Source organism: Apium graveolens, chromosome 1 (assembly GCF_009905375.1).
Source record: "Apium graveolens cultivar Ventura chromosome 1, ASM990537v1, whole genome shotgun sequence".
Lineage (NCBI taxonomy): Eukaryota > Viridiplantae > Streptophyta > Magnoliopsida > Apiales > Apiaceae > Apium > Apium graveolens.
In genome coordinates, this window is record NC_133647.1 from 4,027,572 (window position 1) to 4,082,519 (window position 54,948).

At 35.6% G+C, this 54,948-nt stretch overlaps 3 protein-coding genes and 1 long non-coding RNA gene across 4 annotated transcripts; 1 reads left to right on the forward strand and 3 right to left on the reverse strand.

Annotated features, from left to right (window-relative positions):
• Nucleotides 1-4,966: 4,966 nt before the first annotated feature.
• Nucleotides 4,967-14,505, forward strand: LOC141659758 (uncharacterized). The gene is made up of 17 exons (XM_074466687.1): nt 4,967-5,125; nt 5,572-5,607; nt 5,923-6,229; nt 6,336-6,648; nt 6,846-6,989; nt 7,247-7,335; nt 7,446-7,538; nt 8,160-8,277; nt 9,801-9,842; nt 9,985-10,049; nt 10,151-10,322; nt 10,860-11,030; nt 11,131-11,178; nt 11,575-11,652; nt 11,779-11,840; nt 13,534-13,649; nt 14,218-14,505. The coding sequence occupies exons 3-17, from the start codon at nt 5,937-5,939 to the stop codon at nt 14,277-14,279; spliced, it is 1,866 nt and encodes a 621-aa protein (XP_074322788.1). The 5' UTR covers nt 4,967-5,125; nt 5,572-5,607; nt 5,923-5,936; the 3' UTR covers nt 14,280-14,505.
• A 2,595-nt stretch (nt 14,506-17,100) lies between these two features.
• Nucleotides 17,101-17,557, reverse strand: LOC141659139 (uncharacterized). Its single transcript, XR_012549632.1, has 3 exons — nt 17,431-17,557; nt 17,238-17,319; nt 17,101-17,150 (listed from the first exon to the last, which is right to left on the reverse strand). It is a non-coding gene; the product is annotated as an uncharacterized LOC141659139 (long non-coding RNA).
• Nucleotides 17,558-19,173: 1,616 nt separating this feature from the next.
• Nucleotides 19,174-20,079, reverse strand: LOC141698131 (uncharacterized). The gene has a single exon (XM_074504749.1). It carries the CDS (start codon nt 20,077-20,079, stop codon nt 19,174-19,176), a length of 906 nt encoding a protein of 301 aa, XP_074360850.1.
• Nucleotides 20,080-20,268: 189 nt separating this feature from the next.
• On the reverse strand, nt 20,269-41,784 carry LOC141705828 (uncharacterized). Its single transcript, XM_074508957.1, has 14 exons — nt 41,427-41,784; nt 25,501-25,602; nt 25,325-25,420; nt 25,114-25,245; nt 24,858-25,031; nt 24,654-24,761; nt 24,485-24,541; nt 24,316-24,372; nt 24,137-24,191; nt 22,931-24,042; nt 22,385-22,843; nt 22,029-22,281; nt 20,916-21,943; nt 20,269-20,813 (listed from the first exon to the last, which is right to left on the reverse strand). The coding sequence occupies exons 1-14, from the start codon at nt 41,782-41,784 to the stop codon at nt 20,269-20,271; spliced, it is 4,536 nt and encodes a 1,511-aa protein (XP_074365058.1).
• Nucleotides 41,785-54,948: the final 13,164 nt, after the last annotated feature.

Genomic DNA, 54,948 nt, shown 5'->3' on the forward strand with positions numbered 1-54,948 from the left:
GATGAGTTGCTGACAAGTTCTGACTTCAAGCATCAACTAAAGGTCACTGCTCTCAGTACAAGAACTCTACAAGGTCAACACTCCATGACTCATGCAAAGATTGATAAACTTCAGGAAACAACTGATAAGCTAGCCATGACACAAGATCTAGACAAGAAGAGGTTTATCAGACCAATTCAAGCAAAAGTAGATGCTATTGAGCTTGCTCAAGCCAAGCAGCAGGCCCAACTGGATGAGGTATTACAAAATCAAGCTGCTCAACAGACTCATAAATGAGATCCAATCTTCAGCGGAACTCCTTCTTTCACTACTCTTGACAGAAAAAAGGATGATCATGGTGATGATCAGGGAAACTCTGATATGAGTAGAGGTCACAGTCAAGGAAAGAAATTGAGCAGGATTCCTTCTCAACAGACAAGTTCTCATCAGAGATTGTCTAGTTCTACTCAAAGGAGGAATGAGGAAGGAAAGAAGCCAACAAATCAGGATGTTCCTTTGTTGATCACAAATGCTGATACTATAAATTCTGATGATCAAGTTCTGACAACTACTTCTGATGTGATGATTCAAGCTGGAAGCTAAGATTCACAGAAGTTTTTGCAGACTCTGAAATTCAAGAGAAAGAAAGCAACATTCTTTTACAAGGATCCCAAAATCCAAACTGTTGATGAAGAACTAGCCAAGAGACTATTCCTTAAGGATAATCCAGGAGTGGATTTAGAGGAATTAAGAGAAGAAGAAGCTAAATTTGCTGCTGAGAAGAGCAAACCAAAGTCAAAAGCTTCTGATGCTAAAAAGCCACCAAGGCCAAAAGAAAAGGGGATTGTGATAAAAGAAAGATCTGCTATAAAGATTCCTAGATCAAGGACTAGATCTCAAACTACTACTGATCCCAAAAGCAAGAGAAAAGGAAAAGTTGGGGAGACAGTCAAGAAGCAGAAAATGAAGATTCCTCAAATTTTGATGGATCCTGTGTGCAAGATGGTTCAAGTCTTTGATGATGCTGCTGCTGAAGATGAAACTGTTGAAACTCTGAAACGAAGAAAGATGAAATAAGAATCTAAGACAACCTCTGTCATAGCTCAAGTTGTTCAGAGTGAAGAGATTTGCACAGGATGTTAGTAGTCGACTTATAAATCAAAAGGAGTGCATTTGACTTAGTCAATTCACAAGCTAGAAACAAGAAGGGCTACTAGTCGATTCTAAGAATTCATTACTTCGACTAGTAGTAGTATAGAAGTCGAATTAGACTTGTCTTGATTTCTACTAGTCGAACTGCATTCAAATGAGGGTTGTTTGCCTTAGATTCTTCTTGGTCACTCGTAGTCGACTAGCAATCCCTCAAAATCGACTAGTAGACTTGATCAAACTCCTAGAAGTCGATTTGGGTTCAAGGTATAAGTTTTTTGACTTGGTTTCTAGTTCAAAACCACACTAGTCAACTAATGAAAACTAGAAGTCGACTAGTAGGTGTTTAGAAGTCGACTATTGACTTCCACTAGTCGGCCACTTCCTTTTAAGAGATCCTTACTTAGCCAAATCTTCATACATGCTATTTGCTTAACCAATAACTCCTGGAATGTTGACTTGAATCCCTTTTGAAATTGAACTTGAAATCACTTAACACTTCTTTTGTAGACTTGAATAATCAATCCTGGAATGCTGACGTTTAGTGCACTGGTCTGGTTCACAAACGACTAGCCCTGAATTGAATAACATTATCCTTTCTGATTGTTCCTTGTTAATGAATTCTGACTTGAGTTCTATAGATTGTTTTCTACTGGAATCACTTGATTTCTATACTTGAATCTTCAACTGTATTAAAACAACAAGTCCTCTGATTGTTTATTCTTCACAGAGGCCTGATCACTGAATGATCTTTTTTCTATGACTTCAAATAGACTTGCACTTGTAATACTGTGTTCTGATTCTTGTATGTGTCTGATCATTCTTCTTCTGGATTCCTTGTGTAGACGTAGTATTATTAATACTGTGTTTTGATTCTTGTATGTGTCTGATCATTCTTCTTCTGGATTCCTTGTGTAGACGTATTATTATTAACCTGTCATGTTCTAGTGTTGTTATTGTGTTGAGTTATCACGTAATTGTTCATACAGCTACGCAGTCTCACCAACATGTAGTTCTGGGTTGAGGGGTAGAGCCCTTTATATAGAGGTGAGTTTAGGGTTAGACTTGTGTTGGGAGACTTGGTGTACAAGTCTCCAATTTAGATGGTGATTATGAGTCCTATAAGAGAAGGAACTCCAGAACCTTCCGTGTAGAACTTTGAGTCCGTTTAGGACACATGTCTCTGCTCTTCCAACCGTATCAAGCCCAACCCACGAACAACTTATGTTCGTGGACCTTGACGACCTCTACCGGTGGGTCTTGCCTACACAGGCCGTCTTGAGTCTGCTACGAGGTCGGACCAGACAGGTCTGTACTGGACTTCAGACAAGAAACTCAAGTGTAATTAATGTGATATTTAATGTGTCTTTAGGATGTATTTTCTATCTATATCATATACCAAATGAACACCTAATAAAAATAATAAAGGTGATAAAATTTAACACCTAATACCAAACCAAAAATTTTAATATCCTTAATATTGTAAATGAATGTCAAAATTTGTTGTTAGGACTCGAAAAATATCACTTTAACAAAACATAGAAATATAAAATAATTGGTACTGATGGTACTAATAAAATGACAGAATATATTTGTCTTACAACAAAAAATTAATATTTCTCTTATTTAAAAAGATATTAATCAATATTTAAAATTAAAATTATACATTTTCTAGGTGTTGTGCAATTCTAATAAGATTTGAAATTTCTCACATTCAAAATTTTAAAAGGATCAATAAAATGAAGTTTTATATTTTTTTTTAAATACATTATTTTATATTACTGATAATATTATTATTTTACTAAATTTTTATCTAAAAGTTTCAAGATAGTGGTATATGTATTTAAATTGCAATGTTATTTAGTTTTCGTCATATGTAATTAATTTTAAATAATACAAATTTCTAAAATATTTTATTTATTTTTGGTAACATGAACGCGCCAAGCTGTCGCCATAAGGCGACGCCGAGAAACCTTTAATTATTGAATGCTATTTTTTACCTTATTATTGTCATGCTTTTGAATGTGTTGATCGTTCTTTGAAAGATATTATGTTTGCTCTTGATAAAGGAATATTAAAAAGTCATTTGACGGTTTGACAATTGTTTTTGGCGGAGATCTTTGACAAATTTTGCCAGTAATTTCAATGGCAACAAGAATTGAAGTAGTATGTTCCGGTTTTAAAAAAATAGGGTCAATCCAACGGATTTTAGTACTTGGTATGTTTATTTAATTAAAAATAGAACACCCTCGTAATATTATGTTGTTAAATGATATATTTTTCAAAAGTAAAAAAATTTGGAGCGCGCGTAGCGCGAGCAAAAATTCCCTAGTTGTTAATATAAATGAATAAAATCTATTCCACCAGATAAACTTTAATAAAAGTGAAATTTAGAAGTTATTATAGCGTGTCGGAAAAGGTTGGGAATTTGAAAGGTAGCAATAAAAATAAATATACATATTTGTTGAAATTATTATATGTAGTTTAAAATTTAATAAAATAACGTATGTAAGAAACTATTACTCACAAGATAACTAACTATAAAAAAATAAAATGAGATCTGTTTGTATTGATATTTAATAAAAAAATATAAAAGAATATATATGAGTAAATAAGGACACCTTGCTTTCATGAACGGTTCAACCAATTTTTTTTTTATCTCAATCGTCCATATTCCATAGAGAATTTGGATGGTCCAGATACTAAATATATCAAACAAACAGTCTTAAATGTTGAAACTAGTCTCGTCCGGTTCTTTTTTTCTCGTTCAGTGGTGATCAATGGGCCCTCAAGGATTCAATCCTCGTTACAAACATATTATTTTCATTATTAATGTAAACTCATGTTGACCTATAGTTCAGACTAAATTGTAATAACGAGAATGAGATATAATTTTTAGTTTGGTTAAACCATCATTTTGGTTATCCCTCGTCACAATCGTTAGATCTTTCTCATCAAGTGATCAAAACCGTTAGAACTAAATACAAGAAACATAGACAACCAAAGTTTTAGGTTCGAATCCCCGCAACGACATATTAAATCAAATATTTATATTATTATTTTTGAAATTACAAACAAAGGTACATGGTTCAAATTTGATCAACAACATTAATTTATATTATTTAATTTTAATTAAAAATCATACGCACACTTAGAATAAGATTATAATTATGTATTAATTATTTTTAAATATATAATTACTTATATAAAAAATAATAAATATGAAAAATTAAATTATTATATCCCTCAGCATAACCGTTAGAACTTTTTCATAAAGTGATGAAAACTGTCAGATATAAATAAAAAATATATAAAAAATCAAAGGTTCTAGGTTTGAATACCAACAACGACATATAAAATCATACATTTACGTTATCATTTCTTAAATTGCAAGGTTCGAATCCCAATAACAACATATTAAATCCTTATTTTTGAAATTACAAACAAAGATACATGTTTCAAATCTCATCAGCCATATTAATTTATATTATTTAATCTTTATTAGAAATCACATACACAGAAATCGAATAAGATTATAATTATATATTAATTATTTTTTAATAATTAATTACTTATATATCAAAATTATATATAATAATAAAAAAATACACATTATTACTAAAAGGCTCGGATTGCAGGGGTGGTAAATTCGGGATTCGGGTCATGTTCGTGTTTGTAAACGGGTTAATTTCGGGTTAAGTTAAAATTACTAAAAAATTAAATAAAATCAAATCTTAAAATGCAAACAAATGAAATTCTTAAAAACGGGTTATATCGGGTCAATTTCGGATTGAGCAGGTTATATTCGTGTCACCTTCGGGTTTCATGTCACTAAATCGAGTTAGTGTTGGGTTTGAGCCGGGTTCAATATTGCGGCCTCTTCGCAGATGTAGAATAACCGATACCTTTGATCTGAACTCGGGCCTTAATTTGGGCGGACCCATATCATACGAACCCCCCTCACATAAAAGAAGACCTAGAGGAGCCGGGTCAGGCAACAGTGGAGTGCGAATAAAAGTTTATACTATAACGAATTCTATTTTATAACGAATTCTATATTATTATTTATATTATAATAGACGAAACATTATAAGTTTGGTAGTCGGTCGGTCGACACTTACTGAAATTACTTAGTTAGCCTTAATTAATTTAATTCTAATCATTAGGTCGATGAGTTCTAATTACAATTGATATTGAAGTCAACTTCCTGTATTATTTTACCAATTTCAATTTTAAGTTAGTCAAATATTAAAGTGCAAACAAATAAATTTGTTAAAAACGGGTCATTTCAGGTTGAGCAGGTCATGTTCGTGTCACTTTCGGGTTTAATCGGGTTACAAATCGTGTCAGGTGTGTAGGTGTGTGTCGGGTTTCGGGTAGTGTTCGATATTGGGGCTCTCCCCCGATATAGAATAATCGATCCAAGAGGAGGCGGGTCGGGCGACAGTGGAGTGCGGTGTCTGAAGCTTAATAATAACTGTAAGTAAAAATGAAGAAGAAGGCGTAGCTTTGATTGATTTGCATTTATTATGTTATGTTGTGTTATGTTATGTTATGTTATTTTATGTTATGTTATGTGTGATGATTTGCAGTTTTCATTGTTATCTATAATTCTACTACCCTAGAGTTTAATTTAAACTTACCCCCACAACACCCTTCTGTTGTTGTTTTCAAGATTCTAGCCGTTGTGATAATTAGGTTTTTTTTTTTACTTTGCTTGTTAAATTAGTCCTTCCTAAACTTAACCTTACACATTCTGTTGTTGTAAGATTTTTAAGATTTTTGCTGTTTTAGGTAAGGGTGCCCTAATGGCTTCTGGAGTAGTTTTGAGGAGGAGGAAGGTTATCTCATATTACTTAAATAACATTTCCGTCTCTGCCCGCTTTTATTTCGGTCATGCCAAGTCTGCTCATTCTCTACTTTCTACCACATTCACCACTTCAACTCGCAACTCAAATATCCTGCTTAATTCTGCATTTGGACTGTCTACCCCCGGATGCCACGTTAATTGGAAATCACAATCTTGTTTCATCTCCGCTCCACGGACAACAACTTCACGTTTTATGACTTCTCAATCCCTTATTGATGAAGATCACGAAATGTTAGCCACTTGCATTGTTGGCTACCATATTTTCTTTTTCTTTCTTTTAATTTTGGATTCACTGATAACCTGATCAATCCAATTTTTTGCCTTCCTTATCTTTTAGGAAATCCTGGGCCTATAGATGCTTTAGCTGGAAAACTGATGCTTTAGCAAAACTCTACCACTTCCAGTTAGGCATCCAGTTATTGTGTGCTAATGTGAGTATCACTCTGAGGTTGCTGGTAAAGGTTTTTCGAGGGGAGATTCTGTCCAGGAGGGAGAGACAGCTGCTCACACGAACCACGTCTTATTTCTTTCGGGATGTCCCTGGTGCTCTTATGTTCGGCGTTCCCTTGATCAATTTTTTGTTGCCAGTGTTTCTTAAGCTATTCCCAAACATGTTACGCTCGACCTTTCAAGACAAGCCTAGTGAACAGGTTTCCCCCCCCCCCTTCCTTTTTTCTTTTTCAATTAGATAGTTTCTGTTGTGTGCATGCTAGATCTTTTCAATTTTATTGAATTGTCATTCTGCAAACCACGTACAAAAAATTTAGGCATGCTGTAGTGACTATACTTCACTCCCTACCTTTTTACTAAGCATTATGCTTGATTCACTATAATTATATGCGCGTAGGAGCGCAAAAGGAAGCTCAAGGCACGGATAGAATTTGCAAAATTTCTTCAAGACACGGTAAAGGAAATGGACCAGGTGGTTGAAGTCTATTTTAAGGGAGGCCTTAAGGTGACGGCTGAGGATTTTTTTGAACACACAAGCAGTGTAAGTCTGAAATTTAAGCCTCATTTCATGTATGTAGGGTTGTAATTTAAATTGAGCACCTCAAACTTGAACTCGACTCAATACTTGGGCTCAGTTCGAGCTCAAACCTGTTTATAGAGTATTAGGTAAAAAAAATCTCAACTCGAACTTGATAGTCAAAAAATCGAATCGAATTACAGTCCTACAAGTAAACCTCATATGTATATTTTTTTAATTTTTATTTTGAAATGTACTAATCACCTGCCATTCTCCTGTAGTTTAGATCTGGTGGACATGACTCTGAAGACAAGATTTTGTGCTTAGCTGCTTTGTTCAGTAACAGGATTACATTAGATAACATTGGCAGGTAGGACCCGCAGCAAATCTTTTGCTTATATGTTCATTCAATTCAATTTGATTTCATTTTCTTGTATTAGCTGTGAAGTGATCATTGTTTTCTTCCATACTGTTTGACAGGCGTCGATTAGTGAATATGTGCAAGTATATGGGTATCACTGCATATGGAACTGACGAATATCTGCGCTTCTTGCTTCGGGAAAGATTGAAATCGTTAGTCAAATCCTTTTTTGTTAAAAATCTGACCCGTTTTAAAAGCTAAGTGTAAACAGTTAGCAAGCTCGCGTTTATTAATCATCCTTCTCACAGTATCATCCTTTTAGTCATATAATGAAAAGGAATTGAAAGTTTATATAAGTCAGACTAAGTCGTATGCTGGGTATTTTGTTGCTTAAATGCCTGTCTGTGTTTTTGTGTTATGTTGAACATTGACCACCAGAGAACATATTCTCAGTTGAGTACCACCACCAATACTTTTTCCTCTCTAGAATTTATCCATTTATCTAAGCGTCATAATAATGCATGTATTCGTTAGTTGTGATTTGTCTTTTGGACATATGATTAGAATGGATATAGGCTGAGAAAAGATGACAAATAAATTATAAAGAAGGGTGTTAATTCGAAGTTTATACTAGTCAGATTTAGTTGTTAGTTGCTTTAGTTCCTGTCCGTGTTTTGTGTTATGTCGAACACTGACTAAAGACCAGAAAACGTATCTTCTGTTGAGAACCACTAAAATAACTTCTTTCTCTCTAGAATGTATCCATTATTTAAGCATCATTGTAATGCATGTATCCTTTTAGTTGTGACTTGTGATGCATCTTCTGGATATAGGATTGAAAGAGATGACAAACTAATCCAAAAGAAGGGCGTGGAGTGGCTGTCTGAAGCTGAAGTTTGTAAATATTGTAGAGAACGAGGGATTTATGCAGGAGAAGAAATGCGTCAACAGGTTTTTGACCAAATTTTGTCGCTGCATATGAATATTTCTTGAACATTGTCCCATTCGGCACTTCAAACTTCGACATGAAGTGTTGGCACATGATATACATTATTAGGCATCAGATTTTCTTCCAAAAGCCTATTGATTTCATCTTTACTTCCTTACAGTGAAGTATAGAGACATGTTGCATACAAAGAGGGTGTCTCGTGGTGTATGCTGCTTTATAAGAACAAATAAGACAGCCATATTTCTAGAACTATTTAGTGACACCAGAAATTTTGTGACAAGTCTGGCTAGGTTCTACCAGGTCTGTGCCCTGGTCCTTTGGTTTTTGTTAACCTCCTTGGTCATTTCAACTGACCACAATGTTAACTGGTTTCTCAATTGTAATTTGAACGACCAAACAGAACCTTTTCAAGACCTAGCTATCTCTTATCTGCAAATTTCATTGTCACCAAAATTGTATAAGCTTAAAATCGACGGACTTCAATTGAGTCTTATAATAAACTACATCTAATTTAATTTATCGGCAGACGGGTATAGAGTTGACAACACCGTTTTGGTCTCATGTTGGGGGGTCAACGATCGAGAGATTCCCCCTTATCTGATGCCTCGCAGAAAAACGTAAAGCACAATTAGGGTATCATAGAGTGAATTGTAGGAATGTCAAACTATCTACAAGATTATGACATTGAAATAATTGAAATAGAAGGTTTGAACCTATTAATTGTGGGAGTGACGAGGGAGGCAGATCACAGAGGACATAAGATATTAAATAAACAACTGAGGCTTGATATGGCAACCTTAAACCCAACTGGCCTAACCCTCTCCGAGTATGCTTGGTTTCGGGCATTGGATTTTATCTATTGTAGGACATGAGAGCAACTACAGATAGGAGTTAAGGTTACAGGTATTGGTTAGGTTGGAAGTAACAGCGAAGCCTCCAATTATGTTGTTATTACTCCTTTTGGGAGAGTAGAAAAGGAGGTGTAGGTCTGTATGAGTGCGTTTTGTGGGTCAGTACTCAGTAATTGCTGTAATTTTTTCTTAACAAACCAACTTCTTGACACACTGTACCTTTTTGCCCAATTTTTTTTTTATGAATTTACATTATAGAGTATTAGGTTCTACTTTAGTCTTTATATGTTGCATGACATGTCTTTTGCCTTTTCAAAGTTTTTTGTAAAATAAAATCATTGTCCTCAAATAAAAGTGTTTATGTTGTTATTACTCTTTTTGAGAGAGTAGAAAAGGAGGTGTAGGTCTGTATGAGTGCGTTTTGTGGGTCAGTACGCAGTAATTGCTGTAATTTTTACTTAACAAACCAACTTTTTGACACACTGTACCTTTTTGCCTAATTTTTTTTATGAATTAACTTTATAGAGTATTAGGTTCTACTTTAGTCTTTATATGTTGCATGACATGTCTTTTGCCCTTTCAAAGTTTTTTGTAAAATAAAATCAATGTCCTCAAATAAAATTGTTTATATTCTTAAACATTTTTTTTTATACAAATTTGTTTTATGTGAAAAGTCTAGGTTTTCGGCGGAATCAATATCCAGAAGTAAGGGTAAGGTTTGCATGCAGCTCCCGTTACAAATTCATTTTATCTGAAATATGTCACTGAAAGGGCACATATCTGCATGATAATTTTGATTTATTTGTGAGTTCTTAATCTTGGATGTTGTGATCAACTGAAATAGCTTTCTTTGTGCAGCTTTGTGATTGGCTAGATTTATCAGTTAATAATTCTGTACCTTCTTCACTTCTCATCCTCTCCAGGTATATTTAGAGCTGAGAAGTCATTCTTTCATGTGTTCCTTGATAAACGTATGATCTTTTAACTTGTTCCTAATTCGGTTTCATAAGTTTGTCATTTGCAGAGCCTTCATTGTGATTGGAAAGAACCCTGTGGAAGTTGTTTTAGATACACTACGGTCCCTTCCGCATGACTTGAAACATACTGTTGGCACGACATCGTTTCCATCTGACCATCCTTTCCATGGCAAGCTAGATAAAATTTACTTACTAGATTTGCAGAAGAAACGCATCAAGGTTTTTTTCCCTTTTGTCTTGGGTTTAATAGCATATATAACTATATTTAGTCAACCTCTCAGCCCCTGATGGTGACTCACAGCCTCTCTTTCGTGCAAGGGGCACACTAAGTATAGCCATGTTTAAGCTGTGGTATTCTCAGAGAGAAGTGAAAGGAAAAAAAACTAATTCAGTAGGTCAATCTCAATTTAATAAGATTTAAGACATTAAGGTTTTATTATTCTTCCTTGTAAGATGTGAACCGATATGGTTCTTGCCTTGATGATAAACCATTTGTGAGAGGTGGATGTGTACCTGATGGCCAAGGAGGCAATAAACCCAGTATATTTTGTTTTTATTCAGAATTTATATGAATGTTCAAAGCAAATAAAATCAAATATAGCCTGTGTAAATTCAAAAGAGGCCAAAGAAATAATAGAGTGAAAGAAAAAATTGGGTCAGCAAATTATTGTTAATCTGCAACTGCTTTCTGCATGTTCACATTAATTTAAACTGTTCACTCCTTCTGAAGCAGTTCGAAATTGTCTGTTTCGACAGAAAGAAAATAAAGAGCTTCCGGCAATGCACTCAGATACTCGTACTAGTCAAGATGATTTCTTAAAAGGAGTGACCAATGGAGCACCAGGACAAGCTAGAGCAAGAGCTGTGGGTGAACATGTGCAGCTTTGTGAACTCAGTAATGCAATGGCTGCTTTAGCTTCTGCATTAGTAAGCATAATAATTCATAGAATTGTTTTGGACATTATGACTAAAATTTCATTAGCTTCGACCAGCACTTATACTCAGTTTTTACTGCTAATCTGTGCAGAATGTGTGTACGGAGTGCGAAAAGATTTTGAGTCTCGTCAATGATGAGGTATTTCGTATAGTCAGGCATACAGAATCATTTTTTCTGTGAAATTGATTATAATACAGTGAGCTAGAAGTTAAATAGCAGTTTGCACAAGTCAGAATTTTTTTTTGTTCCACTCTGACTCTGTACAATTGGTATTTTATCGCAAGTACGACAACTATGTTTTTCCTTTTTTGTTCTTACGAAATTAATGTCTCCTGTCTGTCAACTACAAATTTTGTTAGGGTCTATTAATGGTACCAGTTACATCGTTTGTTGTTAATGCATGTCAATCTTTGTGTACATTTAGCAAATGAGAAATCAGGTCATGTAACTCTGGCTTCCGCAAGGCCATCAATATACAATTTCTGTCACAATAATCTTTTTCTTCTTTTGATAAACTTTGGCAATCATGCGCAGGACAAAATGGGTGCATATAGTGAAAATGGGTGCATATCACACAATGGCGATAATGTTACATCAGTAGTTACAGATAAGGTAAGCTTGTATCATTACTCACTTCCTTAAAGACCAACTCTAAGAAATATGTCCTCTGATTTATATTTTGGTAATGTTAGCTTAGCTCGTTGTGATATTGTTAATTATATGTTTTCTCTTTTACAGGTTGATGATATGGTAAAAAAAATTGGAAAAGAATTTAATAACATCGATCCAAAAATTGAGCGGTAAATATAATCCTTTTAAAGTACATATTACATATTATCTTTGAGAATAATTTAATATGTTATACACTTTTAGAGAAATCCTGTTTGCTTACATTGAAAAAATTACTTGTTACTTTAAGTTATTTTATTCTTTTAAATTGAACTAATGCTAACTTAGCAAGTTGCCATTTGTTTTGATAGTTTATTTAAAAACGTATAACTGAAGTTATATGTAGTGAGGGAAAAAATTACTTCTGTCAAGTTACAAACTTCAAGTAATTCGGCGAAATAAGTCCCTCATAATTATTTTTTGAAGTTCCATCATTTGTCAGTTTCAAGTCTCAAAAGACAAACATACGAAATAAGTTGATTTTGACTTACTAATTCATTGCCAATCTTGTCGGATGTTTTCACAAGTATCTACATATCTTAATTGGCTTAGAGAAGCTGTTGTACTTGTAAAATAATTTGAAAACGACATTGATTCCATGACTAAAAGATAGATATAGAAACAAGCGAGTAGCCTATCTTCTGCCTTAAATTGTTCGTAGATCGTATGCTTACTTATTCATATTCATGTAATGTACATACAAAATTTAAGCACTGATAATAGAATAACTAAATGCTAACCACTTAATGTAGACAGAGACTCGATGCTCAATTTGGAAAATAAAATAATATTACCAGCATACAAAAGTTGAGTCAAGGATGTCCGAGTCAATACATTCATGTCTATGGTATATTTACAATATGACAGAAGTTATAAGGTATTTACTAGTAGAGCTGTTCAGGCGAACTCCCCTAGAAGAAAAGTGAGAGTGCGAGACCAACACTCTGGTGAAAACTCCCTTACTGTGAAAACCTAAATATTGACACCGATTACATATATGCACATTGTCACATCCAAATCAGTTACATATAAACACACTGGAGAAGGAAAAAAAGAAGGAACAAACGGCATATGGGGCTCAGTTGGTAAATCCCTTTCGTTTGATTCTCTTTTTATATTTGAACAGGCAATTGAAGTGCCAAAAGGGTCAGCTATTTCAGAGTCATTATGTTATGGTTCTTGCATATGATTTCTTTATTCAGAAGTCATTCGTGAGATAATGAACCTCTCTTTTCTAGTTATAACAGAAAAAGTACTGCTGGTTGGATTCATCCTATTCTCGAAATAAACAACTCGCACACACTCCCTTTCCAAAAAAAAACCAATGCCCACTTTCTGGACCCTCTCTCCTGCTTCCCCTCCGAACCCCTAACATTGATTTTCGAAACTATTACTATAAGATTTATGTGATTCAGTGATAACTTGACCAAATGATATTTGTAAAACTAGTATGCCTACCTAGTACCTGCTCTACAAAATTGTAGTCAACTAAAAATGGATGAAGTTGCATTAGATAATTTTTTTTTTTGTGAAAGTTGAAAATCGTGTTTTCAGTGACACGGATAGTGAATTGCTTGTCAGAGAATGGATTGTGGATTTATTAAAATTTGATATGTATTATTTGCTAGTTTCTAGCGCGCTTATGCATAAATTCTTAAGTATAAGCTCTAATAGTCGACATATCTGACTGATTTGATCTAGGTTTTAATGCATGAATTCTTAAGTATAAGCTCTAATAGTCGACATATCTGACTGATTTGATCTAGGTTTTAAAGGTGAAATGCTTTTGTTACCCTGTAATTAACTAACCTTGTTTGGCTTCAGATACTGTGATGGAAAAATTGATGTAGAGATGGTGGCAGCTGTAGCTTCGTACTTGAAAGATTCTTTGGACAAGGAGGGCATTAAGGAACTTATTTCCAACCATTCCAAATATAAAGGTCAGTAGTGTTCTTTTGGTTTTGATTTTGAATATGAAATTTGCATGTCTATTTCAAAGATATGTGTTGCTTGTTATGTAAATTCTTTAAACTAGAATATAGCCCTTGCAATGCACGGGTCTTATTTTATATTACATTTTTAACTAAAAACGTATGTATGATAATTGTAATTTTTCTCTTATGTCAAAAGTAATTAAACCATGGTTAAAAGTTCTTTTATGAATAAACCTTTGAGACAACAGTTGGGTGTTCAATAAAACCGTTGTAAACATAATTAAGCAAAATACGTCTTCTTTGTAAACGTTTGTCCAACATGTTTTACACAGTTTTACTTGTTTTGTGAACTTGGACAATGAAAGAACCCATTGTAAGAAAGTCTTTCAGCTAACTCTTCTTTATACAAAACCGTTGCTTTAAGATATTCTTCACAATAATTTATGACAGGTTTGAATATGTATGTACAATAATTGTATTTATATATATGTTGATAATTGTAATTCTGGTTTGTAAAGTAATATTTCATCCTCGTTCTTTTGTCTCTGAGTTTTCTCGATCCTTGTCCATGCAGAAGAGATTGTGAAGTTGGGCACTAAGGCAGAAGATGTCAGAGCTGATGATATTTTGCAGTAAGAAAGTGGATACCGCTGTTTCAGTTTTATGTAAACCTTGCACTTCAAAGGACTAAACCACCAGACCAAGCCATTTTTTTGTGCCTTAAAATCACATTTTATCTACTGTTGTCCATGAACTATTTGTAGCAGCTAGAACTAAGCAGCAAATATCAACGAGCAATGCGTAAGTAATTAAATTGAAGTCGGTTGTGTTTTGACTTAATTTCAGACAAATGTTCGATGCACTCTGACTCTGACATGTTCGAAATAGAGTTGGTAACTCGATATAGAGTTGGTTGTGTTAAATTATGAAATTCCCCAAACTTTGATAGTAAACTAGTTATCTTGCCCGCGCTACGCGCGCTTCATATTTCATCAATTTTGAATTTTTTTTCTCGAAATTTGTAATTTTTATAACATAAACGGTTATCTTCTAGTTTTATTTAAGATATTTTCATGTGTCTAATAAAGGGTTGAACAAATTCAGAATTTGCCGTCTTAAGATATTTTTCTCTCTTTGACAAATATCCCTCCTCGTTCAACCTACAAAGATAAACATTGATGTTTATTAACTTAGAGCCTCCTATCAACTGTTATTAAACATGCAAACGTGCTGTAATTATGTAATTAATATATTTCTTAATCGTACTACCTCATCCTCATATCAGTCACGGATTCATCATCTAGGTTGAGGTACAATTTTGAAGATGGCAAAGTACCAACTGCACAGTATCTAAATCAAAGCAATATAGTTCAGTAATTTGTTGTATAATGTTAAGGTCATTTATACTAAGTAGTTAAAGAGAACTTACTCATAAAAGTTGTAACTTTTGTGCTCGTTATTATTGCAATTACTGGAGACTGGAATTCCTTAGTATAAATGTTATTGACAAACACAGCAAGATCTCCCCAAACACTTACTTTATGCTGATTACTATATTGAAAAAATAACATATATTTCAGGATATACAACTTCCACATTAGAGACGGACTCAGAAAATAATTATAATTACAGTATAAATATTAATACATTCGACAAACCTGGAATCACAAATCCTGAATTTGACAATGTCTCGCATGCCAAATTTTGTGTCAAGTTTCGTTAGAGGTTCAAAATCCTCAATAACTCCAATTACATCTAAATTAAACAGAGCAATATATTTGATTTGGTCAAAGATAAAATGCAGTGAAATATTAAGGAACGCATTTAAAAAAACTAATAAATTAAACCAAAAGAGTATTATATTAAGGTCACCTATAGCAAATTCATGCTGTTGTTGTGGCTGATATTTGCTGGCCTCAGCAAAAAGATCACCTAAATCCAGAAATTCGAATTTGTAGGCAGGAATCATGTCATCGTCTTCAGCAGCTGTGACCGTAGTATATTGTGAAAATCTGATGCAGATATCATTTTGTACATGCTTCAGATTACCAACAGCAGCTTTCACAGAAAATTGGTCAAAAACATAAACGCCTCCTACAATCACAGGAGTTTTGAATCCATTCCAAATATTGGGATAAGCAAATGCATGGACGTGATTATTCTAAAACAAAAGAGGATGTTACATTTGGTATACAAAAGAATGTAGGATTTTACGTAATACCATTAAAAAATTTTACAACATAAGACTTACATCATCATCAAGCAGAATGACATTATATCCTTTGACTGATCCATTCTCAGAGCTAACGCTGGTCCACATCCTAGTTACTCTAGCCTTAATCTTCCAATTGGTAGTCGATTGATCAAGGTCTTCAATAAGATTGAATACTGCAGACTCCATTGAAACTTTTGTTCAAGTCAATTAAACAAAGTGTCAAGCATTAACAATTGAGGAATTAAAAACTTCAAAATATTAACAAAAAAATGACAGCATGCATGATGAAGAAATAATGATAACATATTAGGTCAGTTCGTACCAATCAATGATATTTTAGAGAGAACAAATAGAGAGGAAACCTAAAGTTTTATTTTTAATGTCAGAGTATGTTTGATGTTTATCTCAAGGCATTAAAATAAAATGCATTTGCAAATGATATATGCAACTTGATAGGTTATGATACTCTATTTTATCTCAATGATATATTTAAACTGGTAAATTGATGCTAATTGATACTCTATGTTAACTGTATGATAAAGACTGCCAACAATATGATCTTGATTGATTCTCTAATTATTCATCAATTATCTTATTCAATCTGGTAAGTTGATGATAATTGATATTTTTTTAAAAATATGTAAGATGAAGACCGACAACAATATAATCCTCAATGATTAGGTCATTAATCATCAATTATCTTCCTATCTATTCAATATAATTTTTGAATATATAAGTACAATTTAGATGTAACGGAATATTATATTTTAAATTTTGAGTTAATTAATTAATTAAGGTTAATCAATTAAATTAATCCAATCATCACAATCAAAGTCTTATTGATCCCTTTTTTTTATTAACTTGTATATTTTTTTTCATTACTCTGTCTGTTTCTCTAATTCATTTAAAAATATGCATAAGATATGAAAATGGTATGAATATTTATAACATAATCTGTTTGATTTTTTCGAAATGGAATTATATATAACATCTTTTTTCAAAACTTTAGAATATACATATTAAATTAATGTATTTATTTAAACTGTTGAGTTGAGATAATGTGATCAAAATTGTTCGAACATTTAATAAAGACAAATACTGGCATAATTATGATTTACAGAGAAATTAAAAAATAATCCATAGCGTGGTAAATAAGTTTAATCAAAACAAATACGACAATACGGTTGAATCAAGAAGTTTAATAGAAATGCAGAAAAAAAAATTGTCTTCAAGTTTCGTTGACGGGAATGGTTCTGCAGCGTCATATTTGGATTTGTCAAATGTCCATCAACCTATATTGCAAAGTATGTAAAACTTATAAGCGTTTATATGAAAAAAATGATGTAAAATTCAAAAATATATAATTTATATTTAGTTACCTCTGCCTCAAATATAAGACATCAGGATAATCAAGATTGACAAAAACCTTTGTTGACGGAATATTGCTGATCTGCGCTCTTCCTGTTTTCAAGAGCGAAAAATATTTATTATTTAAGAGCTAGAACGGATTGTATAACCTATGAGAACGCTTACAATTTTAAAGGTTTTTAATATAAAAAATAAGACATTAACCTCGATACATAAAGACTCTAACAGATGCCAGAATCACAATTTTGGGTTCAATTTCGGTAACTTGGTACAATGATTCAAAATTTGTTGGCAAAGAACCGCTAAAACACACTTGGATGGACCTCCTAACACGAATATAATAAAACGTCAAACACTTATGGATGTTCAATAGTGTTAATACGTAAAATAAGAAAACCGGAGGATGGCATAGTATTTTTATATTTGTCAAAAAATTTATTGAAGAGTCTTACACGCCATCTGAAATTCTGAAGCGTAACACTTCCTTTTCACCAAATCTTGTCATAATAGATTGTACTGGTTGCAGGAGTTCAACAATTCCAATAACATCTACAACAATAAACTTAAAGTTAAACACAATAAATTGTAAGCAATTTGTTCTAAAATTTTATAAGCAATACCAGTGGAATAAATAGGAAGCTCATCGAGAGCAGAATAATGAGGAGAATTATATAGGAGCGTCACAGGAACCAAATCAAATTTATGGCGCGGTATACTCAAAATTTCCTCAGGTTCCAACATCACCACAGTGATGGGAAGAAACAGGATGTGATTTGCAGAACGTACAGGCCTCAGAAATCCAGCAGCTGGAAGAACCTTAACATTTCTGATACATAACAATCTGCCAGGATGAATGATAAAGTAAAACAAATTCCAAAGAGCTGGTGGAATAATTGCAAGTATGTGATTATTCTGCAAAAAATAAAATCTTAGGATAGAGACTGGTAAACACAATCATAGATGTGGTATAAGTCATATAGTTATTCAATCAAACCTCACAGTCCAATAGAATAAGATTGTGCCTGACTAAGACACCTTGTCGATTAGTTGATACCCACATTCTTGTCACACAGACCTTCAAAGTCCAAGCAGTATTATTACCATCCAGATTGGATAAATGATGATGGTCCTGCATATCTGAGTAATGAAAAAGTTAATAGATATTATCAAAAAAGGAGTATATTAAATGTTCATTTCAACAAATAGGTAATGAATTGTAATTATACTTGGATGTTCTGCCATATGAACTCTGAAATTAGTTTGTGAGTTGGATATATAGCAAAAACAATCTGAATGTGTGGAGCGTTGAAGAAAATCAGCTGTATTTTTAATTAAGATATACACTATCTTTATAGTTAAGGTGATAGGCTGATAATTAGTCCATGAAAATCTCAATCAATAGATATCTAGTAAAGTTGTATGATGATCCCTAACAGCTTACACCAATATTAGCTAGGAAAAAAAAGGTGTTAAAATAGAATCTCAATTAGTATCATAAATGTGATATTAAACAAATATTTAAATATGAGTTAGTTATCTAATACAAATTGTTAGTATCCCATAATCTTCTCTGATTATCATAATGTCTCCTTATCAATATAAAACATATCACATCTAATTATATTGAGAATTTGATATGCATATAAAAAACTATTCCAGAATCTGCCTTTTACTTAGTAGTTATATGAGAATGAATAACCAATATGACCTGATATAATTCTAATTTAATAACAAAAAAAATTCTCGTACTACCAATTATAATAAAATGATGAATAAATTAGTCAGAATTGTAAATGTGCAATACAAATAACTACTATGATATATTATCATCATTTATGCTCGGTAGGTTGTAAAATACTTCTTCATAGACTACATTTGATGTAATATTTGTGGTGGTACCATCTTCATGGTCAAACCATTACAATAAGTTAGTTAAATCAAATATTTTCACAATTTAGGAAGGTTGTAGAAAACTTCTTCAAACACAACATTTGATGTTATATTTGTGCTTTTCCCATTATCGTCATCAATAAGAATATGTAGTCCTTCTGGAGATGTAACACGGGATATTGCAACGTATAACTGACCATGTGAGAATACGGGCCGAGGAAGATACAATCCAACTGTGTCCAATGATTTACCTTGGCTCTTGTTCACAGTCATGGAAAAATATAGTTGGAGAGGAAATTGCGTTCTTTTAAATTCAAATGGCCAATTTGTGTCTGTTGGGACCATATCGATTCTTGGAATTAGATGTTTCGTACCAACTTGAGATCCACAGAGAATTTGACATTCTATACTGTTTTTTTTGCAGCCAGTAACTATCATCCTTGTACCATTGCATAGACCCATAATCTGATTTAAATTCCTCATCAACATAACAACGGCTCCAACCTTTACTTTCAACTCATGTTTAGGCATACATGGCATATTTATGGAGTTCAAATACTCAACTGGAAATGACGAATCAAAGTCATTATCGTCAACACCCCTGTCTTCAATTGAATCTTGGCTGAGATAAGTATGCATATTACCCGAAACTCTTTCAAGAATCCGTGCATTGATGTCATCAACTACAACGTTTGTTGGAGTCAAAATAGATCTCGATCTCAGATACTCCTGTGAATGCAAGTTATTCTGAAAATCTGGATATATAATGTCAATTAGGGTTTTAATGGGAGTTTTCAAGGGACTCTTGACAACATATTCATCAGGAACTACAAACTCAGTTTCAACATCTGCACGATGAGTATCAATGCATTCAACTTTTCCGTCTCCAATATCAAGTTGCCATTTACTAAAGTCAGCTATTACTTTATTTCTAGCTTCAGAATTACCTGAATGTAATTTCATGTTCTGACTGAGAAGAAAGACACTGCAAGATTTCCAAAGTTGGGATTTGTTGAATGGTGCATTCACTATTTCAGCCCTTCCAGCCTTAGGCAGAACAGGTAATATTTGTCAAAAATCGCCTCCAAAAACAACTGTAATACCACCAAAGGGTCTTCTTCCTTGTTCTACATCAACGGCAACCATTATGTCTCACAAGCTTCTGTTAACGGCTTTAATTGCATAGCGATGCTGCATTGGAGCTTCATCCCATATTATAAGACTTGTGTGCTGCATCAACTCTATAATGTCTGTACCATGTTTTATTCCAGCAATAGAACTCTGATCTAATTTAAGAGGTATCTTAAACCTAGAATGAGCTGTTCGGCCACCAGGAAGAAGTGTAGCAGCAATTTCTGAGCCTGCAACAGGAAGAACAATCTTTCCTTCTGATCGAAAACGTGAACAAAGAGTTTGCCAAAGAAACGTTTTACCGCATCCACCACTCCCGTAAACAAAAAACATTCCACCTTTATTTTTGTTTACATTATCAACAACTGCATTATATACATCCAGCTGCCTTGAGTTCAGATTTTTATGAGCTTTGTCATGATTAAGTCTCAATTCTTCTTTATTGTAGCTAGTTTCCTCAACAATAAGACGATTGACAAAAGTGTGGAAAAATCGTTCGTCAGGAAATGACATCATATGAAAATCTCTTAAGGACTTACCAACATCATTTAACAACTTTTCAATCTCTGCACAAAAAAAAATGGTAAATGATCCGACATCTAAATAAAAGTAATAAAAAAATACTACAAAGTAACAAACGTAAAATGTATTTAATACTGATCACACACCTGCTAAAGCATAGTTCTGGATTTCATACTCGGACAGTGTTAAATGAATGTTATCTGAAATCTTACGCCGGATATAAAGAACATCGTCTGACAATGCTGGCCAGTGTTTTTCCCATATCGCAAGCGGATCAGACACCGAACAATATGCCAGTATGTTAACAAACATAGCCCGAATTTGGATTGGCATAGCTGATAATGCATTTTCTTCCAAAGCATCATGCCATTGCTTGTCATTATTCAATAGACCAAGAGCACCACATGCTTCCTTAAATGTATCATATGTAGTTCCATCAATAGTGCGCAACTGAGAGAAAGATAAAGCACCTTTACATCTAATTAACAACATTCGAAGGTGAAATAATTCACCAGTTGTTGCATGAACCTCTGCTAACCTCCCAACCACATCACCTCTTTGTCTAAGCTTCCATTTAGCAGTTTTCTTTATCCATGTAAACTGGGTGGGAAAGTCAGAATACGTAAAATTTCGAGCTTGTGGAAATTCACTGTTAGCTACAAACCAAGCCTCTAGTTTACTTTTTTTGGAAGTCGCGTTATTGCACACATTCTCCAAATCTGCAGAAATCTGAAAATTCAAGTACTTCTGACCGGGCAAATGTATTGGTAAGTGTTCAACACTTGGGGAACGATGGTGAATGTCAAACCCAAAAATCCTCCAAGATGTCTCAGATGCACAAACATATCTACCATCAAGAAAATTCTTTACCTCATCCAAATTCTTCACGGATCTTGCAGTTTGTTCACTCCCTGATTTGTTACTTTTCTTCTTCAACAACATTGTAGCAGTGTCATGACCCTTTAAACAGTACTTGAAGAGATATTTCAACGATCTTGAACTGTTGCAAATTTCCAGATTTATATGACACTGAAATCGCAACAGAAGATCTCGATTGTATGGAACTACATATTGATTGTCAAGGTTGATCCCTTTTTTGTTGATAACTCTACCAGTGTTACGCCTCCGATAAACAGGAAAACCACAATCGTCAAAATAGGTATTACCATTAAACCTGAAAAAAAAAACATTACATGCGTCGAGATTAATAATAAAATAGACTTATTACAGAACATATGTATCATTCTATTTACTCAGACCTCTTTGGGAAATGACGCATGCATTTTCCTTTAACCATACATGGAGATGTGTATAAGTCTTTACCACAGGGTCCATGCATCATGTAATTTTTAACAACTTCATATGCTATTGGATCAGAATTCTTATCTGGTATTTCAGCAGAAACCAACCGGTCAACCTTTTCAATAGAATTAGGTCTGCTTTCAGGGCTCAGCCAGATTAGCATATGCACGTGTGGCAAGCCACGCTTCTGGAATTCAATTACATGCATAACTGTGCAAAACATAAGTAAATAAAATATTTAATCTATGCATGTGTGTGGATATGATTAAAAAAAATTAAATGTAAAATTGTCGGTGTCCAGATTTTTTTTTACCTCCTATACACTTTCCAAAGTAGTTCTTCTTTTTAAACAAATCTAATAGCTGATCAAGCTTCAGTTTAAACACGCGAGAAACAATATCCGGTGCATCAACAAGATCAACATTGGGCAACAATTTAAGCATTTCTTGTATCTCTGGCCACTTTGAGTTGCAAGTCATGGTGAGAAATAAGGATGGATGACCAATTGCACGACATATCGCCAAGGAATCCTTAAAGTATTGAGACATGTATCGTTGGGATCCAGTGAATGAAACAGGCAGTATAACAGCTTTTCCAACATGCATTGGATCATGGTCATCTTTACTGAGAGCATCATGCACAGAATTATACAAATCATCATGGATGGTAGTTTGATGCGTTGAAACCCAGTCTAATCTATATTGTTCAATGGCAGCAAACTGATCCACAACATATTGTTGCCACAAACGTCCTGCAAGGTGTGGCGTTAAACCTGAAATTAATGAGACGATGGTGAGAATATACACATGGCCATTACGCATTTTATATTCTAATCACATTGCTTACTTTTAATAAATACCTTCAGAAGTGCGTATCATAATCTTGTAACAATAATATTCTCTTAGTGAAACATGTCGCCTCTGTGTTAAGTCAGGATCAAGGTCTTCATCATCTAAATTCTCTATTTCAGAGTATTTATTGCTTATCAGAGGTATACATTTATGATAACCCTCGGTTCCCCAAGGAAACAGTAGTGGATATTGCAACTGCATGAAATGTGGATCTGTTTCATATATCCTCTTCAATCCTTCTTGTTTGGAATTCACAATCGTGTCTCTAAAACCACCGGTATCCGTATCATCACTAACAATGAAAGCAGCAACTTCATCAGATGGAGTAATGTGGTTTGGTCTACCGCTAGAAGATTGAGATGATATGAGGACTAACTTAAACTCATCCAGCTCTTCATTTTTAAACCGATTCTGAGCCATGCGAAAAGCTTTGATTAACTCATTGTTCTTGTCTAACATACCTAAAAGTTCCTCGACAATATCTGGATCAACATTGTCAGAAGCACCTCCCATTGCATTGATTCTATTCTCAACCTCATTCTGCGTGTCGTATATGTAGAACTGGTAGAATTTGGGTGAAGATCCATCTAACGGTACTAAACTCCCAACTAAATGATAGTTTTGACCTTGTAAGCGAAAACAATAATGAGAGCTACCTCTGTTTATTGAGTTATCAATATTACCACCGCTGGAAGTGAATTGGAACATGCAGTTGTACACTCTTATGTACTGTTTAAAATGCCTCGATTTCTCACCACCAAGTAACAAAGAAGCTAGTGGTTCTGGTGGCGGCCTTTCTTTTGGCAAATGTATCTGACCATTACGACAACACATAGAAAATGTGGGCTCTTTACGCGGACATGATTTATTATTACGCTCTTCGTTCCACATAGTAGCACCACATTTATTGCACAACTTTGACGGACGATCAAGATCCATATATCCACACCACAAATTCTGATTCAATATTACCTCTTCCATGTCATCATGATACATATCATCAATTCCAACATCTGAATCACTTGACTCTGAATCCACAAATTCAACCACATTGTCAAAATCTGATATCAAATTCCTCTTTTCTGGAGATGCTTGTTCTTTATCCTTTCCTTTACTCTTTCTTGACAATCAGTTCATGGGGATTATGAAAACTTGACCATAAAGGAGATGTCGGAGGTTGACTCATTCGTCCATGTTCAAATATTTTATTAGACTTTGACAATGCGTCAACATTATTCATAGAGGATGTACCAGGTCTTTTTCCTATAACTGTTGAAGAATGAACAAATACTTCAGCACACAAATATGTGAATGGTAATAATGGGATCAATCTCAGCAAGGTAATTTTTTTTATAAATTCGCATATCAGGAAACATGTAATAACAAAACGTACACATGGGATCTGTATAAATCTTCTCGATATTAGGGCCACGTACCCTGCATTTCTTAGCTGCAACAAAATACACAAAAGAATTTTAAATTGTTTTCACAACAATAAAAACATGAAATCTTATAAATGAACATGCATAATCATGTACTAATGTGCATCACACAAAACTTACTCTGTGGTATTGTCTTCCTATTATCAACATTATGACCACGTAATCTACATTTATTAGCTGCAGCAAGAAATAACAATGGATTCTTGTTGGTCGTAATAGAAAATAAAACATAAAGTATTACAAATCTTATGAATTAGAAATTTTATAAACTGATTAATAGATAACACACATGATTCTTCTGAAGGCGTAAATTGGTAGTCTTGGTGTTTCGTAGAAACACTGTTATTAGTAGCTAAAATTTTCTCAATATTGCGACCACGTACTCTACGTTTCACAGCTGTAACAAACAACATGATATAATGTTAGCAATTTAGTAAACGCAACAGAGCATACAAAAATATTTATTTCAATATAAAGTTATAATGTAACATACACGGCAAATTGGTAATATCTGAGAGTGTAGCAGGTTGATCCATGCACCTAACAATTGGAGTGTTATTCTCTTCAACTGTAATCCCCGAAATAGGTGAAATTTGTACACTGACAGGCGTGCTATTTGATCCACCAAGAGGTCTCAGACCCACACTTCTGCTCATACGTTTCAAATCTACAACAAAAAAAAATAGAACAAATAGTCATACAAACATTCCCACTTCTGAACTTTATATTGGTAAAATAAACACAAATACCTGTGAAGGAAGTCCGGGTGGTTCTATTAGACAAAACATCAGCAACAAAATTAGATGGATTGTGTGGACTGGAATCTCGCAATACATTTGTATTACTATTGAATAATGTCTGTAAAGGAGACCTAAATCCAACTACAAAATGCATATGAATCATGAGTTCCCAACATTCACTAATGTAACAGATAATAAACAATAATAATGGAAAATATACCAGATGATAATGCAGAACCTGTTGACTGTGTATTCGAGACTGTAACATTGGGACTCTGATTTTCTTTTTCAACACATACGTTTCTACGCTTCACAACTAATTCAATGAGACGAATATAAGAACATGAATTAGAACACAATCTACATACAAAATGTAAGAGGAAGAATGATATTCACCATTCGACTCAGAAACAGGAAAACTTGGGGTAGCTTGCAACAGAGAAGATTGATTTGAGCCCTGATCTGATGAATCTTGGCTGCGAATCAAACGTTTCAACCCTACGGACAAAAACATAAAATCATTCAAAATCATATAACACTTAACGTGATTGATAGTTAACAGTTATTCATGATGAAATCAAACCTAAAAGTGATGTCCTTGCGGATCCTGAGCCTTCCAGGGAGCGTGAATCCATGCTTGACATGAGATCGACAGAGCTAAATCATCATCGTCTCTTATATGCACAAATCAAAAAAATATGAGTAAACGATAATGAATTGAAGGCGTGGATGAGTATTATAGAATCAAAAAGATACATAAGAATTCGAATTTTGAAATTTGATTGTGAGGGATGATAAAGTAGATTGATTTCACGTGTAAACAAATTCAAAAAAATTCAAACGTACCATTCAGTTGCTACAATCAGGGAGTGGGTTAGGTGTATTTAGGTTAGTTTCTAAAATGGGTTCTAATGCATTTAAATCTTAAAAGATCCATGGATATGTGTATAATATAATGTTTTATGTGTAAAAAAATTAAATGGATCATGGATAGTGGGTCATGGGTAAATTAATGGGTAAATTTAGTGAGTAAATTCTAAATGGGCATTAGTAGCCTTTAAGATAATACAGATTCATACCAAAGTAATTTTGGAAGTTCTACGTAAACACTTGCATTCTCTCAACTAAATTAGATATAATTATATTTTTCTATTAAATCGTTGTTTAGTAGAATTTTCAGCCGAGTTAATTAAGTCGAGTTGGAGTTAATCAAGCTGAATTGAGTTGACAACTGATGGAATCTAAATATCTATGCTAACTTGACTTGTTTAATTTAATGTCTCGTTTATCTAAACAAGTCGGCTTTTAATGAGTCAGTCAAGCCGGACCGTTTAATTTCAGAGTTAAGTCGAGCCGACCCCTTTGATTAAATAATAAAATAATAATTTTTAAAAGATAAAAACATTTGTATAATAACTTTTTTTCCTTATTGGACATCAAATAATTTAGGATAAACATCAAAATATTAATAGTAAAACAACTAATTAACAACTCAAAAATAATTGTTATATACATGTGATATAAGTAAATTATGTATTAAAAATGTGATGTTTAAATTATTATTTTTTTGTTCATTTATTTTAGCCATAACTATTTTTTGTTTATTTATTTTAGTCAATAAGTGTGGCCCAAAATAGTCACCGACATTTAAACTAGCCCAAAATATATACTGGACACTCGATTTCCGATACTCTGCGAATTTTAAAAATTTATTTTGTAAATTATATTTTTTTATTAAAAAAATAAACATGCAATTAGTGGATTTTAAAAATAAGCGCACAAGTACAAAGAATCATTAAAAATTAAGTATTCATTGTTTTTCAATTAATTTTAATAATTATGATTTAGATTTATTATTATTAAAATTTTAAATTTTCAAAATTAAATTTTAACATATGAGTTAAATTTATCAAACACATCACCAACTTATACCTACATTTATCTAAACACCTAAATAAGTTATTGTTAGGAATATATGTGCATTAGTTTGATGATATGTTTAACAAAACACTTAAGTAGAAATCTAGTGTTTGTAGCCTCAACGGATAAGACCACTTTGGCTATCCGTTGATGGTGTAGATTTACTTAGAAATAAGTCTAGTGTTGTAGCACATTTCAGTCTCTGAATTTGAGATATAATTCTTAAATGTTGAGGGAAATTATAAGTCATGTTGACTACTGAAGGATATGCAGATAGGAAGGTCAATTGTAAATATTTCATGCCTTGTAATTTTGTATAAATGAAATGGTGTCAACGGATAACTTAAAGACCTTCAACGGATGAGAAACAAAGCTTCAACGGATGTCTCTAAAGCTTCAACGGATAACATCCTTCAACGGATGAGTGCATCAACGGATAGAGCTTCAACTGCTAACACATCAACGGATAAAGCCATCAACGGATGAAGGCTTCAACGGATGTTCTGTTAAATAGCAGTTGACAAGTGGTAGTTGTACCTACAAACAGAGGCACATGGGTTGACAGAGACAACTGAGATGTGGTAGCCTATTTCAGGAACATCAGAAAAAGCAGCCGTTCTACTCTAGCATAAAGAGACAATAGTCAACAATGCACTGGAGTAAAATGGAGAAGAAACAAGTGGAGAACTTATTTTATTATTGTACTTTTTATCTTTGTCTTCACTTGTAAACTTGGTGTTATATAAACCAAGTAGCAGCTAGTAATTAGATAGAATTTTTCCAGAGCTGTTTAGAAAAATCTTGAGAAAAATTATCTAGTTTGTACTAGGATGCAGCTGTGATCAACTTCTTGAATCACAGATTTTCTGAAATACCATCTCTGGTGGAACAACAAATCCACCAGAAAAGTTTTTAAGGTCTGTTGTGTTCTGTACTTTTGTGCTTGAATATATATCTGTCTGTATTAGCTTAAAGCAATTCACACACTTGTTTATCTTAAACACACAGCCTTTGAAACTGCTCAAAACTTGAAAAAGTTTTGAGATTTACATTCAACCCCCCTTCTGTAAATCTCATTGTTAGTTCACTAGGAATAACAATTGGTATCAGAGCCGGCTCTTGACACACAAAGAGTTTAAAGTTCTTGGAAACTAACAAAGATGAGTAAGAAGGATATTGGAGTAAAAATCCCAGTTCTTGACAAAGACAGTTATCACCATTGGAAGGTGAAAATGCACCTTCATCTACTCTCCCAAGATGAAGGTTATGTAAACTGCATTGAGAATGGTCCTCACATTCCCCACAAAGTAGCCACAGTTGCTACATCCACAATTGTTGTTGGTCAATCCATTCCAAAACCTAGAGCAGAATGGACAATGGAAGACACAGAAGAAGTCCACAAGGATAAGAAGGCTATGAACATTTTGTTTAATGGTCTTGACAAGGATATGTTTGATAATGTGATAAATTGCACAACTGCCAAAGAGGTTTGGGACACAGTTCAGCTACTGTGTGAAGGTACAGAACAAGTAAAAGAAAACAAAATGCAGCTTCTCATTCAACAGTATGAGTATTTTCATTTTGAAGAAAATGAATCTTTAAATGACACATTCAATAGATTCTAAAAGCTGTTGAATGGACTGAAGCTGTATGGTAGAGTGTACCAGGTGAAGGATTCAAATCTTAAATTTTTAAGATCCTTGCCAAAGGAATGGAAACCCATGACTGTCTCCTTGAGAAACTCTCAAGATTATAAGGACTTCACTCTTGAAAGATTATATGGAATCTTGAAGACTTATGAACTAGAGCTGGAATAGGATGAGGTATTGGAGAAGGGAAGAAAGAAAGGAGGTTCAGTTGCCTTGGTAGCTGAAAATGAGAAAGAATGCAGACAAGAAACTGTGAGATCAACATTAAACTCCAAAAATGGCACAAGCAAATCAGAATCAAGCAAGGGTAAGGAGCAAGTTGCTGAGAATGAAGACAACTCCAGTCAAGATGACTCTGATGGTATTGATGAGCATCTTGCATTTATGTCCAGAAGATTTGCAAAGATGAAATTTAAGAAAAACACTAGAGCCACTAAACCTCATAAGAACATGGTGGACAAATCCAAGTTCAAGTGTTTCAATTGTGGTATAAGTGGACACTTTGCAAGTGAGTGCAGAAAGCCAACTACTGAAAAGAAGAAATTTGACCAAGTAGATTACAAAAAGAAATATTTTGATCTGCTCAAGCAAAAGGAGAAGGCTTTCATTACTCAAGAAAAAGATTGGGCAGCTGATGGAGAAGAAGAGGATGAAGATGTGGAATATGTCAACTTGGCTCTCATGGCTGATTCTGAGGAAAATGAAGTTAGTTCATCAAGCAACCAGGTAATCACTACTGATTTAACACAGCTTACTAAAGAAGAGTGCAATGATGCTTTTAATGACATGTCTACTGAATTGTATCACTTGCGTGTGTCTCTTAAATCTCTTGCTAAAGAAAATAATAGGATTAAAGAGAACAATCTGTTCTTAAGTAATAGAAATGCTGTGTTAGAAGATAAGTTGATTGACCTAGAGAAAACTAAGCTACATTGTATATCTGTTGAAAATGAACTAGCTGAATCTGTTAAGAAAGTAGAAATACTTTCTAATCAATTAGAGAGAGAGCAAGAGGTGATTAAAGCCTGGAAGACATCTAGGGATGTTAGTGCTCAAATTGTCAAGGTCCAAGGAATTGAATCATTTTGTGAGACTGCCTGGGATAAAAACAAAAAGAAAATGGAATTAATTGATGGGCTGTCAACGGATGTGGAATCAACGGATGATGAAAATTATCCGTTGAAGGAAGAAAAGGAGCATCCGTTGAAGGTTCCTCAATTAAAACAGGCAGATGTTTCTAAAAGTGAAAATCTAAAGAAACTCAACAAAAAGTTTGGTTCAACTTCCAAGAACTTTGTCAAAGAAGAAGCAAGCACATCCAAAGATTTCAGTAAGGTGAATATAGGACACATGACCTTAGAACAGTTAAAGAATAGGCTCAAAGTGGTTGAGGATAAAAAGGAAACTAAAAGGAAATCTAATAGAAATGGGAAGGTAGGGGTTAACAAACATAACAATTACACACCTGATAAGTATGCTCCTAGAAAAAGCTGTGTGCATTGTAATAGTGTTAATCATCTATCTGCTAATTGCAAATCCATTAAGAAAACTCCCATACCTGTACCCTCTTCCATGCCTAATATGTCTGCATCACCTCTGCATGCTATGCCTGTTATGTCTCAACAGAATCCTTATGCACATTTTGCAAACATGCCATATTTTAACAATCCTTATCTTGCTGCATTTAGTATGCCTCAAATGCCATACAATATGCCTATGTGGAATAACATGTTTGCACAATCCATGCCTTATCAAATTCCAAATGTGCTAAATGATTCTGTGACTAACCCTACACCTCAACCAACTACATCTAAGATCAAGGTTGACTCAAAGTTACCTAAGTCTAAAGATGCAGGAGGAATGAAGTCTAGGAGAAAGGCTAACATGAATGGACCCAAGGAAACTTGGGTACCAAAATCAACTTGATTGATTTTATGGTGTGCAGGGAAACAGAAGAAATCTATGGTACTTGGACAGTGGCTGTTCAAGACACATGACAGGAGATTTCTCCCTGCTCACAGAGTTTAAGGAGAGAGCTGGCCCTAACATAACCTTTGGAGATGACAGCAAAGGGTTTACTATGGGATATGGCTTGATTTCAACAAGGAATGTCATCATTGATGAAGTTGCATTAGTTGATGGTCTCAAGCACAACTTACTGAGCATCAGTCAACTATGTGATAGAGGGAATACAATTTCCTTCAATTCTGAAGCCTGTGTTGTCACCAGTAAGAAAGACAACAAAGTGGTTCTAACTGGAGTTAGAAAAGGAAATGTGTACTTAGCTGACTTCAACTCTACTGATGCAGAATCTATTACTTGTCTCTTCAGCAAAGCAAGTCCAGTTGAAAGTTGGCTATGGCACAAGAAGCTATCTCATTTGAATTTCAAGATAATGAATGATCTAGTCAAAAAGGACTTAGTTAGAGGAATTCGTCTTGTTGAATTCTCAAGGGATGGTTTGTGTGATGCTTGTCAGAAAGGCAAACAAAGGAAAGCATCATTCAAAAAGAAGCTTGAAACAATAATTGATGAACCATTACAGCTGCTACATATGGATTTGTTTGGACCAGTCAATGTATTGTCAATTGCAAGAAAAAGATATTGCTTAGTGATTGTAGATAATTTCTCAAAGTTTTCATGGGTCCATTTTCTTGGATCAAAGGATGAAGCAAGTGAAATCATTATCAATCACATCAGGCAAGTCAATAATCATCCTGACTTGAAGGTTAGGAATATCAGGAGTGATAATGGAACTGAGTTCAAGAATTTGACAATGAGGCTGTTCTGTGAAGAAAATGGAATCATGCATGAGTTCTCAGCTCCAAGAACACCTCAGCAAAATGGGGTAGTTGAAAGAAAGAATAGATCTTTAATTGAGGCTGCTAGAACAATGCTTGAAGAATCAAAGTTACCAACATATTTCTGGGCTGAAGCTGTTAATTGTGCCTGCTACACTCAGAATATTTCTTTGATCAATCAAGCTAAAGGCATGACTCCTTATCAGTTGTTCAAGAGAAGAAAACCAACTCTAAACTTTCTTCATGTCTTTGGATGTAAATGCTTTATACTGAGAAATCAATCTGACCATAAAGGGAAGTTTGATGCAAAGGCTGATGAAGGGATATTTGTTGGTTACTCAGCTGGAAAATCTTATAGGGTCTACAATCTAAGAACCAACATTGTTATGGAATCTGTGCATGTTGTGTTTGATGATAAAAAGATTGATGGACTAACAGATGAGGGACACCATGAGAGACTCAAATTTGACAACATTGAGATATATTGTGATGATAGTGAAGAGGATACTGATGGAGATGACACTTCAAAAGGGGTTCAAAACATGCCCTTGGATAATGCACAAAATTCTGCATCCGTTGATAGAGGCAATGCAGTATCCGTTGAAAGATATAATGCATCATCCGTTGAAGTACAAAATGAAGCATCCGTTGATCATAGTTCATCAATGGATAATCGATTTACATCATCAGTTGATAGAACTCCAAGTTTCCTGCAAAGGACCAACAACTCAGGGGGAGTTTCAACTAATCAACACTCTGTCTCACATCATGACAATACTGAGGCCACCTCATCTAGAGTATATCTTCCACCTCAAAGGAAATGGACCAAGAATCATCCCTTTGAACTGATCATTGGTGATGCATCATCTAAAGTGTAAACAAGAAAAGCTACTCAAGATGAATGTCTGTATAGTAGTTTTCTATCTCAGGAGGAACCTAAGAAAGTGGAAGAAGCTTTATTGGATCCATATTGGATATTAGCTACGCAGGAAGAGCTGAACCAATTTGAGAGAAACAAAGTTTGGAAGCTGGTACCCAAACCAAAGAACAAGAGTCCTATTGACACAAAATGGGTATTCAGAAACAAGATGGATGAAAATGGCATTGTCATAAGGAATAAAGCCAGATTGGTTGCTAAAGGCTATTCTCAACAAGAGGGAATAGATTTTGATGAGACATATGCTCCTGTTGCAAGACTTGAAGCCATCAAAATTTTTCTAGCCTATGCAGCCCATGCCAATTTCAAAGTCTATCAAATGGATGTCAAGAGTGCATTTCTAAATGGAAAATTGGAGGAAGAAGTTTATGTAAGTCAACCTCCAGGGTTTGAAGATCCAAATTTTCCAGACTATGTGTATTATCTGTTGAAAGCACTCTATGGACTGAAGCAAGCACCTAGAGCCTGGTATGAAACCTTATCAAAATTCCTTTTGGAGAATCACTTCACTAGAGGTACTGTTGATAAAACTCTCTTCTTTAGGAATGTTAATGGCTCTAGTATACTTGTTCAAATTTATGTAGATGACATAATATTTGGATCTACAGATGATAAGCTTTGTAAAAAGTTTGCTAAGCTAATGCAAAGTAATTATGAAATGAGCATGATGGGAGAACTAACCTATTTTCTTGGTTTACAAGTTAAGCAAGTTAGTGATGGAATTTTCATTAGTCAAACTAAATATATTTATGATCTTTTAAAGAAGTTTGACTTAATAGAATGTTCATCTGTAAAAACTCTCATGGCCACTGCCACCAAACTTGAATTAAATAAGACTGAAAGGTCTGTGGACATTACAAGTTATAGAGGCATGGTTGGTTCACTTTTATATTTAACTGCCAGTAGACCAGATATAATGTTTTCTACATGTCTCTGTGCTAGATTTCAAGCTGACCCTAAAGAATCTCACTTAGTAGCTATTAAAAGAATTTTCAGATATCTCAAGGGGACTCCAAATCTAGGAATTTGGTACCCTAGAGAGTCTGGTTTTGATCTAATTGGCTACTCAGATGCAGACTATGCAGGTTGCAAAATAGACAGGAAAAGTACAACAGGCTCCTGCCAATTCCTGGGAAACAATCTTGTATCATGGTTTAGCAAAAAGCAAAATTCAGTCTCTACTTCTACAGCTGAGGCTGAATACATTGCTGCTGGAAGTTGCTGCTCTCAAGTGTTATGGATGAGAAATCAACTCCTTGATTATGGACTACATGTTGATAGAATTCCTATTTTTTGTGACAACACAAGTGCCATAGCTATAACAGAGAATCCTGTGCAGCACTCAAGGACCAAGCACATTGATATCAAGTACCACTTCATTAGGAAACATGTGATGAAAGGTACAGTGGAACTTCATTTTGTTCCAAGTGAACAACAAATTGCAGACATATTTACCAAGCCACTTGATGAATCAACATTCACAAGATTGGTAAGTGAGCTAGGTATGCTTAATTACTCTTAAAATTAATGTCCTCATTGCAATTTGGATTGAAGCCTAAAATGTATTAGCTGCAAGAACAAATTTGATTTTTAACATAGATTATTCCATCAACGGATATTCCCTATCCGTTGAAAGTCAAAATTGTTCTGTCAACGGATGTTCATTATCCGTTGAAAGTCATATACATTTCTGGAATTTTTATCCGTCAACGGATAAAACTGAAGTGCTCTTCAACGGATGACAGTTTACCTTATCCGTTGAAATATCACATCAGTCGATTCAAGTGTTTCACAGCCGTTGATTCTATTGTCTTAACCGTTGATACTCATACATACAACTGTATGTATTTGTTTTAAAGGTAGTTTTTAGAATACTTACAGTTTATTCTTAAACGGCTGAAATTCACTTACACATATTTATTGTTTAATCTCTTATTTATGTTTTTTTTTATTTGAGAAAGTATATAAGCCCTTCTGATTTTTCATTTTTACTTTACGCTTTCTTGAAATTTCAAAGCTTTTACCATTTTCTCTCTGCAAAACCTTCAAGTTATTCTCTGCAATTTCTACTCACAACAATGGCACCAGTAGTGAAGATTATGTCTCAATCTGGGTTCATCTATGAGAAGAACAATTTCATAGCTTTGGTAGAAAAGAATGAAGCCCACTCAGATTATCACAAAATGATGGACTTCATCAAAAACTGTAAACTTAGCTATGCAATGCTGGAAGCCCCAATGATTTACTGTGAAGTAGTTGAGGAGATTTGGACAACTGCTGAGTTCAACTCCATAGATATGACTATCTCCTTCACTCTCAAAGGTAAAAATCACTGTGTTAACTGTGATGACTTACTAGCATGTTTTAAATTACCTGAGAACAATGCCATGACACCACACACTGATAATGATGTATCCAGCATGTTAGATTCCATAGGTTATTCTCTTAACTCTGCTAGTTTAGGGAGTATTAGAAGAAAAGGCCTTAGGGAAGAATGGAGTTTTCTTGGGGATGCCTTTATCAAGGTTTTCTCTGGGAAAATTAGCAATTTTGATGCCATAACTTCATCTCTTGTTAATATGCTCTATATGCTTGTTTCTGACAGGTATTTTAATTTTAGCAACTATATTATGCTAGAATTGGGTACTAGATTAGGTAACAAAGCTAATAGACCTAATAACATCTATTATGTTAGATTCTTTATGTTATTGGCTAACCATGTTGCTGAAGGTTTGGTCATTACGAATGAGAATAATAAACTCAAGTGTTGGGCACAAGAGAAAAGAGTTCTTGCAGATTTATTGAGAATGGATCTCAACAACAGTGTGCCATTGGTATATTTACCAATCATGAATGCACCACAGGTAGGTGAGGTAATTGCTTCTACAACTCCTACTTCTTCCAACCCCTCTATTTCTTTATCTTCTAGTGTGGCCATGGAATCTGTGACAATGCCCCAACAGATTCCTACCAAGGTCACCAAAACTAAACTTTCAAAATCAAAGACAAAGAAAACCACCTCTGTTGTTTCTCAAAAGACAACAGTTGTAACACCTACCATTAACCTTGAGGGGAGTGAACAGGGTGTGAGTGGTGAGGGGAGGGGTGAACATCAAAGAAACCCCCAGGATAAGGAAGGAGAGAAAAGTGCTTCCCAAGCTAGCCAAGCCACAGTTTCTCAAAAAGCTGTGGTGGTTGAAAAGGTTACTAGCATATCCCTAGCTGCATCCTCCCAAAAGGATGTAACTATTGAAAATAGTTCCAAACCAGGAACACACAAACGAGGGAGGGACACTAAAGCCAAACACTCACCAACAAAATCCTTTATTAGAAGAAAGAGAGCTAGAACCCAATCTTCTACACAGGGTGCACACACTGCACAGATACATCCATCTGTATCTATGCCTTCTCAAACTCAGTTTGATGTGGCTCCAACAAATGTGGAGTCACAGCCCCATTCTCTCACAATTAACACACATCAATCACCATACACTTCTTCACCATCTCTAGATGTGGATATGTTATTCCTATCAATTCCTGATTCTCCCTCTTTACAACTCAGGGAGGAGCCCCACTCAAATACAGGTGATCATCATCTTTTAGATGATTTGTTGGATCACCCGCAAATTCTTTCAGATGTAATTGAAGGATCTGTGTCACCAAAACTCATATCAATCTACACAGATTCAACAGTTATATCACTTTCAATTTCTACTTCTTTTCCTTCTTCAACGGATATCACTCATCCGTTGACAAGTGGTTGTTCTTCAACGGATAAGCTTAACAACAGTTATCCGTTGATACCATCAGTTTCACCTTCAACGGCTATTCCTCATCCGTTGATAGTCTCTACACACACAACTGAAACAATTCCAAGTGTAGAAGACTTGATTACTGTACAATCACTTCTAGGACTGAGGGAAGGGAGTGACAATTTAAGTGAGAGGCTGGGTTGCTCCCAGGCAAAAGGAGAGATTGAGAGCTTAAATATGCATGCTATTTCTTTCAGCATGGCAAAAGTAAGTGAGAGGAGTACCACCTTAGTAGGTGAAGGTGAGGGAGTGAGTTGTGTGAGCCAGGGGGAGCCCCTGATGCAAGAACATAGAGAAAATGAGAGAAAGACAGGTACAGCAGATATAAGGATGGATCCAGCCATTGCTAGTGAGTCAATGGTTGTGAATGATGCTGAAAAGGAAAGACAATTTCAGCAACATTACAAAGCTGTAATTGATAACATTTCCTTGGATGCTGACACTTTTACTCATCCTGTTTCAGCCTATCAAGTATTGGCTGCACAGGGCAATGTGGAGGCAGAAAAGACACTACATCTAGTACATACAACAGCATCTCTTCAAAGGGACAAAACTGCTATTAACAAGATGCCTTCAACAGCTGGTGAGTCATTTGAAGAATTTGGAGTAAATTCTGATGATGATGACTTTGTTTCTTATGATGGAAGCATGAACTTAGGGGGAGATGAAGGCCCTAGTTCTATTCCAAATCTACCTGAATGGGCCTTCACAAAGGAGTCTACAACAGGGCAATTCAATGTCTCCTTAGTCAAACAAATCAGTACTATCAAACAGGCCATTCAGAAAACTTCTCATGCTGGTACAAAGGCTATCCTTACAGCTCACTTGGACTCACTGCATCTCATGAAGTTGCAGCAAGTAAGACAGAATCTGAGTGTGGATGAACTCAGAAAGGATATTGCTGACTTGAAATCCTACAATTCTGAAAAATTGGATTCAGTCATGCCCTTTGGTACAATGCAGGACATTTTGTTGAGATTGAAAAAGGAATCACATACTGAAAAGAGGCTGGCCAAATTGGAAGACAGAGTTCAAGTTATTGAAGATTCTGTGGCCACCATTCTTCACAACCAACAATCTCAAACAAATCTACTTATGCAGCTGGCAAAAGCACAGGGCTTGACCCCTCTCCTTGATGATAACAAAAAGGGGGAGAGTAAAAGGGAAGGGGAAGGAGAGCCAGCTACAAAAATCCAAATATCTAAAGTGCTAGTTCCTGCCATCACTACTTCTCCAATCATTCAAATCAAAGGAAAGCCTGATGGAATTGATTTAATCCAGCTAGCAGCAGCTGAAATTCAAGTGAAAGAGCAAAGGAGGAGAATTGATGAAAGGATGCAACAGCTGTTTGGCTCAACACAAGATAAATCAATATCTGTGAAATATAGCACAAAGGTTGAACCAATCAATATGGAGCACAAGCCAGAAAGGAGAAATAAGGTTGGAGAGACTTCTTTCAAGAATCTAAAACCTATGGTTCTCAAGCCCAACACCAGATCCAGCAAGGACTCTACAAAGAACCATCTAGACTTTGCTCAGATGAAAGAAGTGGACTTTCCTCTTTCAAAGCCTGATGAAGACAAAGTTTTGAGACTAGCATCATAAAACACAAGGAGACCATGGATGAGGCAGTAAGGAGAAACATGGCTATTATCTTTAGAGAGGGAAAGAGCATATGTGTGATGCAAGGACATCCCAAATTCTCAATAGCCAAGAGGGAAGAAACCAAAAGGTTAAAGAAAGAAGCTGAAAAACTCAAGGCTGACAAAAGAGCACAAGCAAAGCTTGAACAAAAGCTAAAGTCAAGTTTAGTTGAAAATGAGAAAGGAATTGAAGTCAGGGGTGAAGACAAGATTGCAAACTTAGATGAGGTTTTTGGGAGTATATTTGGTGAAAGCATGGAGGAAAAAGAGAAATGGCAGAAGGGAAACAGAAGAAAGGCCAAGGCACATAGAAGGAGTGAAGGCAACACTGAAGAAACTAAATCTCTACCTTCCATACCTGAACCCTTTATTGCTGATCCCACTATAAACATCCATGGTGAACCAATCATCCCAAAAGTGGAACCTATTGATTGGGACACCATCAATTTGCCTACCTTTTTAACCACTCTTCCACTACCAAAGAAACAGAAAAGAAAATCCAAATCTACACCTCCCCTAAACTTTAAGAAATTCACTCAAAAACACAAACCTAACCCTAAGCCACCCATTTCTAAAGATGATTATGTTCACATCTGTGACATAAAAGAAATTTCAGACATTGAACTCTATCTGGATGAGCTGGAGGATGTAAGGGGAATTGCTGCTTACAGACAGCTACCAGAGAGATTGGTGTTCAGATACAAAGGAGCTGGGGAAAGAACATGGCCTCTCTACAGGATTCTGAATGAAGACTACTCTACCTTGATCAGAGTCTTTTCAGCCATACAAAAGGATTTTGGCTTTACCAGGACTGCCAAGACTGAAATTCTCAACAAGATTGCCAACATAAGGAAAACTTGGAGGGAGCCCAATGCTTTGCCCAGAACCTCACTCATTCAAGAAAGGGGAACTACAATTCACAAATCACCTCATTGGTTGATGGAATTCAGAGATGATAAAGGAGTCAGAAGATTTTTCAGACTTGAAGACCAACTCAAGATTGCCAGCAATGAAACTCTCAAAGAAATGCAATCTAAGTTGGATATCAGTGATGAAGATGAAGCTGAATTCTTCAGACAACTCCAACTCCAAATTGAGGAAAATGACAAAGGGCTAGGAAAGAAAACCAGGGATCAAAGAAGAAAAAGATGATTTGCTCAGGCTAGAGGAGCACCCTTGGAAACACTGTAAATCTTCAATTACCTTCTAGTACATACACTTTTGCAGCACTTTTAAATTTCTACTTAGTTTCAGTTCATATATTTGTTAAGTGTTTTGTTATCATCAAGTTAACCTTGAATTTATGTCTACAATTCTTATAGACAAATAGGGGGAGATTGTTAGGAATATATGTGCATTAGTTTGATGATATGTTTAACAAAACACTTAAGTAGAAATCTAGTGTTTGTAGCCTCAACGGATAAGACCACTTTGGCTATCCGTTGATGGTGTAGCTTTACTTAGAAATAAGTCTAGTGTTGTAGCACATTTCAGTCTCTGAATTTGAGATATAATTCTTAAATGTTGAGGGAAATTATAAGTCATGTTGACTACTGAAGGATATGCAGATAGGAAGGTCAATTGTAAATATTTCATGCCTTGTAATTTTGTATAAATGAAATGGTGTCAACGGATAACTTAAAGACCTTCAACGGATGAGAAACAAAGCTTCAACGGATGTCTCTAAAGCTTCAACGGATAACATCCTTCAACGGATGAGTGCATCAATGGATAGAGCTTCAACTGCTAACACATCAACGGATAAAGCCATCAACGGATGAAGGCTTCAACGGATGTTCTGTTAAATAGCAGTTGACAAGTGGTAGTTGTACCTACAAACAGAGGCACATGGGTTGACAGAGACAACTGAGATGTGGTAGCCTATTTCAGGAACATCAGGAAAAGCAGCCGTTCTACTCTAGCATAAAGAGGCAATAGTCAACAATGCACTGGAGTAAAATGGAGAAGAAATAAATGGAGAACTTATTTTATTATTGTACTTTTTATCTTTGTCTTCACTTGTAAACTTGGTGTTATATAAACCAAGTAGCAGCTAGTAATTAGATAGAATTTTTCCAGAGCTGTTTAGAAAAATCTTGAGAAAAATTATCTAGTTTGTACTAGGATGCAGCTGTGATCAACTTCTTGAATCACAGATTTTCTGAAATACCATCTCTGGTGGAACAACAAATCCACCAGAAAAGTTTTTAAGGTCTGTTGTGTTCTGTACTTTTGTGCTTGAATATATATCTGTCTGTATTAGCTTAAAGCAATTCACACACTTGTTTATCTTAAACACACAGCCTTTGAAACTGCTCAAAACTTAAAAAAGTTTTGAGATTTACATTCAACCCCCCTTCTGTAAATCTCATTGTTAGTTCACTAGGAATAACAGTTATAAGTAATAATTTATATATCCCTTATACGATATTTTTCAACTTTAATTAAAAAGTTATTCATTTTAAAAAAACTCCATATGTGCCCAAAGTTACCTGCACGTCTTAACTTTTTAGATTTAAAAAAAAATTCTCTTTCACTAATAATTACTTTTAATAATATACTATAAATATAACTAATAAAAATTTATAAATAAAAATAATTAGGTAAAATTACCCCGAATCAAAAAAAGGTATCACACCAAAACTTTTAATTTTCGTCTACTATTAGGGCGACACAATTCGGTCTCACCCTAAAAGTTAGACCGGGCCGAATTTACCGGTTCAAGATCCAGACTGAACTGAACATTATCGGTCCGGTTCGGGGTTTTAAAAATTAAATAAAAGTCCGATATTCTGTCCGATTTGGTTCAAACGTGAAAAAATCCGGTCCATATAAAAAGTTAAAAATTTATAAATATTATATTTTAATAATTTAAATTAATAGGTGATAAATTAATGAATAAAATAGATTTGACACTATACACTATAAATAGATTTATACACTACCTAAATATAAACTACTGTATAGCATTATTAGCACCTTTGTTCTGACTTGTGAGATATTCCAGATATTCATGATATAGTATTTTTTGTGTTAAACATATGTAATTTCGACAAAAGATAGAAAAATTTCAGACAATAATATATTCTCAATTTTGTAAAGAATAAATTTCAAAAGTCATCAAAATTCAATTAGTTAAAGGCATAATTTGGCCAACCCTAATTTTAAAATGAACACGACAATAATTTTTCCAAATGTAACTTATTTTTCTTTGTTGTAATATTTTTAATCATATTGATAAGAAGTATTTAAGAATTTGGAAAGTGTAAAACTGTTTGTAACAAGAGTAACATTTTGTTTAAGTATTTTACCTACACGTGTCTTTTTCCAGTGAACTAAACATGAATATAACACAGGAAACAAAATGAAGTTCAAATATAAAGGTTTTCAACTGCATTACATCACTCAATACCAAACTAAAAGTTGAGTCCGAGTTTAAACAAAAACAAACAAAGTTCCACTTCACTCCAGTAGCTCCGGTTACTAATTCACAAAGAAAAATAATCTTTTTGTAACAAAACTGGCGCTTGGATGGTCTACTCTCCTCATAACCTTCTTACCTTCCTCGTGAGCTACCTTCATCTCATGTAATATAGGAATCCTACCACAACCACGCTGAGCAGGCATTATATCCATGCACACAAATACCCCAAGAATCTCCTTAGCTGCATCTAAAAAATCTAGGGTATCATGAAATTTATTGGGAGTGATGTAAGCTTTTATGCATCCACTCACCAATTCTTCATAGATTGCTTGCCCTAGATGAGCAGTCGTAGTGATGTACTGGTAGACCTGTTCACGACGAGCATATATGGAATGTAAAATAGTCTGATACAGAACGAACCTCTTGTCATTCACCTCTTCATCTCTCTTTTCATTACCCTTCCACATGCTACTGAGTATTTGCCTTGTTTCCATGTCCAGCTTTGGGAACTTCTGAATTATCAAAAAAAAATTCAAACATTATTGCCTTATCTTACAATTCTTCATCTAGATTCATCTATGCAATCAAATAAAGAATGTTCTACTGATTATAAACTCCATTAACAAGCTGAAAATAAGCTACATTGTACAAACTATACTTAATCTTCTACTATGTTCATTAAGCTTACACACATATTATTAATTTACTGATTTGCAGAACAAGAAAAGATATTTTGAGAGAAAGAGAGAGAAATTAGACTATTATTAATCTACTGAATTTGCATATAATCGATCAACAAGCCACAGGTCAGACAACGGGAAAAAGTCCTTTTAAGGTTGTATATGGTCAGAATCCTTTTATTCCATTAGACTTGGCTCCCCTGCCAGCTACTAATAATTTCAGCAGAAATGCAGCTCATAGAGCTGATCATATCAAGAAATTACATGAGCAAGTCAGATTAAAATAGTAAAGCATAATGAGAAAGAAATTACATTTTGAAGGATTTTTATGGATTTTAGAAGGATTTTTTATGGATTTTAGAAATCATGGGGTATTCAATTGGGATTTTAAATAATCCTTTAAAATCTGAAGGTATTCAACAAAGATTGGAAAAAGTCTTTTAAAATGTGAGTGTATTCAATTTAGATTTTAAAAAGTCAATTAAAATTTGGTGGTATTCAATTTAGATTTTAAAAAATCCATCAAAATCTGATGGTATTCAAAAGTCTATGGATTTTCTTTTATTTCAAAAATTTATGAATTTTGATGGATTTTGCTAGTACATTTTTAATATCTTGAAATCTTTTCAAAATACATGAGATTTTGATAGATTTCTAAAAAACTCCACAAAATCTGCAAGACTCTGCAAGAATTTGGATCAACTCCATCAAAATCCACGAAGAATTGAAATCAACGAAATCTTTTAAAATCCATATATTATTAACAATCCTTTAAAATCTGAAATGAATACACCCCCCTAAAGCATAATGAGAAATACAAGAAGCAAGGGGACAAGTTTAGAAAGCCAGCTGTCTACAAAGAGGGTGATCTGGTATGGATTCATCTGCGTAAGGAACGCAGATTGAACTTCCTGGTAACTATGTTACATTTAATGTGTCTGATCTCTCTCCTTATATAGATAATGACAACAATAAAGACTCGAGGATGAGTCATTTTTCAATCCGGGGAGAATGACGCATAAAAATCAGAATTCTGAGAAGGCTGCCCAGAATTGTAAATTCTAAATTAACATATTTGCATTATGCTTAGTTTCTTGTGTTCTTATCATTTCCTAGACTAGTTCATGAATTAGCAAGTTCCTAGGAATGAAATATATTTGATCTTTTTGTTTCCCAAGTTTAGAATGTCAAAAGATTAGCATTTATTTCAAGTACAATGCATCTACATTTGGCAGAAGGGGTGTTTCTGGCCAAACCTATATAAATACTATTCCAATTATGTAACAGAACAATCCGAAGTTGAATACAAATAATATTTCTTTACAAATAATATTTCTTTGTGTTAAAAGAATATTGTTCTTAATACTCTTATCCCTTGGGTTGGGTTCCTTTGGGTGGCGAAATTGCTCTTATCTCTAAGGTGGATTCCTAAGAGTGGCGAGTGTCCTACCCAATTCTGTAATCTCCTTTGCTTTTGGTGTCAATTTGGTATCAGAGCCATGCCTCCACGTCGAAGGAATGTGCGTGATATTGAGTTAAAAGAGTTAAGAAAACAAGTAGAGCAACTGCAGGAGAAAATTGTCCAAAGAGCAGGAAGAAGGCATAACATAGGCAGCCATAACTCAGAAAATGATTCATCAACACCAGATGATGATTACAATCCATTCCATGAAGAACCGAATGGTCATTCAAGTCATTCATCTGCTCCTATACAACTTCATAGGGAATTCAATAATTTTCAAGGTGCTTACAATGTTAAAATCACAATTCCAGGTTTTGAAAGAAGAAACCATCCAGATGAATTTATTGATTGGCTTAATATGGTGGAAAGAGTTTTTGAATACAATGATGTGCATGATCGACAAAAAGTTAAACTAGTAGCGGTGAAGTTGAAGAAATATGCCTCTTTATGGTGGGAACATCTTAAGAAGCAACGAGTTCGTGATGAAAAGGCTAAGATTTGCACTTGGGAAAAGATGAAGAAAGAGCTCAATAAAAAAATTTCTATACAATTATAAGCAAGATGCTTTTCTCAAATTTCATAATTTTAAACAAGAAAATCTGTCTTTGGGAGATTATATGACAGAATTTAAAAATCTCATGATGCGTTGCGAGGTGGTAGAACCAGAGGAACGAACCATTGCTCGATTTCTTGGGGGACTGAAGGAGGAAATTAGTAATGTTGTCAATCTGCAACCTTTCCAGACTTATCAAGATGTTTGTAAACTTGCTCTTAAGGTGGTGAAACAACAAAAGACAAAGGGATACAATAACCGGTTTTCGAACCAAGCTTCTGGTATAACCCATTCAAATGTCACAAGAAAATCTCCTCCTACTGATAAAGGGTCAGATTTTAAAACATCCAAAAAGAATGATAACACATCCAGTACTAGTCGAGCAAATGGCACCAAAGCTTCAATAAAGTATTTTAAATGCCAGGATTATGGACACATAGCCTCTGAATGTCCAAACCGTAAAGTCATCACCATTTTTGAGGAAGAATTTGAAGAAAAGACTCCATGGAAAGCTGAAAAAAGTGGCCAAAAAGATGAGGAGATTACTCATGAAGATCAAGGGGAATCTTCGGTAATTCGAAGAAGTTTGAATAGTATGTAAGCTCAAGAAGACTATTGGCTTCATAATAATATATTCCATACAAGATGCACTTCACAAGGAAAAGCGTGCAATGTCATCATAGATGGAGGAAGCTGTGAGAATGTGATGTCCAATGACTTGGTTCAAACATTAAATTTAAAGACAGAAATGCATCCATGTCCTTATAAGCTATCATTGTTTTGCAAAGGCAATGAGGTAAAAGTTGATAAACAATGTTTGGTGCAAATCTCTATTGGTAGTAAGTATAAAGATGAAATATTATGTGATGTTGTTCCTATGGATGCATGTCATTTACTTCTTGGTAGACCTTGGTAGTATGGTAGAAGGACTCAACATGATGGTTTTAAAAATACCTATACTTTTGTTAAAGATTGTGTTAAGGTTATATTGGGCCCTTCAAAAATGAACATTCCTAAACCTTGTAAAGGGGAAAAAAACAATCTACTTTCAAGAGCAGAAATTTGCAGGGCTGTTCATAAGTCCGAGGAAACTTATGCCTTGATTGTCTTAGAAGAAAATGAAGAGGTATATGATATTCCAGCACCAGTGCATCCTCTGCTTCTTAAATTTTCAGATGTAGTTCCTGAAGAAATACCACCTGGGTTGCCTCCAGTGAGAGATATACAACCTGGCATTGATCTGGTTGTGGGAGCTTCATTGCCTAACAAAGCAGCCTATAGAATGAGTCCACAACAATATGAAGAATTATAAAGGCAAGTTGATGATCTCTAAAATAAAAGAATGGTGAAAGAAAGTAAGAGTCCTTGTCCAGTCCCTGTACTCCTTGTACTCCTTGTGCCCAAGAAAGACGGTTCGTGGTCAATGTGTGTTGATAGTAGAGCAGTCAATAAAATTAATATCAAATACCGTTTTCCTATTCCGCGTTTTGATGACCTGATTGACCAACTTTCTGGTTCTAAAGTGCATAGCAAAATCGATCTATGCAGCGGTTATCACCAAATACGTATAAGGCCAGGAGATGAATGGAAGACGGCTTTCAAGACAAGAGATGGGTTGTATGAATGGATGGTTATGCCATTTTGAATGTCCAATGCTCCTTCAACATTCATGAGTCGACTCATGAATGACATATTTAAACCATTCATTGGAAATTTGTGGTAGTTTATTTTGACGACATTCTGATCCATAGCCGTGATGAAAAATAACATTTGGAACATCTTCGTGCCATTTTTCAGGTGCTAAGAGAGCAAAAATTATATGCAAATCTAATGAAATGCCACTTCTTTCCAAAAAGCCTTGTCTTCCTTGGATTTGTCGTATCAACTGATGTATTGAAGATGGATAATAATAAGGTTGAAGTAATAATTAATTGGCCTACACCAGCCTCTCTTCATGACAACGGAAGTTTTCATGGCCTAGCATCATTTTATCGGCGATTCATAAAAAAATTCAGCACTATTATGCACCTATCACTGAATGTTTGAAAGGTGGGAGTTTTAATTGGACCGAAGAAGCACAAAAGAGCTTTGAACTTCTAAAGAAAAAAGTATCTGAAGCTCCTATTCTTACACTACCATATTTTAATAAAGTTTTTGAAGTGGATTGTGATTCCTCAATGTGGGAATTAGTGTTGTTCTTAGCCAAGAAGGACAACCTATTGCCTACTTCAGTGAAAAGTTGAATAATGGTCATAAAAATTATTCAACCTTATGACAGAATTTTATGCTATTATTAGAGCATTGGATCAATGACAACATTATCTTGTGCATAAAGAGTTCATTCTCTTTTCTGATCATGAGGCCCTGAAGTATATCAACTCCCAACAGAAGCTAAGTGCTCGACATGCCAAAAGGGGTGAATTTCTTCAATCATTTACTTTTGTTATTAAACACAAATCTAGTGTTCTTAACAAAGTAGCCGATGCTTTAAGTCGGAAAAGATCATTGATGTCCACCATGCAAGTAAAGGTGCTGGGATTTGATATTCTAAAAGAGCTACAAAGATGATCCTTGTTTTGGTCAGATTTGGGAACATTCTGCCAATAGGCCAAAGCGTGACTTTGTTATTCAAGATGGTTTTCTTTTCAAAAATAGTCATCTTTGCATTTCGGCTTATTCTTTGAAGGAAGCTATAATCTTTAAAGCTCATGAAGGAGGACTTACCAGACATTTTGGTAGTGATACAACTCTTGCCCTCGTGCTAGAAAATTTTTATTGGCCGAGGATGGAACGTGATGTAAAACGCCATATTGAACGATGTCGAACTTGCCATATTACAAAAAGTCATTCTCAAAATACTGGATTATACACCCCACTTCCTGTTCCTCTTGCACCTTGGGAAGACGTAAGTTTAGATGTTGTGGTGGGGTTACCAAGAACTCAACGAAGCACAAATGCTATAATGGTAGTAGTTGATCGATTTTCAAAAATGGCTCACTTTGTGCCATGTTCTAAAATATAAGATGTTTATGAAACTTCATGGTGTTCCAAAGAAAATAACTTCAGATCGTGACACAAAGTTTACGGGTCACTTTTGGCGTACATTATGGAAAAAGTTGGGAACTCATTGTAATTTAGTTCATCTCATCATCCACAAACGGAAGGACAAACTGTAGTTATTAATAGAAGTCTCAGAAATCTAATGAGAAGTTTAGTTGGTAACATTCCTCGCTAATGGGATCTGACGCTAGCTCAGTGTCACGCCCCGACAAAATTTAGCCTCTTTGTGCGCGGAAGATTCTAGAGAAGACCAGAGTGGTCCGGATGACTCTAGAATATAGCGAAATATTATGGATGTCTTTAGAAGGAACTTGGAGATTCAAGAGGGATCTAGAAGATGGTGGAGTTTGGCGGAACCTTCCGGAACCTTCAAGTTTGGGAACTTTCTAGAGATTTCCTAGGAATACTTGTGTATATTCTAGATAGGAATATTCTAGAATAATAATGTATAAATAGTTAGTGAATAATCTAGAAGCATTATGGGATGTACATGTTCTAGAATTCTCTCCAAGTGGTGGAGGAGCCTATAAATAGGTGAGACCCCTCATTTGGAGAGGCATAGAGAGGAAGATAGTGGAATAGAGCAAAGTGAGAGCATTCAAGAGGAAGGCAAGAGGGCTTGTCTAGTGAGGGGTGAGTGCTAAACTTTGTAATACTAGAAAGGGGCTGGTGTGTGGATCAAGGGGATCCAACTCTTGTAATATTGGGTTACTAATGAAGAAAAGGTCTTTGTTAGTAAGTGTGTGTGTTTTCTCTTACATTTCTCTTAAATCCGCTGCATAAGTGTTAGGGCGACACTTGGGGGAAGGTTGGTCTAGTAGTTTGTTGGGAGGGCGACAAGCGCTAGACGCCGGCACGGTTGGACTTAGAAGGGGTCGAACTCTAAGGCCGTGGCAATTTGGCATCAGAGCTAAAGGTTACGGTGGGCGTAATCTTGACACGGGGAATGGAGAAAAAGGTTGACTAGGTTCTCATGGCGTTCGGCGCGGGCTTGGAGAAATTGGAGGCACGCATGGAGCTAATCGAGATCCATTTCAAGACCTTGGAGGATCATGTATTTGAAGAGTTTGGACGTGTTAAAGAGGAAGTCCAAGACTTGCAAATGAAGGAGGTGGCACGAGAGGAGCGGGTCACCAATTTGGAGAAGATGGTCATCGAGGCATGCGGCGACTTCGAGGCACAGTTGGCTAGGATTGAGACGGGCATATACATGGAGGCGGCATATTACAAAAAGTCATTCTTAAAATACTGGATTATACACCCCACTTCATGTTCCTCTTGCACCTTGGAAAGACGTAAGTTTTGATGTTGTGGTGGGGTTACCAAGAACTCAACGAAGCAAAGATGCTATAATGGTAGTAGTTGATCGATTTTCAAAAATGGCTCACTTTGTGCCATGTTCTAAAACATAAGATGCTTATGAAACTTCATGGTGTTCCAAAGAAAATAACTTCAGATCGTGACACGGAGTTTACGGGTCACTTTTGGTGTACATTATGGAAAAAGTTGGGAACTCATTGCAATTTAGTTCATCCCATCATCCACAAACGGAAGGAAAAACTGAATTTGTTAATAGAAGTCTCGGAAATCTAATGAGAAGTTTAGTTGGTAACATTCCTCGCCAATGGGATCTGATGCTAGCTCAGTGTCACGCCCCGACAAAATTCAGCTTCTTTGTGCGCGGAAGATTCTAGAGAAGACCAGATTGGTCCGGATGACTCTAGAATATAGCGGAATATTATGGAAGTCTTTAGAAGGAACTTGGAGATTCAAGAAGGATCTAGAAGATGGTGGAGCTTGGCGGAACCTTCCGGAACCTTCAAGGTTTGGGAGCTTTCTAGAGATTTCCTAGGAATACTTGTGTATATTCTAGATAGGAATATTCTAGAATAATAATGTATAAATAGTTAGAGAATAATCTAGAAGTATTATGGGATGTACATGTTCTAGAATTCTCTCCAAGTGGTGGAGGAGCCTATAAATAGGTGAGACCCCTCATTTGGAGAGGCATAGAGAGGAAGATAGTGGAATAGAGCAAAGTGAGAGCATTCAAGAGGAAGGCAAGAGGGCTTGTCTAGTGAGGGGTGAGTGTTAAACTTTGTAATACTAGCAAGGGGCTGGTGTGTAGATCAAGGGGATCCAACTCTTGTAATATTGGGTTACTAATGAAGAAAGGGTCTTTGTTAGTAAGTGTGTGTTTCCTCTTACATTTCTCTTAAATCCGCTGCATAAGTGTTAGGGCGACACTTGGGGGAAGGTTGGTCTAGTAGTTTGTTGGGAGGGCAACAAGCGCTAGACGCCGGCATGATTGGACTTAGAAGGGATCGAACTCTAAGGCTGTGACAATTTGGCATCAGAGCTAAAGGTTACAGAGGGCGTAATCTTGACACGGGGAATGGCGAAAAAGGTTGACTAAGTTCTCATGGCCTTCGGCGCGGGCTTGGAGAAATTGGAGACGCACATGGAGCTAATCGAGATCCATTTCAAGACCTTGAAGGATCATGTATTTGAGGAGTTTGGACGTGTTAAAGAGGAAGTCCAAGACTTGTCAATGAAGGAGGTGGCACGAGAGGAGCGGGTCACCAATTTGGAAATGATGGTCATCGAGGCATGCGGCGACTTCAAGGCACAGTTGGCTAGGATTGAGACGGGCATATGCATGGAGGCGGCTTCATGGCGATAGAGGCGCCAAGGTTGGAGGCACCTAAATCCAAGGAGTTCAATGGCGTAAGGGACGCCAAGGTTGTGGAGAATTTCCTTTGGGACATGGAGAATTACTTCGAGGCGGTCAGAATTATTGATGAGACAACAAAGGTACGTACGGCTGCCCGATATCTTAGTGATAATGCTACTTTATGGTGGCGTCGGAAGCATAGCGACATGGAGAAAGGCCTTTCTCGCATAGACACGTGGGGAGACTTCAAATGAGAGCTTAAAAGGCAATTCTACCCCGAGAACGTGATCTACATGGCAAGGAAGAATCTAAGGGAGCTCAAACATCAGGGTAACATAAGGGACTACATGAATGAGTTCACTATCTTGATGTTGCAAATTCCAAGCATGACGGGTGAGGATTTTTTGTCCTACTTTGTGGATGGACTACAAAATTGGGCAAAATAAGAGCTTCAACGAAGGAACGTCAAGGATGTAGATGAGGCAATAATCGTGGCGGAGTCCTTGATGGAGTTTCAAAGAGAGTCTTTCAAATCGAGTACGCTTCAAGAGGGAAGTGATGAGGAAGATGTTGACTCGAGAAGTGGAAGTCCACGAAGGAGGCGCGATGCGAGGGCATCATCAAGCCATGGCCCAAGCGAGGGAAAGCCTAAGGGCTATGTGCCAAAGAAGGGTTGCTACGTGTGCAAGGGGCCACACATTATGGCGAAGTGTCCGAAGTTGGGGTTGTTGAGCGCAAGGATCCAACGCGAGGAAGAGGAGCCGAGGAGGTTGTCGACCTTAGAAAGGGTGGAGGCGCCATCGATGGAACCAAAAGTAACCTACCTTCAAAGTTTGAGGCTAGTTGAGGATGATCAACCCTCAACAAAGGAGGAGAAGGGATGCCAAGCCAAGAAGAGGGCAATGAGGCTAAGAAAGGTGCTAAGGGCAGCACAACCAAGGGGAGTCCAAAGTCTCCAAAGGGGAGAGGAGTCAAGGACAAGGGGCGTGTGCCGCCGGCCAAAGTGGGGTAACGTGGCGATGTTGTCGAGGCGTCGCAACATAGATCGGGCACGCGAGTAAGGGAGGAGTCACCACCGGTATCTCCAACAAAAGTCGAGGGACGACGTGAGGTGAAGGAAATACTTGGTGAGTGACTCGTAAAAATCAAGGGTTGGCACCGAGTAGGCAATACTTGGTGAGGTGGAAGGGTGCGGCACCAAGAAAGGCAACGTGGGAGTTGGAGCCGAACTTGGAGCAACACCAAGTGATATTGGAGCGCTATCGGAAGGCGAGGGCGTCGACGAGGGCGTCGACGAATTTGGTGGGGGAGAGTGTCACGCCCTGACAAAATTCAGCCTCTTTGTGCGCGGAAGATTCTAGAGAACACAAGAATGGTCCGGATGACTCTAGAATATAGCGGAATATTGTGAAAGTCTTTAGAAGTAGCTTGGAGATTCAAGAAGATCTAGAAGATGGTGGAGCTTGGTGGAGCTTGGCGGAACCTTCCGGAACCTTCAGGAACCTTCAAGGCTTGGGAGCTTTCTAGAGATTTCCTAGGAATACTTGTGTATATTCTAGATAGGATTATTCTAGAATAATAATATATAGATAGTTAGTGGAATAATCTAGAAGCATGTGGGATGTACATGTTCTAGAATTCTCTCCAAATGGTGGAGGAGCCTATAAATAGGTGAGACCCCTCATTTGGAGAGGCATAAAGAGGAAGATAGTGGAATAGAGCAAAATGAGAGCATTCAAGAGGAAGGCAAGAGGACTTGTCTAGTGAGGGGTGAGTGCTAAACTTTGTAATACTAGCAAGGGGCTAGTGTGTGGATCAAGGGGATCCAACTCTTGTAATATTGGGTTACTAATAAAGAAAGGGTTTTTGTTAGTAAGTGTGTGTGTTTCCTCTTACATTTGTCTTAAATCCGCTGCATAAGTGTTAGGGCGACACTTGGGGGAAGGCTGGTCTAGTAGTTCATTGGGAGGGCGACAAGCGCTAGATGCCGGCACGGTTGGACTTAGAAGGGGTCGAACTCTAAGGCCGTGACATCAGGCTGAGTTTGCATACAATCGTTCAACAAGCCAGACAATGGGAAAAAGTCCTTTTGAGGTTGTATATGGTCAGAATCCTTCTAGTCCATTAGAATTGGCTCCCCTACAAGCTACTAATAATTTCAGCGGAGATGCAGCTGATAGAGCTGATCATATCAAGAAATTACATGAGCAAGTCAGATTAAAAATAGTAAAACAGAATGAGAAATACAAGAAGAAGGCGAACAAGTTTAGAAAGCCATCTGTCTCCAAAGAGGGTGATTTGGTATGGATTCATCTGCGTAAGGAACGCTTTCCTAGAGGAAGATCCGGAAAGTTAAGTCCTAGAGCTGATGGACCATTCAAAGTACTTCAAAAAAATGGTGAAAATGCTTACAAGATTGAACTTCCTGGTAACTATGGTGTGTCTACTATGGTGTGTCTGCTACATTTAATGTGTCTGATCTCTCACCTTACATAGATAATGACAAAAATAAAGACTCGATGACGAGTCCGTTTTCAACCCGGGGAGAATGACCCAGAAAAATCAGAATTCTGAGAAGGATGCCCAGAATTGTATATTCTGAATTAACGTATTTGCATTATGCTTAGTTTCTTGTGTTTTTATCATTTCCTAGACTAGTTTATGAATAAGAAAGTTCTAGAAATGAAATAAATTATATCATTTTATTTTCCAAGTCTCGAACGTCAAAAGATTAGCATTTATTTCAAGTACAATGCATCTACCTATATATGGAGGAAGGGGTGTTTCTGGCCAAGCCTATATAAAGACCATTCCAATTATGTAACAGAACAATCTGAAGTTGAATACAAATAATATTTCTTTGTGTTAAAAGAGTATTGTTTTTAATATTTAATTTCTAAATTTTATTTTTAGAACTAAATGGGCGGTGAGTTTAGGTAATCCTCAAAACCTAATTTTCATTATCTTATGAGTGTTTTAGTAATATTTTAGTAAATATATTTTATTTTTAGAACTTAAATACATGTGTAACCTTAACCATATGACATATTTACAATTATTAAATAAAAAGGGACTTATTAGTAAAGCGTACCTGATACTTAGCTTTGTTTGTGAACTCAAAATGCCATATTTTGGGAGCAACATAGTTTGTGACAACATTTCGAGTAATGAAACCAGTACGCCCGCCATGAATAGTCCAGTGATACTCCGGGCAAGCCGTCATCACGACTTCAAACACCTGAGTCCCTGAACAAATCAAACATCAATTGATATCAACATTTAACCAAATTTTATAATTCATACTTAACAAATTCATTATATATTTACCTTCTGACATGGACTCAGACAATAGTTGTGGACTCTTCGGATATGTGTGGCAAGTAAAGGTTGTAAATAAAGATTTGGGAGGCTTTGGTATCTGTCGCAAGACATCCAAACGCCGGTCTATAACATCAGTGAACCTGGGAAGCTGCAGATTTTCTGGTGGCTTTGAACAAACGAAGCGCACCAAAAAATTGCCACTACAAAAGGTGCCAAGAAAAAAAGAAAGTTTTCAGAATAAAACAATAGAATGAATATAATATTTACTCAACATTAAAAAAATTAGGCATACAAATGAAAATATATGAATATTGTTAACTACATAGAAATTACTTAGATAAAAGATAAAGATGCAGAATGTAAACGATAACATATAGTTGTTGCATTTATATACTAAGGCGTGTTACAATATATGAGGCCAAGCCTCTTTAATTATAAAGGATAAAATCCTCTCGCTCTCAAAGCTTGATACCATGCTACACAATTAATTATTTTACCAACTAGTTTATTTATTTTCTTTTCCAATGTAGTCTTATCGGGACATTGGTAGGTGTGGAAAGAAGATCTCTACAATAACAGTTTGTAACTATAATACTTATAACTGGAATTTATCAATGACAGAAGCCCTGTATGTATGTGCTATATGCGTGTGTGTAACATGTTGTTGACTAAATTTTGCACTAAAAAAAGAGTTAATTAACTAAAGGGATTAATAAAGTAAAACTAACACCTACGGAACAATAACAGTGATTCATTTTACACAATGAAATAGATAAATTATTTTACTTTCTTGCTCAGTTTTTGCATTAAATTATTCCAAAAAACTTCTGACATTATATGCTAACCCGAACATCAAATCTTTTTTCTACTTAGATAAGTATAAGGTAGCTCTAATAGCTAACAAATCATCTTCTAGATTTAATGTATCTTAGATGTCTTAATGTAACAAAGTTTAAATTACGGGGTATATTTCATTATGTCCATGCAAGATAATATGAGAAGGAAGAAAATGATGAATAAATAGTACAGTCTTTTGAGTAAAAGTATAAGGGTTGATAAATAAATGAACAAGATAAAAGGTGGATAGATAAAGGCAGAGAAAAAAGAGGTTTTGGGGTATCGATTAAGAAGTGAAAACTGTGTGTTGTTCTCAGGAGAGACCAGGCCTCTCGAAAGCTCTGGCTTGTATTAAACTGGTGTGTTTTGCTGAGTGTTAAGTTTTATTTTCGTTACTAGTATCTTTTTAAGTCTGATTAAGTAGTTGTTATGGTATTTTACTACCAGAAAGTGAGTTAATATTATCAAGTGTAAGCAAAGTGGTATCACAGTAGTGAAGATTTGCGTGTGAACAGAAATGGGAGCTCCACCGAGTAATCAGCACTGTATTGAGTTTCTAGAGCAAGGGATAGGCAGTCTCGAAGCGACGATGACAGAACAAATAATGACGGTGTTCAAACCGCTACACATAGATACAACAAGCCCTAATTTTTTATCTCACTAATTCATCGGAATAAACAATGCGAGGAACGAAATTAAAAAGTCAAGAGAGAAACAAGAAGGGTTTATAAACACAGTCAAAGGGAAGCAAGAGAGGTTCCGGGATGAGATTCGATCCACGTTAACTTCGTTAAAATTTTTATGCTCAAATCAAGGTGAGGGTTTAAATTCAACAATAGATTATGAACTGAAATAACAGTAGTTTGGTCAATGACGAAGAGGTGCTGGAACAAACCGGTGGGTCCGAACTCGAGTCAGGCCGAGGAGCACGATATGGGTCGGTCACGGTCACGGTGCTAGGTATGGAGCGGGCGGAGGCCCGGATTTTGGAGGTCACTCTCAGTATGGGTATTCTGGGGGGTCTAATTTGATTGTAAAAAGATTAGATCTACCGATATTTGTAGGAGCAAA

Excerpts from the sequence above, each read along its gene's own strand:
- LOC141659758 (XM_074466687.1), top strand. The coding sequence starts at position 5,937 with ATGGCTTCTGGAGTAGTTTTGAGGAGGAGGAAGGTTATCTCATATTAC. Across the intron at positions 11,031-11,130 it reads CTGCTTTAGCTTCTGCATTA|AATGTGTGTACGGAGTGCGA; the intron begins GTAAGCATAATA and ends TAATCTGTGCAG. Across the intron at positions 13,650-14,217 it reads CAACCATTCCAAATATAAAG|AAGAGATTGTGAAGTTGGGC; the intron begins GTCAGTAGTGTT and ends TTGTCCATGCAG.
- LOC141698131 (XM_074504749.1), bottom strand. The coding sequence starts at position 20,079 with ATGAAATTACATTCAGGTAATTCTGAAGCTAGAAATAAAGTAATAGCT.
- LOC141705828 (XM_074508957.1), bottom strand. The coding sequence starts at position 41,784 with ATGGAAACAAGGCAAATACTCAGTAGCATGTGGAAGGGTAATGAAAAG. Across the intron at positions 24,542-24,653 it reads TACGCCTTCAGAAGAATCAT|CTAATAAATGTAGATTACGT; the intron begins GTGTGTTATCTA and ends TTCTTGCTGCAG. Across the intron at positions 22,844-22,930 it reads TATGATACGCACTTCTGAAG|GTTTAACGCCACACCTTGCA; the intron begins GTATTTATTAAA and ends CATTAATTTCAG.